Source organism: Epinephelus lanceolatus, chromosome 6 (genome assembly GCF_041903045.1).
Source record: "Epinephelus lanceolatus isolate andai-2023 chromosome 6, ASM4190304v1, whole genome shotgun sequence".
Classification (NCBI taxonomy): domain Eukaryota; kingdom Metazoa; phylum Chordata; class Actinopteri; order Perciformes; family Serranidae; genus Epinephelus; species Epinephelus lanceolatus.
The window spans coordinates 6,273,488-6,345,576 of NC_135739.1; the positions used below are offsets into that span (position 1 = coordinate 6,273,488).

A 72,089-nucleotide genomic window follows, 5' to 3' on the forward strand; every position below is an offset into this window, starting at 1 on the left:
TACTGAGTCTAAGTACCTCGAAATTGTACTTCAGTACAGCACTTGAGCAAATTATTTAATTGTGGCTGTCCAATCCAGTTGTATCTCCTCTGCCATCCTTTCTGGGTTGTCCTTTGTACCCACACACCCAACATAAAAAATTTTTGTTACCCTAAGTTGCCGCAGTTTCACAGCAGCCCTACGACTTCGTTAAAACTCACACAGCAGCAGCAGCCATGTTGTGTCCAAACAGAATGGGTCTTTATTCAGGAAGTGAAAGAAAAAAAAGATTGTAATCAACACCCCATTTAAATACAAAACCAACAAAAATAAAAATAAACATGATATTCATTTTGCATATCAAAGAACCATTCAGTAATAATTACAATCCAAACACCTCATAAACCACTTTTGTGAATCTATACACAAACTCTGATTTAGAAATTAGTCACTTTAACAATAAAATTACAAATATTTAGCTTTAAAAATAATTAAACTCAAAATAATATCTTAGCAATTAGCATCTTAAATTTATATATAGTGTATTTCCACATAAAAATACAAAATAATACCAATGACATTTAAATATGAAAAATTATTCCAAGAACTCTGCTACTATTAAACGAAATAAAAACGTGGGATAAAACAAGATGAAATGAAATAGAAATATGCATGAAAAAGTCTCTCCTTTTGTTAGCAAAACACTATCCAAAATAACTACAATCATTTACATCAGTACAAAGATATCTGGATTTAAAAATAGTTGCAATGAAAAAACGGGGTTTATTTTTTTTCTGACAGTAAAAAATGACACTGTGGATCAGAAATCTGCAAAATATGCAATGAAAAAAATAAATCTGCATTAAAAAGGTTTACACTGTAGTTCTTACTTTTTATACAAACATTAGAAACAGTATTGCACATCACAACACAGATTCGAGGTTAGTCAGCCTTTCAAAATGTGTTATATTCAAGTTTCAGAGCATCTACGAGGACAGGCAGCTGGGGCCTCGATGCAACAGGGGAGAATCTCAAGTGTCTTCCAAGAATATAATAAAACCTTCATGTTTCCTTCCTTCAAATGAAATGTGTCATGTGTATCAAAATAAGAATCAACTGTATATCAAAAAACTTTGATGTTGTTACTAATGACATGATTCTTTGTCTTTGAACAGAACTTTTGGACGTAATTAGCACAGGGGGAGAAATAAATTGTATAATAGTCCTATTTAAATAGAAAAATACAATCAAAATCAAATAGTTTTTTTTTTGTCTACAAAAATAGTGAAATAAATATGATTTTTACAAAAACAAAGACACATACAGAACAAAGTAACAGTGTTCAACATAGAAAATAGAACCTCACAAAAACAGCACGAGTCAAGTGTTACAGGTGACGATATTCAAACATGTTCGCATCATGAGAACTAAAGCCACGGTGAGACGACGGGAGCTCGCTCTTTAGACTTTCACCTCCATCAAATGCCGGTCTGACTCCCCGTCCTCACGACACCCAGACTACATTAGAATATATTAGAAAATATTGGATTCCTGCTCTACTCATACAGAACATAGATAACTTAAGACCACTGCTTCACGCTACATCTTAAATAAGTAATCATGAAAAAATAAAAATTTAATAAATCATCTGTAGAATTATAAATAGGTGGAGGTTTCAGAGAATCAGCACTGAAATCACGTAAGGGGGTGGATAAGAAATAAAACAAGCGGGGATATAGAAAAGTAGTGCATAATATATATATTATAAAAACATGTTGAAGGGCCAGTGATGGGTAAGTAGTTGACACAAACAAATTAAATGATCTGACTCAACTATAAGTAAATAAACGTAGAGTTCCATTACGGATTTGTAACAGTACACACTTGACGCCTGAACACCGATACTGAGGAGCACACACCGGGGCGTGGAACACAAAAACCACGACGACACGAGAGCGACATACTTGTACAGTACCAAATGGATGGCTGGGCCACCATCCTCATGAAAAGATTGTCCCTAAATATTTTTTTTAGAGTAATTCAAGGGTGGAAATCAAACAACACAAACAAGGAGAGGAGAGTTTCATCTTAAGCACGCCAAGAGACCAAGTGTCATCATCCTTGTCGTAGAAGCTCGACGAGGAGATGCAGAGATACTTTTGTCTTTTTCACAGAGCTGCAGCCAAACAGCATGAAAGCCTGACTGATTCAACGACTCATTAAGAGAGTCCATTTTCCCAGTTAAAGCTACAGTAGGTCACTTCTTAAAGATTTGTTTTAGTTGCCGAAACGTTAACTATATCCTGACAGGAGTGCATGAGACAGATCATTTGTGATAAAATCATGTTCCTAAAGGTCCTCATAGTGATCCTAATGGCACTGGCAAAATTCCACCATGCCTGACTGAAAACAACCAATCAGAGCCAGGAGGAGTCTCCAACACATATCAATCACTGCTTGGCCCCCTCCCCCGTACGAATAAGTGTTTCCTTGGATAACGAAGGCATGACCGGCCCTACTTGCACATTTAGTCCATTGGTTTTTTTTTGGTCTGAATTTATTGCACGTCTAAAAATAAATACAACTTCATGTGGCGTCAATCATGTTTGCAATCTGAGTCCGAAACTTTCCTCCACCATTAAAATTTTCAGAACATGTTCGATTTTTCTGCATTTTTCGCATCTGTCAGAGCCTTTAGAGACATTTGACCGAGTATCAGTGAAGAAAATGTGGCGGTGGGACACACCCATGATAAGACAGAGGAATGGGGCACACGCACAGAATCATTTGAATTTCTATACGACTCATCGGTTTAAATGTTATTAAGGCTAAAAGGTACACATAATTAAGGGCGGGGCCGCTTTCCCAGTCAGACCCACCCCTTGCTCCACAGGGTCAGCCTTTTGCCCAAATAACCGAGATGGTGCCGGCTGAAATGCTGAACTTGAGGCTTCAAAATGGGACTCCACAAACCAGTGGATGCTATCCTAGGAAATCTAATGTCGCCTCCTCATGTATGCTGTCACGCAGTCAAGCTCAATATCTTCAGCGTGTGGCTTCAAGAGAAGATTTGCAACCACGATGGCTGAGAACACCAGCAATGAAAAAACTCCTTTACCAACAAATATGCACAAGGCAAAGGTGAGTAAATGGAAGAAGTCCACTGTCCGTCTTTTGTTTTTAAAGTGAAAGCAACTGAAATCAAACTCAGAGCCAACTAAATTTGTATCAATGTTTGAGTGTACTTGGATGGAGATGAATGATCTTTGCAGAGGCCTGTCACTGCATCGCGCCAGCAAAGGAACTAAAATTAGCGCGTCCACCTGGATGTCGTACTTCCATCACTGCTGATCAGAGCCAGAGCCAATAAAAACCTGTGACTACTGCAGAGTCATTTGACCCGGGAGTGAATGCAGATTGTGAGCCAGATGTTAGTGGATGTTTGTGGGTGTTTTGTGCAGTGGGAAAGGGGCTTCAGAGAATCCTCCGAGCTCCTATTGGTTGTTTTTGTTCAGATGCGGTGGATTCATGCATTGCAGTGCCATTTACAGATTATCTGTCTCATGTACTACTGTTAGGATAAAGTGACACTTTCAGCAACTATGACAAAAGGTTATTTTTTGTAAAAGTCACCAACTGTAGCTTTAAGTCTTCCAAACTGATCAAGTCTTTTGTTTGGTCTGCCGGGGCGACACTGTCTCGGATTGACCTTTGGAGCCACACAGAGATGCGGGATAGGAAGGGTGAAGGCAGAGTCATTTCAATGGTTAAATTCTCCTCTACAGAATCTGTTGGTAACTAAACTAGAGCCTCAGTCTAGACTAAAAACAGTCACACAGCACGCACAGGGACGACACAAACACAAACCACTGAACACCACTCTGCTTCTCAACAGGAGTTTTTTTTTTGCCATACAAGCCACCGTGTCACAAAATGATGGCGTCCACTAAGTCTACAGTAGAACCAATATCACTTTTTGTATCGTTAAGTATGTAAACAGATCAAACAACAGATAAACATCAATGCATGCAAGTTTAAATATGTTTTTTTTTTCAGTTATTTAGCTTTGTCTGATTTTTTTTCCCTCGTAAGCATCTGTAATAGATGTTCATGCTACTCGCTATAGAATTTATTTTCTTTAATTATGATTTCAGTGGTTTGTTTTTTGTTTTTTTCTCAGTGTTTTTCCTGCATGCTAGTTGTGTAGCTAAGCCTATTGTCGTAACATGCACTTTCCATGGCAATGGGGGCCAATAGTGGTTGAGTGCATACTGCATTTCATTTTACATGATTCTGGTTTATAAATGGCATTAAATATAATACCTACACATCTATTCATATATATGTATATATAGCAGCGAAGCTTCTAAAATAGCTTGTTTAAGTATAAATGTTGAATACGTTTAGCAGAAACCAGATTTAGTATTTTGAGGTATCACTCTATGGGTCAGTGTGAGCGCAGAAATAACCCTATCGTCTTTTTGTTTTTAATAAACTCTCTAACAGGAAGTAAGAGCCCATGGCAACGTTAAAAACAACCGTTTGTTTTGCGTCAGAAAATGTGTCAATTTGTATGCTTCCTATCTTTTTGCTACCTTTGGTTAATGACCTGGGGCCGGTGTCAACATTGGAGAATCAAGGTTTTCCCAGAAACAAGTGTGCACTACACGCACTGTTGGGGTGGCTAGCAGCAGACAGACAGACAAGCTGCCCCCATGCAAAAAACATTCCCATATCTACTTTAAATCTCACATACAAAAATAATAATAATAAAAAAACCTACAAAAATCAATCTCTTTTTTTAAATCTCCTCTTAGAAAAGATGAAAGTACCACAAAAGAGTTGTAGAGTTGTCAGCCTGAGATGTGAGGGGGGTTTTGGTGAAAAACTGAGGCTTGTGGTGTTTGGCTGCTACAAAAGATATATAGATATATATAGTATATACTGTATAGTGTTACGTACTCGATTATACTGATAGCTTAGGAAAGCAGGAGAGGCAGAGCGATACTCTTTTTCCTGTTAGCCAGTGTTTCGTTCCCCTTCCCTCTGACTGTCGCCATGGCCGCGGTCGCATCTCTAGTTCCAGCGGAAGTGAATCTGGCGCGGGCGGTCGGCTCCCTCTTTGACCAGCGGCTTGTGAAACTCTCGTCCTGCGCGGGAGTGGATGTTGGCCCAGCAGAATTCGCAGTAGTACTGCAGACAGGTGACATTAGCACAGAAAAAGGGAGCAAATTTCCCTCCGCAGCGTGCACCCTGACACTCATCACAGAGCTGATCATCCAGGACGTACGGCTTCACCTCCACCTGCATGCACACATTTAAAGGAGACATGGGAAGTGCATTAATACATACAGTAAAACTATATGTGAGGGTTCATGAAAGGACAGGGCTTACAGCAGCAGAGACTGGGGAGGAAGCTAATTCAATCAGCTCTAATAAGCTTTGGCTCACCATAGCAACAAGCTGCTGCTTATCGCACACATGCTCGCATTCATAAACTGTGTGAATGACACATCCTGGTGACGACTGAGTCATATGCACTTTATGAAAAACAGCAGAATATGAGAACTGTTAATGAAGGGGAGGCTGTACCCGCTTGTCAATGTCTCCGTGCTGCAGCTGGACGAATCTCGCACTGATGGCAGCGATGTAACTCTGCTGATTGGAGAAGGCCACTCGCCCCGCCCCCTTGGGGTACTTGAGCTCCGGATCGGTGTCAATGCCGGCGTAGCACACTCCACCGTAGAGACGATCCATAATCATGGCCAGCTCAACTAGTCAGAGGGTGAGAAGCTGTTAGACTCTTGTTGGAGATGGAATTTATACTCATGTGACACCCATCGCAGTTAATCGTTGATTGCTACATGCACATGTCTATCAAGGCTGCAAATCTGAAGTACTTTCTGAACAAATAACTGATATGAAATTATAAGAAAAATGTGTAATTACTTGCTCTCAGGGGGCGAGGGACACCTCCCACAAAGATGGTCTTGCGGGGATCAAGGGGCTGAGATCCATCCATCACAAAGTCACTGTCGCTCAAGTTCCAAGGTCGAATTTGCACCTGAGGTCACAGTCACATCTAACTTTAATTCCACTCTCTCTTTATTCAGGAATAAAAATGAAATGGCAGCTCTGTGTCTGTTTAGTGTGAGCAGGTGATGTCTGACTCACAGGTTTGTCCTTGATGGTGGGGCTGGAGACACACAGGTAGAGCTTCCCGTCCTCCTCCATGCAGGCTTCAATCAGAGCCTGCACCGAGCTCTCTTCCTGGAACAGCAGGAATGCATATCCTAGGAAACACACACACATTCACAGCCTCAGTGCGTGCAGTAAACAGGCTGTGCTCAAAATTCAATACTAACATGCTATTTAGTAAGCTGAAACAGTATGTGAGATGTACTGAATAAATACTGGACACTACACTGGCATAAATATCCCACAATGCAGTGCAGTAGACAACAACGATCATAATGGACAGATCTGTAACATTAATTACGCTTCAATTTAAGTTTTCGTATGTAAGAAGTGTGAGGTTTCACATGCTAGACATAATGTGTTTATAAAAAGGTATTTAAATTGCCGGTAGAGCTGAGGGTGGCACGGGTTACCATGGATACGCACCTCCAACCGGCAAGGAGGCTCTCAGAAAGTGATGGTAATTATAGCTCAGTGCATCCAAAAAGACACATACTACTGTTTATTCACACAAAATATAAGATAGCAAGACTCTGAGAAACACCTTAGAAAAAACCTTCACCAATTGGAGATTTCTGCAAGAATGCATTTTTGGCAATTGGATGGTGAGCACTTTTGTTCTGAAACCCTGTATTGTCAATATACCTATAAAGGTCATACATCCTCTGAGAGCCCGAGGTCTCTTGTTTGTGATTGTAAGGTTTCATGAGGCTGTTATTATCCTCGAGGTCGCAATAGTTAATTTTATACAGGGAGGTTTTTATACCGCCTTGAGAGTCCGTATAAAAGGTACAGTCGTAGGTACAGTCGTATGTGATGTTTTGACGACATGTTATGTATTTGACTCGCCACAGGAGATTTTAAAAAGCAGCTTGTAGCAGTTAGCAGCTAACTCAAAGAGGAAAAACAGCAGCCAGATATGTCCACAAGTTGGGAAAAAATAATGAGGTCCAGGAGCTTCTTATCCTCTGAGCAGAGGACGAGATAGGCTGCTACATAACAGGGACAGTAAGTGATTGTTGCTGCCATGTTATGCCATTGTTATTATTTATAAAGTGCTGCCGACTCATATGTTATATGTCACACTAGAGGCCAATGCTGAATTCCTTCCTTTAGTCTCCGTGTTCAGTTATTCTTCTAGTTCCATATGATACCAATTTCTTCACTCTAGCTTTATAACACTGAGCCCGCTGCAGTCTTTGAGGGACAGTAATGTCGACCGAGGGCGCCGGCGTCCTAGTGGAGTGGAAAAGGTTAATATGCTGTTTTTGTCAGTACCTTTAGGTGGAAAGTAGGATTTGCTCTCTGCTTTGTGTGGCCAGTCCACCACCAGGTGACCAAAGCGGCGGAAGCTTGAGGTTATTTCATCTGAGGCGAAGAGGCAGAGAGAAACAACAGACAAGTGAAGACAAACAAAGATGGCTGATAGAACAGAAGAAGGCTGAAAGGCTGTGTTATCCTCACCTTCATCTATGTCAGGGGGCAAACCTCCCACAAACACCTTGCGGGAGAAGCGCTCGATGCGTTCCCCGTTTTGGTGGGGGTAACAGTTGGGGGAGCCGAGGACTCCTGGGACGCCCTGGTTGCCGTGGCCGTCATCGAGGAGATTGTCATCAATAGGGAAGAGGGAGGAGCGGCCTGGTTGAGAGGAAAAGGCAGTCAAGGCTACAGCAGCAAGTGTTCAGCATTCACACAAACACACACAAGCAGAAACACAAATCACAAACGTGTACCTAAACATATCTGCCGCTCATTTCTGCAACATGTTTTTTTTTTTAAAGATATTTTTTAGGGCATTTTGCCTTTAATAGACAGGACAGGGGGAGAGAGAGAGGGGGTGACATGCAGCAAATTGCCACAGGCTGGACTTGAACCCAGGCCGCTGTGGCAACAGCCATGTACATGGGCCGCCTGCTCTACCACTTAGCCACCGACGCCCCTCTGCAACGTGTTTTAAATGGGACAAATCAGAGAGGTTGTCTGTAGAATTGTGTTTCTGCTGTTATTATTACAGTTTAAAGTGACGATTATGTACAAGTTTGTTTGTCATGTGTGCTCCGCTCTGAGCAGGGTGGCAGATGAAGCAGGTGTGGAAATGCAGGCTGTGTGGCACAAAGCTGTTAACATCGCTGAGCAGTACGGAGCCCCAAAGTGTTCCAAATATTTAATATATAAATAAATAGTCCTGTTAATTAATTGCATAAATATATATAAATTAAACAGTTTCAGAGAAGTTCTTCAGGAGGTTTTTCTTTGTATTTCTAATTTTGTATTCATAATGATTTTTATTTTTTTAATGGCATTCCCAATGACACTTTCAATTTATGCAATTTCTTATTTAATAATGCCACATTTTATTTCATATAATACTTGAAAAGTGATGAAATAACATCTCAAAATAAGGAGTATAATAAATATTTTCTAATTACTGGCTCATTTGTATTTTTTTTACACAATTTATTTATATGAATATCTATTTTTAAATCGTCTCTTTATTTATCATATATTATAATATTGAAGGCTTTGGGTCTCCATAGAGCAGAGGCACAAGTGCTGTAGTGCTTCAGAGAAATGTGACCAAACCTGAAACCCCAGACATCATGCATGTCTGGATACTAAAACAATAGAATCATATTTTTGTTGTTCTTGGTGATGGTCAAAATAGGAGCAAAATTTAAGCTTAAAGATTGTATAGCAACGCTTCAAAGAAAACCCAATGTCTTCCTAAAAACAGAAAGACAATTTGAAGTCCAGACTCAAGGCCTCAGTTTGGTATTCATTCGAGCAATAAAGCATGCCATAAGAGAATAAGCCACAAGGAAAAGACATGTTGTAAAAAGCTCAGTTTACCTCGACGTCTCCCATAGCTCCTGGCTGCATGTAAAAAGTACAGAGTACAAGTTTCAGCTGCGCACACATTCCAAAAAGACGTATATGTAACCTCTCTGGACTTTAATCTGCAGAGTTACCTCATGACCGTCTCTATATCATTTCAGTTAAATAAGCTGTCAGTCACAGAAAAGTGCTCCAACTGACTTGTTAATACTTTAAACAGCTGAGCTTACATTGTCCTGAGACTCAAAACAAGATTTATATTTTTCTGGCTAAAAAAAAATAATAATTTCACTGTTGTGAAAACTCATTTAACTACTCCTTAGACACTCAACTTTCCCATTTCCGTAAAATGTGCCAAATCTGATGGAAGTCATTTGGAAAACTAGAGAAATAAACTTGTCAATGTTCAACTCCACATATGTTACATCACTGAAAAGCCCTGGACATCCTCTGTCGGGGATGACAAGGCTCATTTCAGCAACATGTTCGGCCTCAGAGACACGAGCCAAAAAAAACTCCACCAGAGGATGAAAATGAATCGCTCATTCCTGGGTCTCAGGAGGAAACAGCAAATATCAGAGACAACAAAAAGCACGCTCGCAATTAATTGCAAATGCTGTCTGACCCAGATTTGTGTCTTGTTGAGACAGTTATAAAACAAGACTTTATTTTTGACACCAACATGACGTGTGTCCACATGTGAGGACAAAATAAAAAGGAGTCTGCAGGGCTACAATTACTCTGAGTGGCACTGAAAATTTACATCTTAATGAAAGAGTGGAACAAAGTCCTGTTTGTGGTGCAGACATAGTCCTCAGGTACTCTGTATAACAATGAAAACACTCTTCATCATGTGAGCGCCGTTGCAAAGCATTAGTGTGGTAGATCTCGATTTTAAATAAAAAAGCACAAAATCAACAGTGGCAGTTAAAAGGTTTGAAAATGCTTCACTGATGGTACTTTACAAAACATAAAATACAATATCATAGCCAAGAGTGTCACTACACAGACATTTTAATCACAAATGGCACTTTATGTGACAAAAGAAGGTGAAGATAATAGTAGATATTCTCTTTTCTAAACCAGACCAACCACATGTCACCTAGTGTGACTCTATTACTCCACTGTGAGTCTGGTGCCTGCATCTAATGAGGCTTAAAGGCCCAGTGTGTAGGATATAAGGGGATATATTGGCAGAAATGTAATATAATATAAAAAGCGCATTTTCTTTAGTGTATAGTCACCTAAAAATAAGAATTTGTCTGTTTTTTATCATGTTAGAATGAGGTGCTCGTCCACAGAGATCACCATTTTGCATTGCAATGTTTCTACAGTAGCCCAGAATGGGCAAACACTGACTCTAGATCGGGCTATTCGACTTTTTCGCGTCGGCAACCACAGTTTGCAGCCCCTCTCCGACAAGAGCGTTGGTTAAAACACCAATTTTTTTCGACATAAAACTGCTTTATTGTGTGTTTTTATCAGCTTAAATCACCAGGTCTGTTTGTTTTGGAGAGGAAAACATTGCCACAGATAATTCAGCTCCTGATAAATACCACCTGAGCATCTGGATCTTATGTTATCAGAGAAAAAGGGTGGGCACACATTAGCAGGTGCTGGGCTAGCGGCATGTCACAACATCAGAGAAACACTGATTTATTTTTTAATGTGAAACTGCTTTATTCAGTTTTTTTGATGTGGATAATTTGACTCATGGTAAAAAATCTCCTGAACATCTGGATCAGAAAAATGTGAGCACACATTAAGTTATCAGAGAAAAAATGTGAGCACACATTAGCAGGGGCTGGGCTAACGTCCTGTCTGCAATGTGCCGAACGGCGCTGGAAAAACATTGATTTGTGACGTTACGCTACTTTATTCAGTGTTTTTACTGGTTTTAATCACTGGGTACGTTTGTTCTGGAGAGGAAGAGACCTCTGTGGATAATCTGGCTCCTGGTAAAAACCTTCTGAACACTTAAGGAATTCTAACCTGGAGTTTCAGCTGGTTGCAATCTGCAGTCCTCACCACTAGATGCCACTAAATCCCCCTAAATCTCCCACACTGCTCCTTTAAGAGTAACAGTGGAAGCATCATGAAAGATGTAGACACAAGGTGCGTATCCTTCCAGCTTTTCTGTATAAAAAATTGAAAATGTGCACAAAAAAAAAAAAACAGGATCAAAAGAGGAAATTCAACTCAAAATATGACCCTTGGATGAGGTGGAAATGTTGGAGAAACCATAACAGTAAATGCAACAAAGTGCAATGGACACAGATTCAGGGAATAAATCATGATGTACATGAAGCATGTGATTTTAACGTCTACTGAAGCTGACACATTAATTTCCATTTGCTAATTTTCTGCAAATTTGAATCAAATTTTCTCTACATTTGGACAGAAACCAGCGACAGAGGGAGATGGTGCTAAGAGATAATTACCATTGAGCATGAGTAGGCCGTCAGCCCCGGGGTTAGGGCATCCCACACGGCCTGACATGAGAAATAGAAACACACACATGTCGCGCGCGCGCACGCACACACACACACACACACACACACACACACACACAGAAATAGGGATGAGACACAGAGCAGATGGAGAGGACAGGGCGAGGCCAATGTGTGTACATGGGAGCAAGAACACACACACACACACACACAAACACACACACACACACACACACACACACACACACACACACACAAACACACACACACACACACACACACACACACACACTAAAACCACAGTGCCCGCCTGTAAATGTGTTACAACAGCCTTCTCACGTCGACAGCGAGCACGGCAGTCAGCAGAGGGAACAAAGCTCTTCTTATCCCCAAATTTACGTTGAATTGTTAATACAAGGAAACAGAGGCAGAATGAATCACTTCCTTTGTTTCATCAACAGTAAAACAGTTCCATAGAAGTCTTTAGACCAAACAGATCATTTCCTTGTCAGCTTCAATAACTGAACTTAACTTAAGGTTTTCAATGAAATATCAAATCAACCTGAAATGCAATATTCTACTCAAACATTTGTACGGCTGAATCAGCTTGTTATTTAATAAATTAGTTGGTGGATGGAACATTGATCTGCACCAAAAATGATACTTGATGAATCATTTAAGTCTTTCATGAGCAAAAATGCAATTTAAAAGTGTCAATTTTGGCTCTGAGGAATTATGATGGACATTTTATTGACCAAAAGATTACATACACACAAATAATTGCCATGTTAATAATGAAAATGATCATTATTTGTGTCTCCAGTTTCAGTGATATTTAAGTTAGACTGTGATTCATCCAGCTGTTTTGTTTTTGATCCCTTTATAATCTCTGGTGAACGTTTTGTTCTGCGTCAAGTTGAAGGGGATCATTGGTGATATTCAACCTGGACTTTTTTCTCATGTTTTTGTGACTAATGGAAACAATAGTTTTTGAAATTGGTCCAGTACTGAGCATTAAACTTGTGGCATTTGTGCACAGTTTATGTCCCAAAGGTCTTGTTTTGCCACTGACAAGATCAGATCAATATTCTAAGTGTCTGACAACATTATGGAAAGGATCCCTACAGCGATAGACTTTTTTGTTAAAGAGTAAGATCCTTTTTGTTTAACCAGAAACAGCCCTAAAACCGTCATCGGCAAACCCACCAGACTCCATTTAAATTAACAGCATATTTTCACATCTAACTGGATAAATTAAGGATTTATTTTGGCCAAATCAAAGATGGTGGTTGTTGCAACAGTGAAAAGAAGACTCAAGATGACGTTTCTGAGTCTTATGTTGTTTCTGTCGACTTTGAATAAAGTGTGTTTTAAGATAATAAAATGACTGTTTATTTAAATGCACTCTGGTGTGTTTTGTGATAGTGATTTTGAGGTGGCTTCTGCTTATAAAAAAACAATCCTTCCCTAATGTTGTCAGACACTAAGAATAACAATATGAGCCTGTCAGTGACAAAACAAGCACTTTTATTGGACGTATATTGACAGTGGACAATTTCCGATTAAACTGCGGCCTGTTTTGCTGCTGTCAGCTGCAGCCCTCTTGCTCCATCTCAAAAACTGTTGTTCCCAATAGTCACCTAGACACAAAAACATGGGAATATAGTGTTAGTTAGCCTTTAATTATTCTATCTGGGAGTGGACGTTTTTTGCTGTTTGCCAGTGTGGCACCAAAGCAGCTTTGAATGTTAAATAGCACCAGTAAGTGCTATTAAAAAAGAAAAACCAAAGAAAATATAGGCTTAATTTAAAATAATAACTTGCAGCACTTTTATTTTTTGGTTTATAAGGTCCTGTATTTTGGAGCTGCTAGTCCGAATACTGTATACTGTTGTGTTAGCTATGGCAATGCTATAAATGGCAGAGCCCACCCTCGCAAGCCTCCCCTCCCTCCCGTCTCCTCTCTTGGCTGTCATACGCAGTGTGTGAAAGTGTGATCACGTCTAAAATTAGTCTAGATCCCCCTCTCTCTGCTGTGCACACTGGCCCATGTCCTCTCCATCTGCTCCGGCAGGAAAAACAAGAAACTCGCCTGAGAAAGGAGGGCACAGGTTGAGTCCTGATTTTACCAGGGTCTTCATGAGACTACAAATAACCAAACCTGTTCAAGAATTGTGTGCCTCTACACATATGCCAACAAATAACAACTGCATGCATGGTTTGTTGTTATTTCTGGGTCATAGTTTGAAGTGAAAGCGTAGCTGGCCTGTGAGGCTGTAAATGAGCTACAAGCAGCCGTCTCCAGGAGAGAAGGGTGAGAGCGGTGCAGTTATCTGACACTGCTCCTCTGATGTCCAGCAGCTGAGCCCAGGAGGCCGGGGCAGTGTCACACTACACTACATTCTCCGCTTGCTACTGCCAAACCATGAGGAGAAATTCAAAAGAAACCCAGGTCTATATATATCTTTTAGTTTAAAAATGACAAGTCATGTGTGATATGCACAGGCCTGAAAACATCTGTGCCTAATTGGATACATTCACAGCAAAGGAAAAGCACCATCACTTCTCTCCTCCACTCTTTACTCAGCTCTGTGTGCAGCTCAGGTTAAGTAGCGACAGGATCAGAGCTGGAAGGTCATGTAAATGTGCAGCTGGTGGCAGAAGTATTAAGCTCTCAGCGGGGACAAAATAAGCTGGTGTGCGGAAAAACAACACAGCTCTGGGAGCAATGGGCCTGTCACTTCCCTGCACCGAGTCACTGCATGCGATATCAGGCCTCCTCACCGAACACGATCACCTCCCTTTGACCCCCCACCCCCCCAAACGTAGATAGAAAGTGAAAGGCAATCTTACCTTTCATCGGATCCTGCTCGGCCCGCATGATGTCGATCAGAGAGCTCTCCAGGGAGTGCATGTTCAGACTGTCATACATTCTGGTGCGGTCCTGAAAAACACAGATGTGAGGGTTTAATATCATCCAGATATCAGAGGTGACAATACACACGTCATGATGCGTGTCCTCACGTTTCTAACACACTTTTGTGATTTGGCTTATGAACAATAAAGCCTCTGAAGTGCGGGTATTTGGCTTAAGATGTAAGAGATTTAAGGGAGTGATTAGCGCACGCCTGGATTAACATTCCTTCTGTATTTATTCACTTCAGGGGTCTGAAGGTATATTTGTGAGCAGCCTATAGGACAGATTCCCAAGCACGATCTCTGGATTTGTTCCACAGACAGACGGAGAGAGAATGGAAACCAAAACCAGGAGTGGCATTTAGCCACAGAGCTGAGATGGAGGTTATGAGCTCATCAGTGGGCCGGTGAGATAGTTCTTTTTCATGATCGACTGTGACAAACTCATATGGTAATATTCTGGTGACTAGCATACCGTGGAGCGCCTATCCTATTTTACCACACCCAGCATAGCGCAGGGTAAAGGTCATTTCTTCATACTTTGATAGTGACGGATCATAGGTTGCTTAATATGCTATTTCTGTGCTTTCCCATTTCCAGATAAAATGGACAGTTTGATGGCTGGAAATATAATCCAGGAACTACATATACTTATACTACCTGTATAAAAGAGTTTAATAACAGGATCGTTAATCAATCTTAAAACTAAAAGAGCAGAGTTCTCAACATGTTTCATAGTCAGTAAGTCATTTTTATGACAGGTCAGTGTTTCCAGAGGAACATAAAAGACAACTCGACAGATTTAGCGCTGCACTCCTCGAACAAAGTCAGACACACAATAGACAGTTCAAAAAGGATCAAAATCGATGCAGTAGGACCACAGATATGCTCTATTGTATTTCAACTTTACCCACAATGCAACTGGAGTCAGTTTAGTTTACTGTACTGATTCAGGATTTATATATGCTTGTAGCAGCTAATGTAGCCACGAGCTGCTAGCGTCAGACAGAAGGAGCGGGCTAGAGTAGAGGGGTTTTATTATTGTCACAGGTGGAGTAGGTGGTCAAAAAACAAACAAACAAAACAAAAATGTGTGGGTCCTGGAAATGAATTATCATGACGCATGGAGACGTCAACAGGTGAAGTAGGAAAAGATAAAGGCAAAACAAAAGGAAAGCAAGGCGACAGACATTTGGATTAATTTCTCATCATAGTAATAATAATAACTGAATCCTAGAGACCCCAGAATAACTGTAATTATGAATGTCATTATGCACTGGAGCCTACTTTTGCAACTTATTACAGACAGGTATGCACATCTTTCTTAATACCACAATAAATCAACATTTTTTTAATAATGTTTTAACGTTTTTTTCTGCAGGACAGGAGAAGACTCAAAGAGTGTCTCAAATCGTGTACTTCTGTACTAATATTTTGAGTGCATAAGCGCGTTCACACTGAGAAGTATGGAAAAATGCAGTGCACTATGAGTACCCGCATGGTGCACTCAAAACGGTCAAGATGTTGAGTGTGGAACTATGGACACTTCTCGCCCTCAATGGTCGCCATCTTGGCTACGCAGCAGAAGGGGAGGGACCACTTTTCAAACTGGAAATGGTGGCCGAGGACTGTGCGACCGTGAACGTCACTGCATTGTACAAATACATGTGTTTTTTGCACTAAGTAAGCACCACTATACTGTTGTCAGGTTTAAGCCAGGAGTATGTTTATTGGGTTAATTTAGCAGTCTGTAATGATTTGGTACTGTGAACGATAACACGAATGCTAATGCTAGTTTGCTAACTAGCTAATTTGCAGTCGTCATTTCCGGTAAGTGCACAACAGCCATGTTTGGTTTGAGACAACACTGCCCCGTAGAAATTTGTGCACTACGCCAATGAGTACATAGTGCACACAGTATACTACATGGAAGTTTACTAATGGAAGTATGTGATTTGAGACACAGCATCAATCTATTGGTAATCTATATATCGTGCGGGCATGTATGATCAGAATGTTTGCGGGTGTGAGCAGGAGCTGACACACACCCTATGGAAATGGGCAGGAAAAGATCACACACTCTGCTGGAGCGGGATTAGGAAAAGAGTCCTGTGTAGGACTCTAGCACAGGAGTTGGATAAACTAATTTCTTTCTAACTCCACATCCCGAGATTTATGTCTGATTTTTAGACTACAGGGGTAAATTTATGAAGAGAGGAGTGATCTTCCTGTCTCTCATGCACCTAAAATAATGTGACAATTAGTCACTTTGTTAGCACGCAGGTCGCACATTAGCCACAATAGCTAGAAAAAAGAAAAAATTACAAGGCAGCTAAGCTGTTTTTTTCAGTTTTCAGGTGATTTGCAAAGCTTGTTAAAGATTTGTGACATACCAGTATGCAAATTTTGAGACTATTCCAATCGCTCTCTGCTGCCTCAACATAGTGATATGCCAACAGTGTATCTGACTACACCTCAGTTTAAAACCTACACGCCCATGGGCGCAGAGTGGTGCAAGTACATTCGCTTCTTAACCAGGGGGGCGCTTGCTGTAAAAGCTATAACGGTTGGTATGAAACTAGCAGTGACAGTTGCCCTGTGTGTCGCATTGCACCGGGTGTAAGATAGGGCCAAAGTCTTCAGCCCCAGCTGACTCAAGTGACATTACTTGAGGCAATTTATCAGACTGAAGTCACAAGATGCTGCATACATTTCCCACATATGCAGCATTCCTCCCAACATCTGTAAACAGACATTTATATGTAAAATCGGTGGGGTCAGACTGGATGTGTGTCCTCAAAAAGACTTCACTTGTCTGCCAGTATGAAACCATTAACCATACGGATGTGGGAATCATGACGTTAGGTCAGTATTCTCTTTCACTTTAAGAATATGTTGTTTCAGGGTGATGGTATGCATTATGACCAGTAACCAAGTAACCAGCTGTACGGCAGGCACAATACTCACTGAGACTCTCCTCTCTTTCTCAGTCTACCTCCGAATGATGTCTAAAACGTGACACAGCAGAGATGTGTCGCTGACTGCCAAACATTAAACAGAAAGGAAGGAAGGAAAAGACTTGGAATCTGAAAAATTCTGGGTCCGGCACTGTTTATGGAAATTAACAATCCATGGAGTCAGGCCTGTTTCCTGGAATAGGAAGCGCTGTGATTCTTGGCATCGATATCACTAATAATTTGAGCTCTTAGCAACAGTAATACCATGCGGTGACACCATTATTTAGGTGATATCATTATTCTAGTCTGAATGAGTCACGGTAATGAATATCTTTTCTGTTAGCAGTCATTAAAATGAGCCAGTGCTCTTACAATGACTATGTGTATTTAACATAAGCTGACAATGTGGCAGCACACATTTTATTTATGAGCCAAGCTTGAAGTTTCATGGCTTTTAGTGAGTATTAAGGATCTTTCCTCAAGTAAAACACTGCTTTATGAACAGTTTTATGTGAGTCAGTCTCTTTTTATGCAGTACATCAATAGACAATCAGCTCTTAACAGTGAACTCCTTTTACATACAGCCTCAACAGACTGGGACTGATTGAGAGTTAAAACGTCATTTTAGTTTAACTACCAACACTGTAAAGTATCAGAAACCATAAACTACAGATAAATTATTAACAGACAGTGATACTGTGGGCTTTCAGGAAATAGTGTTGCATTAGAATTAAAGACAGCAATCCAGTGTGATGAGTATAAAACTTGTAGAATACTGTTCTTTGCCCAAATAACCATTATTTCTATTAGAAGTCCATTACGGTCAGTGCAATTCTGTTTGCATCTCATGCACATTCAATTTATAATCATTTACTGATATGTTATTTTCACTAACCTCTGGTTAACTGCATTTAATACATCCAATAAAATGGTGTTTCCAAGTGGTATTAGTGTTGGCACCACTGTCACAAAGATAACCAGAACGCTTTCTGTTTTCCTCAGGGCCTAGCAACTACCAACAACACAAGACACAATGCATTTGGTTTTCCACAGTCCGTCATTTCCGTTACTAGGAATAGTACCTGCAAAAAACCTACACTGATACTCTTTGGTAACTGGGATAACTACTGATAGCTACCAGGGGGAAAGGTGCTATCCTCTTCCAGTTTTAGTTGCACAATGGTTGACGCACTTCCTTTGTGCTGTAAAGTGAGCCTTCATTTTTCAGGTAGATGGTACCAGGTGGCAGACAGAATGACACAGTGAAAGCGACGCTTGTAGGGAACCAATCTAAACGCTGATAGTGTCATTATTCTTAAGCCATTTGTAAAATCAACATTTACCGCATAATGATAAAGCAAAACACTATGTCCACTATATCCAGCACAATTTTTAGACACTTGTACTTCATTTAAATATTTCCATTTTATGCTACTTTTATTTGACTAGATCTCAGAAGCAAATATTGTGTGTTTTACTCCATTATATTTATGTTGAAGTTTTAATTACTAGTTATTTACAAATGATCTAATAGGTTATAGTGTCCGTTAAGCCACCCAGCAGTATGCAGAGTAATTAGAGGGAGCTCCACCTTCACCAGCTGCAACTCTTTAAGAGATCTCATCTCTTTGTATAGATCACAGCTTTTGCGTGGGGAGTAGCGTTCACCTCCTTGAGGCCTCGTTTTGTGCGTGCTCAGTATTTATAAATCAGACCCCAGGTGATTTAAACCACTATAAAACAAAAATCAAGCGGTTTCATGTTGCAAATCAGAGTCTCTACAACACTGTTTGGCATGTCAGAAATGGGCCGTTAGCCTAGCACCTGCTAATGTGCGCTCTGATAACTACGTATAAATAAACTAATAGGTTATAATGTACGATAAGCCACCCTGCAGTATAAAGAAATTAAAATGAGCTCCACATTTAAGTGATGTACGCATAAATACATCAATAATTATAATCTGATATTATAATTTAAGAAAAAAACATGTATATTTCCACTTTAAGCACAATTTTGAGGTATTTTATTTTAGTATTCCCATGCAAAGCTACTTCTACTCCACTACATCTCAGAGGCTAATACTGTACGCTTTACTCCATTATATTTATGTTAAAGCTTAAGTTATTTGCAAATTTAGATTATTGATACAAAAAATAAATGTACTAACAGGTTATAATGAAAGTAAAGCCACCCAGTAGTGCATAGAGTAATTAAAATGAGCTCCACCTTTACCAGCTGCAACATTAAAGTGATGAAATTATGACCCAATATTATAATTAAAGAATGCCTATTAATTCTTTGCAAAAATACCAGAGAACCCACAGAGACACTGCATGGCTATCAGCATAATCAGATAAAATTTTAAGTAGGGCTGCACAATTAATTGAAATATTATCAGATCACAACATGACCAAATGCCACACCCTTATCAGGAGAGCTGCAATTTTTTGATTAAGGTAAAATGTGTCACAACATACTACAATAAAAGACGATTGTGGTGCTACAGAGACGCCCTGGCTTACAAATTTTATTCCAGATGTAAGGGAACTTGCTTGTTTGGTACGGAATCCAGCAAATATCACATCATCATCATCATTTTATTTATTTTTTTTCCAGTGAAAATTAAATGCACAAAACTAATCCCTGTGACTCATGTTGCAATCGTAGATATCTGTCAAAAATAACTGTGATGTAATCTTATTTTGAAAAGTAATGGGGATTTTGCTGCTGGCAGTGTCATAGAAATCAAAAGAATTATTGAAATTTGATTAAAGCATGACCACATGGTGACCATCTAGACTCCACTGCAACCTTAACAAAGGAAAATTAGAAGCATTTCATTATACAGGACACAATCCAGCAGCGTGTGATGACCACTGATAGACCTCTCACAGACTCCTAGTAATTTCCTTTGAAACCACTCAGTATATCATGAAATAAGATTGATTTCTGGTTCTTTTAGGTGAACACAGAAAGAGTGTGAGCTGTCTCTGCACCTGAAATAGACCTCACCTACAAGATGTTGGTTTCCTGAAATGAATTCAGCCCAGCCCCCACTTTGTTACACCTTCAGTGAAACCTGCAGAGCAAATCAGTTCCAACTCCTCCCATTTGATTGAAATGCTAACAATGCTGGTCTTTTATGGTAATTTACATCTACACACTGCTGTGTGTGTCTGAAGGACCCCTTTCTTTCAGTTTTTCTACTGATTACAATAATTATCTTTTAGTTTCTATTTCACAGAGAGATCTCAACTGAAACACACACCAGCACACACACATCATCGTTCCCTTTGTCTGATCTCTAGTTCAAATAATTAGGAACGCCTCTGTTACCAGTTCTTTCCCATCTTTAAAGCCACTGATTCTCACACTGTAACATGAAAACAAAACCCATTCACAAGCAAACACACACAGACCCATTATTCCCCCAAAACCATCAACATATCACCCCAAACACATACCTGCAGGGGCAACAGAGTGTTGCTGTTGCTGTCTGTGCGAAACATGTTCTCCTCTATCCAGGATTTAGGCCCCAGTGATCCTCCAGAGCGTGGGAACTTGGGTGGAGCGATGATGTTGCTCGAGAAGGGCTTCTTCAGAGGCGAGACGTGGCTGACTGAGCCAGGTACGCCCATGCCACTCCCTCTGCGGTGGTCTCGGCCCCAGGACATCCCCCCCGAACCCCAGCCGTTCCCCTGGTGACTGCCCCAGGGAGACTGCTTCACCATGGGCTGCACACACACACACAGGACAGGGCACAGAGGGAGTGGAGGGATGGAAGGTTAAAAAGGGCACGTGCATCTCTTTCTGTATCATTTCCACTTTATTTCATCCTGTCTTTCTATCCTTTCTTTCCTCCCTGTCAGCCACAGCTTGATCTGCTCCTGTAACGGGTGGGTTGATAAGAAGATTTAAGGCTTTAAGTCTAATACTAAGTATCCCGTGCGCTGCGACACCACCAGCGTAACACACTCTCTCTCTCTCTACCTGGACCTTGTGTCAACTCTTAAGCATATCATACATCGAATCGCATCGCGCTTAATCTCGCGTGCTCTCACGTGAAAATCCTACTCAGAGGACAATCAACTTTCTGTTTCTCACACACTTGGTGCATGATGTGATCTAAATTCCTTTTCTCTTTGTGTCAACTGCAAACAGCTATGGGACGTCTGATAGTGGTGTGCCTTGAGAATAAAAAACAGGATACTGCAAGTGCTGTTAAAGGAAATGGACGCTCCTGGAGAGGTTGGATTTGAACCGTAGGAGACATTTATAATGTTAAAGTAGCTGTTTTACTCTTGTACAAAAGAAAAAATAATATTAACAAATTCATTCATTATTTTTTCTCCTTCTAAATGTCCAGTGTGGGATTTAGAGGGATACACTGGTAGACATGTAATATGATAAGTAATCACCTGAAAATAATTCAGTTTAATTCAGTTTTTTATTTATATAGCCCAATATCACAAATCATAATTTGCCTTTGCCAATTGGGCTTTACAACTTACAACACCCTCTGTTCTTCGACCCTCACAGTGGATGAGGAAAAACTCCCAAACGTAACAAAAATACCCAAAAATAACAATTGTCATGTTTTTGTAACCTTAGAATGAGCAGTTTATATCTACATAGGGAGCGGGTCCTCGTACACAGAGTCCGCCATGTTGCACCGCCAAGAACAGACAAACCAAACACTGGCTCTAAGTAGCGCTATTTAAGTTTTCCCGTCAGCCACCGTAGTTAGCAGCCCATCTGCAACGAGCTGAGTAGCGTCGGGGAAAAAAGGTGATTTTTTTTTTTAATGTGAAACTGCTTTATTCCGTGTTTTTACCTGTTTAAATCACCAGTTCTGATTGTTTTGGAGAGGAACAGACCTCTGTGGATAATTCGGCTCCCGATAAAGACCTCCCAAAGGTCTGGATCTTAAGTTATTAAAGAAAATAGGTGAGCACTGATTAGCCCGTCTCTCACATGCCGAACTGCGTAGGAGAAACACTGATTTTCTAACATGAAACTGCTTTGTTCAGGGTCTTTATCGGTTTAAAGCACCGGGTCTGATTGTTTTGGAAAGGAAGAGACCTCTGCGAATAATTCAGCTACCAGTAAAAACCTCTGTCTGAATCACATGAACACACGTTAGCAGATGCTAAGCTAAGGGCCTGTGATGTGTCAAACAGCTTCAGAGAAACACTGATTTGTAATGTGATTTGTAACGTTTCAACTGGTTTTAATCACCTGGTCTGTTTGTAATGGGGAAGAAAACACATCTGTGGGTGATTTGTCCTCTGGAAAAAAACTCCTGAGCAAAGAATCTGCAATCATCATCACTAGATGCCACTACACTGCCCTAAATCTTACACACTGGACCTTTAAATTTTTCTGCTTTGAATATGTTTATGTGCGTATGATGGTGGAACCAACAGGGCTGGCTGTCTTTGTCTTTCTATTACAACATTTACATAGCACTCATAATCAAAGCAAGGGGTTAAAGGACAGAGAAACAACACCATAAATGCACTTCAAAGCACACACACACACACAATGTGCAAATCACATGAGAAACCTGAGGCCAAAGGCTACAAACATGTAGGCCTCAAGACCACTGCACAATCTGAACCTTCATTCAGCCTGCTCCTTCCTTGGGGTCCCCTAACTGTCTGCACACACACACACACACACACACACACACACACACACACACACACACACACCCCTCTAAGATACTAGATGCCTTCATTTCACCCAAATAAGCTTCCATTTAGGACACCAAACCCTGCGAGCCTTTGTATTCCCACTGACTGAACCACAAGACAGGGATGGTCCGCTGCCATGTGACTGCATCCCACTGCCAGCTTCCACAGAGAACAACAGCTAGATTCAGTGATGCTCCCTTGTTCCCCTGATCACCCCTCCCTTCCTTTGCCTCAAGAGTAGTGACTTCAGCCCTTGCAGAGGACATGACAAATGCATTATGAGTAACAAAAAGACTACTTGTGCTTCAAAGACTCCTAATGTACACACACAACGCTTTATGGTGTCACAAGATGCTCCCTAACCTGAGGAGACCCTGGTGGTGGGCCTCACCACCCAACCTGACATCATGGTTCATATGTGCTAAGTAAAATGGAGCTGCTTTGGGCCTGAGGCCTAATGTTTGCTCATCAAATGTAACAGCAGTGGGAGAAATAAGACAGGAGAGCTGCCTCCATGCTGTGTCACCTTCATGTGATTGATGTCCTGTACCAGCTCACCTGATGTTGGTTGTAGTTGTTCCTCTGCTGCAGGAAGGCGCCCTGCTGGGGATGCATCTGCGGACTGACCGGGGACCTGCGACTCTGCGCCTGCTGAGGGACGTTTATCTGGGGCGAGAAAGGACCGCTGAAGCCCTGCACATTAATCCCGGCGCACGGATTAGCTGACACTGGCGAAAAACTCTGGAAGAAGGCCGGGTTGATGGAGGAGGGGATACCTGGGTAGAAGCTGTTGTCAGAGTCCGTGTTGGGCATCTGGTTAATGGCGTTGGCGTGGATGGGGTTGATGGAGTTGGGTGCGGGAGGGGGCGAGGAGCTGGTCTGCACGGACCACGGGGTGCCGAACCCAGGTATCGAGGGTGAAGACGAGCCTACGCTGGCGCTCTGCATCTCCTGGGTGGGGAGGTTCGGGAAAGCGGCGCTGAGACCTCCGGACAACATGTTGCCGGTGCTGCTGCTGCTGCCATTGCCGTTATTTATATGGTGGGCGATGGGGGAGTCCATTTGGATCTTGTGTGGATTTACAGAAGTGGGCGATGGCGACGCAGCATCGGCTTGAGCCTCTTCCACTGGAGAGCCGCAGGGGTCAGCAGCGTTGTGCCCGGGCTGCCTCTGCGGCAGGTGACTGAAATGTCTCTGGGGTGGGGGCGACTCTGTGGGGCTAAACTCAGTGTGCTGACTTAACTGCTGATGTATTTTTCGGCTGTGCTGAAGGTCACACAGAGACTGCGTAGGGCAAAAATGATCTCGATCGAAATCGGGGAAAGCTCTCTTCTGGTTCAGATGGTTATAATCCGGAGTCACGGAGCTCGGCTGGCTGTCCTGGTTGTCGGTTCGGCGCCCGGATTTGCTAACCGTGCTTCTCTCGCTGTCCTTTTCCTCGGTTGACGGGGGTAATTGCGTGGTTGTCACCCCCACAGGCTCATCCTGCATGTTTTGCTGATGCGCAGCAGCTGACAGGAACAGCGGGGACGCGGAGACGCTGCTGAAGGGCGAACCGGGGCGCAGGAAACCGGCAGGACGAGGCGCAGGATCCGGCAGCCGGCTAAACGACACCGAATTCGGCTTTTAAATGAAAATATACCTAAACCTCCGTTTGTGAATGAGGTCTGTTTGATAGGATCTGTGAATAGGCTGTAGGCTGAAGGCAGACACAGAGAGGAGGGGGTCTGGCCTTCGCTAAAACTCGGCTCGTTCTGGTCCTACTCTCGTTTTGACTCGGTGATATTATCATGTATCTAAAGACCGAGATATGTCGGCCTCACTGTAGGCTAGCCTAGCCTGTGCGGTCCATTCCCGTCCGACCGTGCTCCCCCCTCCTCTGGTTACCGGCTGCGCTGCTGCGGCAGAGGATTAAAGATCCCCGACTGAAACTACGTCACGACCGCATCACGCCTCGGTGCGCCCGCCTCCAGCCTCGAGCCCGAGCTGCAAAGAGGACCGCATTGTTTACGTCATTTTTTTCATTATTCATAAAGTGCAGTAGGCCTACACCCTCACCGAGCCCCGGGAAGTAGCCTACAGTGGGCTGAGGGACACTGTGGGCTTAATCACAGACAAATATGTCATTATTTTCCTGAAGAGAGTTACAGTGAGTCTGTTTCTCATTAATGAGTTTATAATGATACTGTGGTTGCCCTATAATATAATGTGAGTGCTGGGCTATCATGTGGGCTGAAACTATGTCATAGTTTTGTCATGTTTATATGGTAAGTATTTAATGTTGTCTTACTTACACTACTCTTGAATGTATATCATATATGACACACACACACTGTGCACATTTCTTATTCTTATTTCTCTCTATAAATGTAAATTGAAGCATAACAGATATATTTTTATATTTCTAAAGACTAGCCTACATATTAGTTTTATACATTTTCACATACTTTCCATAGCATAATGCACATAATTTTTGCAATGTTAAATATTTTACATACTGGTGTTAAACATTACAGCACAATGCACATATTTTATATAACTTTTACATACTTTGCATACTGAGGATAAGACACATATTTTTTATATTTCTAAAAACACCACATACAAGTTGTATACACTGGAGCATAATGGGCATATTTTGTATATTTTCACACACTTTCCATACTTATTATAAACATTATAAACATATATTTTTGTATTGTTAAATACAAAGCGACTGCAATGTCTCAATTTTCCCCTAAGGCATAAAGAATGTCTGATTTATTTGGAATCAACTGATTTTTATTTCCCATTCAACCTCGAACAGACTCTGTATTAATCAGGGACTTCTTCCTACTCAAAGCCAATTAAAGTCCTACAAGATCAGGATGAATGAAACTCCAGAATGTGCCATGTCACATTATGTTAATGACGTCATCTGCTCGCTTTTGAATGAGAAAGTCTCCGCTGACACGTCTTCATTAAAACTTACTAGACTACACGGTGTGGCACAGCTTGCTGCGTCTTGTGCCCATCAGTATTCAGTCCACAACCATTGTGCGTGCGTCTGCGCCAGCGTCACTTTACGCACGGACGCCAACAGCTAAATATAGTTTTCTATGTCAGCGCGTGTCAAGGGAGATGAATCTTCATCGCCTGTTTCTGAACTCAAAGCTGACAAGCAACCCTACCATATGATCTGCCTCATAAATGGCCCCCACCACCAGCAGCACTATATGGCTACTGGCAAATTACATTTTCGTGTGTATGGGAAAGAGTGAGTGTGTTTGTGTGTGTGTGTTTGACTGTGCTCATTTCTGTTTGAGGACTAAAGAGAGAAACAACAGAGGGTCACTCTTCCCGTCAGCAGATGAAGAGCAGATGACTTTTATTCAAGTACAAAACAAGTATCAGCCGGGGGAGATGTAAATAAGTAACACTTCAGTTTGTTTGTACAAAAAGAGTTAAAGCTGGATTCATATTTTGGTGTATTATCCCGGAGCCTTTGGTGTGAACAGAAGGGATTATTTGTTGTATAACATAAACAGACAAGGATCATTTCTCTTTCTCATGATTGGAGCTGAATAAATCATCGCAGTCACTGTGTGTTAATGTGGTTCTAATGAGGAAGACAGATACCAGAGAAGCAAAGCAATGTGCATGATCAACTTACCATCTGGTGGCTGCTAATGATGAGAGCTTATCTAAGCACAAACTACACACAGCTCTCCACCCTGCATTGTCACCTATACAATGCTTTTATTTCAGTCAGAAGCACCTGATCACAAAAGCAATTCATAACCTCTCCTAAAACTCAGGGAATATTTTTAGACTAAACATTATAAAGTTTGTTTTTATGATTGCTGGGCGTCTGCCAAGTGTGTACACAGGAAGGGTTTGGAGCACACACATTGTTAAAGCATTTCCTGCGTGTATAAAAGTTATAGTGATGAGAATGTTACATTCCCATCTTTGTAACACATTAGCCTCATCAGTTTGACTCCACTCACTGATGTTTTGATTTCTCCCTTTTCTCAGCACCTTGTGCAGTTCTGGGAAGTAAGAAGACACCCCCGCAGATATTCCCCATCGTAAGGTCCCAGATGGGACAGTCCCACCAGTGAGGGGGCAGGTGTGGTGGCCACGGATGGTGCTGAGCACCAGTGATTAGCCAGGCCCAGTAAGTGCTGGAGGGAGCTAAATGGGGCAGGCTGCCAGCTGCTGGTGTCTGATGATGACGGGCTGGGGGAAGGGGTGAACCAGGGTGGGTGGGGTGGAGGTGGGGGTGGTGTTAAAGGGAGAGGAAGGGGTCTATTCTCTGACTCCCAGCTGCCCTGCCACATACAGAATGTGTCAATCCAAATGTCTGACTTAAGCATAGTTCTGCACATTTGTAGTCACCTTTAGATTTTGCTGCGTTGTCTGTGCATGCAAATATAAACGTGCGGACACAAACATATCAGAACAAATGAACATATGTGATCATGCATGTGGATGCATTATATAAAGTGTGAAGAATAAAGCACAAACACTTTCACTTTAACCAGGTTACTGGTTGCTACTGCTGGTTATTAGGAAGCACCTGGCCCACTATCACATGTCACTGTGTTTGTAAAGCTAGCTCTATTTAGGTCTCTGTCAGTGTGGATGGCTGTCACACCGCAGCTGCAGTCGTCATAGCAACAGGTAATCTGCATTCCCTTTTGTGTGGCTGATTACTCTGTTTGACTCAGGGCTGTCACTCTGTATGTTTGAAGGGCTGGGCGGAGAGCATTGATCAGCTCATCCTGTTTGACAGACCTATCCATCAACGGTGATGACTCTATTCTGGGATCGTTGGGATGTGTTCCATCTCTTATAATCCTATCTCAGCGTACAGGAAGTATGTGTCCTGTAGTGTGCCAGTCAATGCTTTGTATTTCAGTGGTGTCATCGAGCAGAGGTGGCAACGATTTACTTTCTCGGTAAAAACCACAAGATTTAAATCCGATTTTCACAGTCCATCCACCTGTGCTTCCTTATTATTAAAGGCTCAGTTCACCGACATGACAAAAAATATATTTCCTCATTTACCTAGGGTGGCACCTACCTTCGCAGACCAGTTTGTTTTAAGTTCTTTAGGTTTTCCGATATCTGTCTCTGAGATGCCTGCCTCCACCTCAATGTAATGAAGTTATAAATTGATAAAATAAATAAAAAAGCAACTTTTATTTGCCCACATTACTCTGGATAATGAAGAGAACCTACTTAGTGGAACTATTTTGCACTGTAGAAATAGTCTTTAAGAAAACTGTTCACAATGCAGTTAAATGATCAGGTTTGCTGACAAGAACAACCAAATAATCAAATTGCAAGTAAAGCTGGCATTGTAAGTTTCTGCAAACTGCAGATACATAACATTTGCATGTTATTATGTAGCAGATACAATGCTGTGGTTAACATGAGGTTAGGTTTAGGCACAAAAACACTTGGTTATATTTGGGAAAAGATCATTTTTTGGCTTAAAATACCCCGTTTGGGGGAAACACAGCGATGTCTTGGTAAAAACAATTGCTTTTTGGACCACTATCTCATCATGAAAAGCAGCAATGTTTTGGTAAAAAACAACTGCTTATTGTGCCTGAAAACTGCTGGAAAAACAACGATGGGTCATTAAAAAAGCTGCAAGAATGACAGTGATGGGTCGCTAAAAAGCAGATATGTCTTGGTGAAAAACAATCGCCTCTTGTGCCACTATCCGGGCAGGAAAAGCAGCAATGTCTCACTGAAAAACAAGTGCTTTTTGGGCCACTATCCTATCATGAAAAGCAGCAATGTCTTGGTGAAAAAATACGACTGCTTATTGTGCCTAACAAGCTGCTGGAAAAACAGTGATGGGTCACAAAAAAGCAGTAATGTCTTGGTGAAAAACAATCGCTTTTTAAGCCTCATCCAGGCGGGGAAAGCAGCCATGTCTTGCTCAGAAACAGCTGCTTATTGTGCCTAAAAAAAAGCTGGAAACAGCACTGACTCAATAAATCACAATCGGTTTTGCTGTTTGTCAGTCTGGAACAATGGTCTGCAGCTTGGCAGGGGTCTTGCCTAGGTGTCACACCATCCACCATCCCCTCCACCTCCAGATGACAAAGCCAGCTTATATATTACATCACTATATGATATGATATGTATGAAACATGGGAATTTAACATTTTCATGGTTGGCAAAAATGTACTTTTTTTATAGTTTGGTTGAACTGGCCCTTTAACTTGTCACTGTTCCCCTATTCATCTAGACTCGAGGACAACAAGGCTTGTTCCACCTGAGGTTATGATTCTGCATGGCAGGCTGCAGTTTTAATGCCAGCTCATGGGAGGGTTTTTGTTCAGATTTGCACCCGGCGTGGCCTCCAGGACGGAGGTGTCTTTGTTGCAGTAAATTGTCCCTTTGTTGTTGTCTCTCTGGGCACTGAATAGCTCTTTGTGTTGCTGACTGATAAAGCTTCTGCAAACAGCCATCTCACTCACACATATGCGCACATACACAAACACAGCCACGCAGCCAGAGGTGTCGCTAACGATGTTACATCTAAGTTAGATCACAAACTGACAGATCCACATACAGTGTGACAGTAGATGCCTGGATAAGATTATCTAAACTGGGCCTCGTCCTTACTGGTCACACCTGCTATTCCCACTTTGAGCCACTATTCCTTCAGAATCAATCGAAAGGGCCCTCCCACCTATGATTGGTATTATTCTGTGAGACTGAATGAGCAGTAGGTCGGTATCCGAGTGGCACATATTTGCATTTTATGGCCCACTGCAGAAGGCTTGCGGGACTGATTAGGTGGTTGGTTACTCCAGGGCTGGAGGACTGAGACCAGGCGGGCACATCTGTCATGGTTTACACATATTAGAAGTGCAGAAGGGTGTGACTATCCTCATCAGACTGGGCTGTATATGACCTTACAGCGCTATAGGTAACTCAAAAGATCAATCCTCTGCTCAATTTACAATATCTTTCATCATATCTGATCAACCTTATCCCGTTTTCTTTGTCTCAGAGCTCTCCTGACTAGTGCTCTTGTCCCTAATCCTATTCCCCAATATTCCCACGAGTGCTCTCCAATGATTGTGTCCACATCACATCTGTCTACTCTCTTAGCTTCTGCCTGTGTGTGTGTGTGTGTGAGGGAGAGAGATGGCATTATCTTAATGTCAGAGTAAATTTCCTTTGGTTGTTGCACAGAAGCCAGGGCTCTGTTGTAACAGCAAACATTCACATGAACAGATAACAGCCTGCAGCCTTCTGCTCTCCATAGGCCGTTTATTTGCACACAAATACATGAGTGGCACGCACACACACACACACACACACACACACACACACACACAGACCATAATGTCGGGCAACAACAGGGGTCCCAGACATATGGGGATGCCTGTATTACTGTTTAAAGGGGAAACAAAGAGGAAACCCGCCTAGTCACACATACACACACACACACACACACACACACACAGACGCATGGTGTTTCCTAATTCAGTTTATGAGAGCACCTGTCCGTCAGTGTATTGCATTATGGCAGGTAATGTGATTAGGTGTCCGCCTCTGTTTGTGTGTGTGCATCTGTATGTGTGTTCCATACATACACCAGAGGGCATCTCAAGTGTCCCCAGCACAGAGCTGCAGCTGGGGTCAGAGGTCAACGATCCAGATGCCCCGTGGGAAGCCAGCAGGTGTAGGAAAAACACGAATGATCATGAAAACAGGCCGATGATCTCTATCTTCTTTGTCTATATTCCTCCTTCACTGAAACTGATAACTAAATAATAGCTCATTTAATCTTATTATGTGTTACGCTTTGATTCTTCTTGTACCTCAAGCAGTGATGCCCCCAGAAATTTTTCATCTGAAAATCTTGGGTTGGCACACCAAAACCCTTATTATTACCCTTGGGTAGCTAAGTTTAATGTATTATTCTTGTGATAAATAAAAAGAACAAACAAATAATTTGAAGCTCAATTCTGAGGCTACTCTGTAAATACTTTTCTCAAAGGCCGAGTACAGATACAGATGATTTAGTTGATTCAACAGATACGGACACAGACACAGATAGTGGTGTACTCGCTCATCCCTGTCAAATCAGTGGCGTAAGGTAGTGACAATGGGCCGCAGTGCACGCTATTATGAGCGGCCCTATTATGCCCTAGTTACGAGTTATGAAGCACACACACACACGCACAGTTTTAGGTGTATATATATTTTAGCAACAGTGTGTCTTACTGCCGCTTTTACGTTACATCCACTTGCACATACTTTATATTGGTCACATTAACATACATATTACACAGCACTCATCATTACATATCTGTATAAGACAAATCTACAAAAGAAATCAGGAAATTATTAGTTGAACTTGATAATTTTTTATTGGTAAATTATAGTTTTTAAATAGTTTATGTAGAATAAGTTTATAATTTGTTAAAGATTGACACTGTTTTACAAAACCAGAAAACCATGATGGAGATGGGTTTGCCTTATTCAGGGCATGTTTGGAAAATAGCACCATTTTTGTTTTAATGTGAGTTCTTCTTTGAACATGGGCGTATTTCCAGGTGGCAGTTGGGCCCCTCCACCCCATGGGCCACAGCACAACCGCGCTGCCTTCACTGTCTATATTTACGCCCCTGTGTCAAATAGTCTGGTTGTCCCCTTCCATTAAAAGACAGATATACAGCTTAAGTCTGAAGGAGCACATTGACTGTAAGGAACAAAACATTTACTGCCAACAAGCCTACGCAAGTTTAGGGGAGACTTGTGGCTATCCATTGGTCCCATTTTCATTCAGATATCAGATATAACCTTGTGAAAATGGCCATGCTAACTGTTCCCTCGCCAAAATTAAGCCTTAACTTCGCAGGATTATTTATTACCCTTAAAAAGAAGCTATGCTGAAATGATTGGTACCAATGGATGCCTTAAAGGGATAGTGCACCCAGAAATGAAAATTCAGTCATTATCTACTCACCCATATGCCGATGGAGGCCCTGGTGAAGTTTTAGAGTCCTCACATCCCTTGCGGAGATTGGTGGGGGGAGCGACTAGCACATCTAATGGCAGACGGCGCCCCAGACTAACGTCCAAGACCACAAAATTGAATCCACAAAGTATCTCCATACTGCTCATCCATAGTGATCCAAGTGTGCTGCAGCCCCGACATAAAAAGTTGTTTCGAAAAACGTCACATGAACTCTGTTTTTAGCCTCACTGTAGCCTGTAGCTCTGACTGCTTCTCTCATGGGCAGTCCTTCTGACAGATATAGATGGTTTTGTGTGTTTAAACAGAGGACAAAAATGGCAGCAGCTTTATGAACTCAGATTTCTGCTTATTTTTAGGTTTTCATTGGTATTTTTATTCTTTACAGGAACATTCTTGTCTGAATGTGCTCCCATTACATTATAATTGTGGGCATATTAGCATACTGATGCTAGCATTTAAGTCAAAGCGCAGCTGTGCTAGCATAACTGTAGTCTTGTGTCTATACTGACAGTGGTATACATCCTAATATGTCTAATCTCTATGAACAGATATCTGCATATGTTTGCAGAATATGTAGGCAACAGGACACCATTTTGGTAAGAAAGGCATTCTGGGTTGTCCGTGTAGTCTAAGCAGTATTTACCAACGACATTTGAGCGAGCTTTGGTTGCCTGCAGGTAAACAGTCTGTGTGTTGAGCAAAAGAGGAAAAAAGCAGAGGCCAAAATATATTCTCAGAACCTCTTTTGTTTTTTTCTTATTTGCTGTGTATCTTGTGGAATTGTTGTACCTTGTTGATACAGACAAACCTGCATTCCTCTAAGCATCCTTTCACTGTAAATGCTACCAGCACAGAGTATGTGAGGACAGGTGTAAGCCAGACATCTGTGGTACTCTTCACTCCACCTCTTTCCCACCCACAGGACAACACTACATCTTCCTCATCTGAGCTGCAGTGCTGGTTATTCTAGCACAGTCTGCACAGCACTGCCACTCAGTGGTGAGAATGGCACCTGACTGACATGTTGAGAATACAAGGTGCATTTTGTCCCCTTATATCTGTTCTTTGATGAATGCAGCGATGGCATAAACAGGCTTCAAGCAACAGTTTGAGTTTTAAAGAGTCAGATTATATTTGAGCTTAAACGGGCAGTTCATCTGCAAATCAAAAATACATATTTTTCCTATTACCTGCAGTACTAATTATTAATCTAGATTGTTTTGGTGTGAGTTGCTGAGTGTTGGAGATATCCGCCGAAGAGATGTCTGTCTTCTTTCCACTATAATGGAACTAGATGGCACTCGGCTTGATGTGCTTGAAGGGCCAAAAATATACATTTGAAAAACTCAACATCAATGTCTCTTTCCAGAAATTATGACCTGGTTACTCAAGATAATCCACAGACCTTGTTTTGAGCAGTTTTATAGGAACTATTTTCTTTGTGCCAAACTACAGCCACCAACTGTATCACCGTGCAGAAGGAAGGAATCTACTGCTAGCTCACCTAGCACTCATTGAGCTAGCTAACATTACAGGAGGACACCATTAATGTTTAAGACTTGTGCTGTCATAGGCACAAGCCTCTCGTCCAGGAGTAGATGCATGCTTCCTTCTGCACAATAATAAAACTGGTGGGTGTAGTTTGGTAGAAAGAAAATAGTTCCGACACAACACACAATAAAATGTGGATTATCTTGAGTAACCAGGTCATGATTTCTGGAAAGAGACATTGCTGTTGAGTTTATTCAGATGTACTTTTTTGGCGCTTTGAGCACCACAAGCTGAGTGCCGTCTAGTTCCATTATACTGGAGAGAAGGCAGACATCTCTATGGCTGATATCTCCAACACTCTGCAACTCACACCAAAACAATCTAGACTGATAAATAGCGCTATGGGTAAGAGGAAAAATGTGTACTTTTGATTTGAAGGTGAACTCTCTCTTTAAGCAAATCTAACTGCCACACTGTGTCACGACTACTCCTCAAAAGCCTATATATCCAGTTATATCAAAGTGTTACACGTTAGAAAGTGGTTGTGCTGCGCAACTTTTTGAGGAGCAGCAACTTCCTGCAAAAGAGCAATGCAACTGAAAATAGCACTGGATCAAACCAGATGGATTCCTTAAAATTCATGCTTTGAAGAAATCCATTTCAGTTATCAGAAAAAGAAGCAAATGTTGCTTTATACATCTTGAGGTTATTATATTAGAGTAAATCAAATTTACAAGAGAGTTTAAATTGGAATTGACTGTTTTCTTTGCCGTTACATTCAGGTAAACGGTAAAACACATGTCACACTACTGACCAACCTGCTCTCTGTTGTCCCACCTTATACCAAATTTATTTTTTATCTATTCAAAGGAGATCTCTTTTCCAACCATGATTTAATCTGCTCTGTGCAAACATGACATTTTCTTCCATAATAACAAATTCACTAAAATTCCATATTTAAAAATTTTCAGATTGACCTGATCGACCTCGACTACCCTCCGTCCAGGTGACAGTAGAAGAACAAACAGACCCAACAGGCTTTATCTGCTGTGTAGTAAACAGTCCCTTCCCCCGGCCGACCCTCCTCTGGCTTTGTTGACTCGTCTGCAGCTCAGCTTGACAGTTTATCCATTGAAGGCTCAGAGGAGGTTGAGGAAGGTGAATGGAGACAGGCAGCTGGTCCAGATGGCGTCCTGAGCAGGTTTATGGAGGGGTTTGTTTAAGATGCCTGGATAAAGCAAGTGAAAACGACCTCAGTGTTGCAGTAATGAAAGCCTTGTCAGGTGAGCACGTCTTGGCTGATTAGATTTAGGTTTTTCTTTCATAGGCACAAACTGCACTTTTTGTCCTGTGGAAACAACTGCTGCCATCGCAACATAATAGGGATTTACATATCATCATCAGTAACCTGCAACTTATCTATTTTGTTTAAAGAAAAAGGTCTATGGAGAAAAAATGTTGCGACTACATTTACTTTTCCTTGTTATGTGGTTTTGTTTCAACAATATATTGATCTGACAAAGTGGAGAAGAAGGTGTTTACGGACCGCTGAAGCTAAATGCTGCATTATAACTTGTATTTGAAAGATTATAAGACAGTTACATCAATTGCACCCACTGCTGTGGTAGTAAAATGTGAAGTTAAAGGATGGGTTCACGTTGTCAAATGTGTTTCAAAGCAGTACTGACTTGTGGTGGCAATAGCTCAGCCCATAGGGACTTTGGCTGGGGACTGAAGGATTGCTGGCTAAGCGCTGTCTGGACCAAGTATGGAGTGTTGGAAGTGGTAGCAGGAGAGGTGCCAAGTCACCTCCTGGGCACTGCCGAAGTGCCCCTGACTGTGACCACCCAATGACATCACTGATAATACTGATTTGCACTTTTCACCTTATTTTTTTAGTATTGTTTAAAATTGGCTTAGTACATTTATTTTACTTTAAACAGAATTACTTGTGTGGTCTCCGTTGTTTGTCTGAGCTTGGAGCCGGTTCATGACAAAATGGGGGCTCGTCCAGGATCCCACAGGATGATGTAGGGAGCGCTTGGGTGGAATGAATGTGTGGTGTAGGTGAGTGTGAGGGAAAGCAAATCAAATTATAGCTGCTGAGCAGCGATGGGTCGGGTCCGGGCATTTTTAGGCAATTCTGAGCAACAAGCAGAAGAATTGGAAGACATTTAGCAACACAATCTGCCTTTTGCATCAGCTGAGGCTTGAACTCACAACCTCTGAGACTAAGAATCAATTTCTATCTCTCTGAACTAATTAGTCAGTGACAAGTCATGTGTAGCTTCACAGACTGACTAAGTCAGACGTGCAGGTTTAGCAGCCGTCCATGCATGGAAAAGTAGATTTCAAACCAGTGTAAAAAATTCAGTTATTAAGATAAAAATCTGAAAATACACATATTGCATCTAGACAGCATGGAGATGTTGGTAATTTGTTTGTAACAATGATTGATTTGCTCCATAAGTGAAAAACTGATGTTTAAAATTACCATTTTTACATTGACTCCAATTGTTCACATTAGAGCAAAATTCAAAATGCTGTCAAAAATTCAGTCTTTTTGCCACACATCATCTACCATGACTCTAGAATTTTGTCTTTTTTCCATGAACACTGAAGATTTATTTAGCAAGAATTTGCATGTATATGTTTACAGTACCATTTACAGTCAAACATTTTGATGCACTGTAGGCTCAATTTTTGATAAATCAAAAATCTGAGAAACATAGTTTTTGTACGACAGTCTGAAGATGCTCTGTAGCAAGTTTGGTGTCAATTGAGCAAAAATTGTGGGAGGAGATAGGTTTAAGAAGTTTTACAGTTTTTGAAAAAAACAGAGTGATGAACTTCATAATTTTTAATAGATTTAAATGTACAAAAGTTTCTTCAGTATTTGGGGCTACAGTTTGATGAAAGTTGTGAAGTTGTAGCACGTATGGTTGATTTGTTATGAATTTTCAAAGTTTTGAACTTTAGACGCTTGCTGTAGCGCCACCATCAGGACTATTTGCTTGAGTTTACAGCTGAGGATATCTGGCATGAGACTGGACCTTTGTGCAAAGTTTGGTGAGTTTTCACCTATGGGAAGTATGATTTCCTCGGAATAAGAAAGAAGAAAGAAGAAGAATACCTAGGATTACAATAGTGTCCTGGCAGCTTAGCTGCCCGGACCCTAACTAACATAACAAAACAACCCAAAACCCTGTTAGCCAGGAGCAGAGAGAGAGACTGGAACTGATAAATCCAGCCTTCTAGTGACTTAATCAGGAAACTGGATTCAGGTGTGGCTCATCCTCCAGCAGAAAAAAGGACATCACAGGAACAACCAGCAAAGAGGGAGGGGTCGTCACAGTGACCAAGGCACTGAATCCCCAATTGCTCCAGGCAGCCCCCTCACCCTGACATCCCTCCATTTAATGCATTTATAGGTCCTGTTTGTGCATGTGTGTGTATTTTGGGCTGGTGTGTAAATGACAACAGAGTGAAAAAATTGAATTTCCCCTCGGGGATTAATAATGTATATCTTCTTCTTCTTCTCAAATGCACGTTGAAGTAACTCTTGGTTGCTGTCATCATTTTTCATGTCTATACTGGCTGTGAACAGATCCTCTCTTAACACAATTCCAATGGAAGTGATTGGGAATAAACCCGCAGTAATCGTTCATGAGGCTTCAGCAGTGTGACTCAGTCACCATCTTTCAGAGTTGCAGTATCTTCAGTATGAAAATCCCTCCTTGTTTTACTATAACTCTATTGTGGGTTCAGACTGTACAAACAGGACAGGAGGAATAACAACTTACAACCTTTAGTCAGTATGGGAGTATTAGTGCTGTGTATTGGGACGAGCTTAGAACATGTAAATATCCCTTAATTTACTGAGCTCATCAAAGAAATTTTACGTCTAAAAAATCATCACATTATGCGTCTGCACGTTGCCATCGTAACACTATAAACATAATTATTCTGTTGAGAAAACAAAAGTGAAATAAAAACATTGTGCGTACCGAATGTCTCTGGTGTGTAATTATACCTTTCACATTAAACTCACGGAGCATATGGTCACAATCATTAGTTTAATAACACTGGGATTACACACAGTATAAGCAACTTAAAACACAAAACATTATTATGCTGGATTGTTTATATGAGATGTTTCCAAACATTTTGAAGGGGTCAAGTTGACTCTTTCCGAGGTATCCAAGTTCCTTGGAACATCAGGAGCGGAAACGACAGGTGGCTCTGGGGACTCCAGCCCCAAATGTTTTCTCTAAAGCCCCACATGCTGTTCACTAAAGAAATGTAAATGTTCCTCTGAGCATTGAAGACCATATTAACTTGGCATTGTTATGGATCCCTGATTTGCAATTAGAGCAGCCCAGATTATTATGCCGTGGATTCAAATGTAGCTGATGTGCCAGACAGTCATCCTTTCTGTGAACTCAGTCAGACTACTCATGTTTTAAATGTTTATTTCAACAGTAGAACATAGTTAGAGTTTGGCGTCTTGACTCCGGCCTCATCGCTCCCTGCGGATATGCTTACACGAGATACTGGAGAGTGATGTTAAATATTTTCCCTCCTTAGCTGGAGCCTGCAGGTGGATGCTGGGGTGGAGGTGGGGAGAGCGAGCAGCAGCAGCATGACATATGTGTATGAATCAGTGCAGCTCAAGCTGACTGCCTGAACCAGCTCGCAGGCGTCACTCCATTAACATCAGACAACTTTTGCCTTTTTGTAGCTGTCAGGAGTGAAAGTTATTCATGCTCAACTTTTTTTTTGTGATATGGTTTCAAAATGAAGACAGTTGGAGAACAATTACATGCAAACAAAGATGAAGGCTCTACAGGATGATTTTGTCCCATGGCAACGATCATGTTTTCCCAAATGATACACAGATTTGTAGTCAGTCTATTATCTGAAATGGCTTAAAAAACACTGCATATAGCTGCTGTAAATGGGAAAACAAATCCCCCCTCGGGAGCTTGTTGGGCTCAGCACTGAATGTTTACAATGTTTGGCTCTGCTGCTGCTTTATGTAAAAGTGTTCTGTATTGGTTTGCCAACTTTTAAAGAAAGTTTCCGCTGTGACTTTCAGGCAACCTGTGCCCATTGACTGAGGAGAAAAATAACATAAATCAAAACTCTCAAACTTTGCTTTAAACGGACTATTTTGGGTGGGTGTGTTGTATCTTAGTATATAATGACAAAAACTCTGTCTGTCTGTGTGTCTGTTCCACGTTTTTCTCCTCACTGACTTGGTCAATCCATGTGAAATTTGGCACAGTGGTAGAGGGTCATGGGAGGATGTGAATGAAGCAATATTACATCAATTGGCCAAAGGGGGGCGCTATAGCAACCGATTGAAATTGCAAACTTTGAATGGGCATATCTCATGACCCGTATGTCGTAGAGACATGAAACTTTGCACAGAGATGCCTCTCCTCATGAGGAACACATTTGCCTCAAGATCCCATAACTTCCGGTTATATAGATTTTCCGCCATTTTGATTTTTTTGAAAAACACTTCAAATGGATCTCTTCCTAGGAAGTTTGAGCGATCTGCATGAAACTGGATGAACATAATCTAGGGACCAATATCTAAAGTTCCCTCTTGGCAAAAGTTGGAAAACTTACTAAAACTGAGCTTCTATAAGGCAATGAATATTGCGGAGGGCGTGGCTCATCACATAAAGGTGTATAACATCTCAAGGGTTTCACCCATCACCACGCAACTTTGTAGGCATATGACCACACATAATCTGAGGGGACCCCTCCATTATTGATCCCATCAAACAAAATGGGGGCGCTAGAGAGCTCATTTGTTATCTAGGCCTAACCGCCATATGGATTTTTACTAAACTTGGTAGATATGTAGAATAGGACGCCTCAAGGTGACTGGAGAAATTTAACTCTAATTGGCAACTGGGTGGCACTATAACAACAGAAAAATGCTTAAAAGTGGCTAAAATGCAACCGATCGCTGTGGCTCCCCCTGTGGACCAATGTTTGTTTGTTTTCTAATGTTTGGTATGACTAAGTCATGGTATGGTATGCTGTACTCAATGGGTATGGACTAGTTGGGTTATATTAGGCAAGGCAGCTTTATTTGTGCAGCACATTTCATAAAGCAGGGCAATTCAAAGTGCTTTACAGAGCAATAAAATATAAAATATAATAAGGGATACAGATTTACATTAAGAGTAAAGAAGAAAAATGACATAAAAGGTCAAATTAATTCTAAATGATTTACAATTTAAAAATAAAAAAATATAATTAAATTTTAAAATCAAAATAGAAAAATAAAATAATAATAAATAATAATTAAAATTAAAAAGATGCAAAGGTTATTTAAAATGGAGTTAAAATGGAGTTTTATGAAGTTGCCATGCAGTTAAAATCAATTTAAGTATTTGAAAGTTTATATTTGTATATTATCTTTATACCTTCATGTATCAGAAGCTGTGTGCATATATTTATTTAATGTCCATGATGTTAGGCCTTTATCTATTTGGACTTTACATGTAGGCTGCTCAAATTTTTCTGAAGTCAATATATATTTGCATAGAGCATATCTAAAAGAAGCTGTCAAAGCAAGACCCTCCATTGTTACACACATCAAACACTACCAACAGTGAGGTAAGAAAGTGCTGACACCTTCTACCAGAGCAATGTGCTGCAAAGCTAACTTGGATATGAAAGACTGAATGCTGCTTTTTTTATACCCCTAAGGAAATGGCTGCAGTGTGTATCTCTGGCCAGGAGGGGGCAGTGTTTCCATTCCTAATGCTTCACAGGTCACAGATATTGCATTAACAGACACTTGGGATTGAGGGATTGAATTCTTGGAACCTCTCTGATACCACTCTGACTCTCATGTGCCCATAATAAAGTCGATGAAACATCTATTTTATAATGCATTTAATATCTATGTTTTCAGTACAGTAAAATAGGTTTTCACGTCCATGAATATTTTTCCAGGACTGTGTGTGTGTGTGTGTGTGTGTGTGAGTGAGTGAGTGTGTGTGCTGGGTAAATTTGCTCATCTCTAACATTTCATATCAGAGCTATAAACTTGGCTTGCTCCAGTAGACTGTGATATTGTTGCTGGAATGTTCTCTGAAAGGATTTTATGGTCTTTTCCTGTAAAGTCTCTTTTGGGACCGACTGAAAATCCTCCTCAACAGACAGTTGAGTATTTTTGTAGAAATTCCCCCTGACAACCACAGAACAAATCTAATAAAGTCTGAGCACCTCGCTGGGCTTTCTCAAGTCTCAGTGATGATTGCAACATTCTCTCCCTGTGTGATTACAAACTCTAAATCTGTGAGACACTGTTGTTCTTCCATTAATAGACCTTATGCATCATCAATATTTGCTTAACATTATGGAGTGTTAAGAAGTGCAAGCTGACGTCTCAGCATTTTATTATATAACGTTTATGCTATATTTGTATCCCCTTTTGGGATTCACGATTTACATTTAATGCAAGTTTCCAGTCTGTTTTTTGCAGGGCTATAAAGCATCACAGTAAATCCAGTCTTTGAAACTGTGACAGGGAAATGAGAAACACAGGCTTCATAGGATCAATACGTCATCTTTTGTTTAACTGATTATCTCAGTAAACTTGAAATGCAAAACATGCATTCATAACTATTCACTCTATGTCCCTAACCCTAACCCTATGAACCTAATTTTCGCACCTGCATTTGTATCTGAATCCTGTGCAGTAATGGACGTTATGGCTGTAGCTATAGCTTCGTCTCCACTGAGGGAAATGGTTTCATCTTACAAAAACAGACAGGTCTGCATTGTCATGATGTGTAGTTACATTTCAGGTGAGGTGCACAGCAGGCTACAGCGTAGGCTACAGCATAGGCTCTAGGTCCAATTACACTGTTGCTTCGACACAGAAGTATAAATCCTGCTTTAGTCCTATTTAAAACACGAAGCAATGGACTGCACTTCAGCTTCTTGTGGCCAAAATGAGTATTACAACAACAAATGCTCGAAGGATCTTGTTTTCACAGGTGAATAAAAACTAGCTCAGAAAAATTATCATGGCAAAACTTTTTTTCCCCGACCTGTTTCATAGATTTTTTAAGGAATGCAGAAAGACCATAAATTTTATATAATGATGGACGTCACATCTCCACTTACTCCTACAGTTCAAAAACCTTGCACTGGTGACGTTATATTGGAGCCAGAGTCTGTGAACTAGCAATCGCTGCTGTATTGAGCTGCCACCCATACACCTGTTCGAACAGTCACGAGCACACCAAGTGACACACACACTGGTCTATCGTGACATCAAACCTCCTTTTTATAGCATCAAATACCGAATTAAAACCGAACTTATAAGAAAAACAAACACTTGAACACACATCAGCGTGATAAGAACTACCTAACCAGGTAGTAACAAGCTTTGGGAAAAAATTCTGTGATGTGTACTTTGAGTTTTTAGCTCGTCTCATGTCCCATTTGTTAACATAAAGGGGGCAGGCTCCATGACATATGCTGCAAACAGCCACCAGGGGGCGATTGAGATGTTCTGACTTCACTTTTGGGGGGCTGACAAGTTGTCTGTCTTTTTAATACAGTCTATGAGAAAGACTATCTTGGCAAAACCTTTTTTCACCTGTTAAGTCACATGAGAAAAAAAACATCTTTAAAAAGTCTTAGAAAATTTATCACCAGAATTTTATTTCTCACGTCTCTCAGGGCTTCCGTACTACGCCCCTTCTTAAATGTGGAAATATTATATGACTGTCTCTGCACCTCAAAAGTAAACACGAAATAGTTTTTTGTGCGATTATTTTATATATTTATTTGTTTGCATGTAAAGTACAGCAGTCCTCCAGATGTGTAGTTTACACAGCACCAAAGCCTTTCATCAATATTCGACACCAAACCTCCAAGATTTTATCAGTGTCGATCATGTCTCTTTCGAAATGATTTCCTCAATGTATTTTGTCCAGGAAACAAACTGAAATCCACATTCAAATCTGAGATTACAAAGCATGCATGTGTCAAACATGTGTTTTGTTTTTAGCACAGCTCGTGGATTAAGACATAGCTGTGCTGCATCTGCCAAAGAATAAACATGTTCTTAGTGTCCAAGGTGGATGAGCACGTATTGGGACCATTTGTTACACTGTCATGTGCAGAATGAACCGTGCATGCTTCATGGGTGCAGCTGTTGTATCCTGGAGCTCACCTCTTTGTCTCACTACAGGACAAACCTCTGAGATAAAGCTGCGAGTGTCACTGCAATAAGAGGTGATATTGTTATATGTTTGTGGCTTATTTATTATGTTTAGCGTTCTCATTCTAAAGATTTCAGTCTTGGTTAATTAAGCAATACCTGTAGTTACCATGGTGACAGCAAGTGCAGTTTAACACTACACCCGATGCTCCTGAAGCAGCTACATTGTGAGAAATACAACAGAGGAGCAAATGATGTTTATGTTTAAAGTGCAACCAAACAAACAACATATTCTCACTATGAACTTGTTTAATGCAGACACTTCGTGAGTTCATCACTTTATTGCAACTGCTAGTATATATTTGTTTCCTTCTAGCCCATTGGTTTGATGATGATGATGTCACATGTCACATACGTCACATGACTTTCGTCACTAGCACACTACATTGTTACTGAAATAATTTGACGGACTCTTGGTGTCACACAGGACACAAACAGCCGTCTACAGAATGAAAGTCCGGAGTTTGTTTGACCCTTGCACCTCCCCTCCCACCCACCCTATGGAAACGTTCTTGCTCCTTATACTACAGCAGTTGTGGACAGCATCAGAAAATGCCGCTGCCCTGTGTGTCTCATACTGCTGATGCCAAAGGTCATTGATCAAGCATCTGTTTTTGATGAACTGGGAGTGAGACCAGGGGCCTGTATCACAAAGCGAGATCAACCTTTCCTGGGTTACCCAGACCTATCCTGGGTTGACTAACCCTAACAGTAGCAATCAGGATAATCGGTATCACGACGCTGGATATCAACTTGGTAACTCAACCCAGGGTTGCTTTATCAAGAGCCGTGAACGCGCACGCAGCGGACCAATCACAATCATGAGAGAAGCGCAGCGTCACTGAGCGTCACTGAGCATCCTCACAGAGCGCCGTGTGTGAGGAAAAAAAAGTATTTCTCGTGAGGATCAGAGATTAATTCTACTAAAATATGAGGAGGAGAAAAGCAACATTACAGAAAAGGCCAAGACCATGGCAGCTGCAGGAGGAGGAAACATGCGTGCCAATGCATAACGGGATGAATAATGTTTAGTTTTAGTTTAGATTAGTTTATTTGCACATAATGTTAAAAACAGACAGTATAAAATTTACAAGATTAAAAAAAGAAAAGTGCCGGAGAGGTTAGAAGCCACTAAAAGCTAATCAAAGAAATTCCCCTGTCAAAACATCAATGAAATCACATAATAGAAAAGAAAAAAAATGGGTCAGGAAAGAAGAAATAGAGGAGGAGAGAGGGAAAAATCAAGACAAAACAAGGTAACAAATAAAATGATGTGTAGGTTAAATTACTCATCACTGGTTCAAGTAGCTACAGTACCTGTACCTGTACATCTGACACTGATCACACCCTTGAATCCCATGAAATCAATGCTGCGCAGATGAATTGCGTGTATTACAATTATCGTCTAACATCATTGCGTCTGATAAATTGGTCTTGTTTGTCATAACATTATATATGCTACAATAAAGCTTAAAGCTGACGCCACAATTAAATCATATCAACACCAAATTGATAGTCTGAATAAAATCATCCTGATATTGAGCTGTGTTAGAAATTAACAGCTGCGCAGAAATATACCTAGTCTCCCTCTTTAAAAAACAAAAAGGAAAATCCCTCAAACACCATGAAGTGTAGACATGATAGGCTACTTTCCACATTTCCAGCAGCAAAGCTGTCAATTAGGCCCATTATCTTTAACAGGGATCATTTCCTCCAACAAAAGAAATGTTGGCACTAATTAATGGTGCTATTAAGTGTCCGCAAATGATCATTTTCTTTCTTATGAAGGGATGGGATGAAAGTTCGACTTCTTTCACTCCTTTTTGAACAATCTTTTCATTGTCTGTTGTTGTTGCTTTCTTTTCTTTTTTAATGTTCAAAATAAACTTTCAAATCAAAATCAATCAAATGAATTAAACTTCCCGTCATGACTGGGCTGCATTTCTGTCAGCGGAGTCATTTTTTTCCGAACAGCTGATTGGCCAGTGGGTGGTGCTTTTTATAGGATCAGATTCAACCCTGAACTTACCCTGCTCCGGAGCAGGATAGCCGTTCAGAGTAAGTTACCATGGTGATCTACCCCGATAAGAACTGAACCGGCTTCGTGAGACCGAAAACCCAGGGTTAACTCTGAAGTTACCTCGCTAACACATTAATCCTGCTTTGTGATACAGGTCCCAGGTTGAAACAAACTCACATATACGCGTATATATAGGTGATTTGAATCCAGGGCGGGAATGGCGGACTCCGCCACTAACGCTGAAGACTACTTTATAGAAAAGTAATGACAGAATGTAAATACATTGAGTGGCTAATGCAGAAAAAATGACAGCCATAAACAGCATCACATTTGGGCTTTTATTCAATGAAAATCTTAAAGATTATCACATTAAATGTCTGTTTTGATAACACATGTGTGAAATGTAATGTGTTGCAGATGATGTAATGCCGCTGCTCGTTTGTCCTATAGACAGAAAGCAGAGTGGGGAGAGCAGATCCTCCTCCACTTGTGTCTGCCTCCTCACGGCTGTGTTTACAATCGGCATACCACGCCTGGAGCTGCTGCGCTCTAGAGTTTCACTAAAAAGGCTCGGGACGGACTCCTGTTTGAATCTGCCTCTGTGAGTGCGATTGTGAATCTAAACTTTGCTCTTTGTTTACGTCTCACCGTCCCCTGAGTATTTCGGGGGAACCGCTGACATGCCGCTCCCCTCACTGGATAATAGGATGGAGTTGGACGCTGACACTGCTGCTCTCTTATTGGATAATGAGAGGAAGTTAGACGCTGACACGACATGTGCTCTTCACTTGTGTCCTCTTTCATCTGGTTTCAATTGTGGCTTTTAGTCTTTTTTTCTTCTTCTATCGAGAGCCAAAAGAGCTTTTGAAGAAAAGGAGAGGACGAGTGAATGAGTGAGGCCTATGGACTAATTTTAGAAATGCCGAACCACTCGTATCACCCAAATGCTCTGTATGTTCATCTGTGTTTATCTCTGCAGCATAATGGATCTCTCTGCCACACAAACTCAACAAAAGCCTTCGAAATGGTTTCATGTAACAAACTCTTCAGGCGGGCCTTATCTGCACTCACAGGTTTATTTTGTATTAGCTGACAGAGGCATCTGTTGAAGGCCAGGTGGGTACACGACGGGGTAAAACTCACACAGGATGTCCTTAACACAGCCTGGCTTCCCGTCACCATCCTTCCCTCCCTCATTCTTTCCCTTGAACTGTAACCTTCAGTCTCTCCTCCCACTCTGCTGTAGGATGATGCCTTCAGCGTCACCCAGTGTGCACATTTTGACTTTATGCGTTAGAAAACATGGCAGAAGTGTAACATCTGTATAGGTCAGAGGTCACACATAGTTTTCCCTCCAAGACAACAGGGTACAAAATGAAGAGGAGAAATGTTCACAGGGTTAATGTTTGCCTTGAGTACACTCTTAGTTCTGCCGAGTTAATGATGAACTCAGTATTAGAGCGCTAAAAGGCAGACCTCATCCTCCTCTCTGCAGCTGTGACGGAAAGCCTCTCAGACAACGTTAAATGGATGTGAGGTGAGTGATGCAGATTACACCTCCCAGGCTCCGCTTAACGTCATATGAACGCATTTCAGTCCAATAACATATTACTTTCTGTCCTCCCTGCATTAATGGATTACCTGAGCTGGTGGGGAAGTGTAAGGAGATCGGTTAGGTGAGGCCACAGTCAGTGACAGAGTTATCCCCCAAAGCAAACAGACTGAGGCCGCAGCATAATGACTCTCAGTCTGACCTGCAAACATCTCGAAGCCACAAAATATTACAGATTTTCTCATAAATTCGTGAAGATAATTAATCATTTTTGATAACAAATGGCTGATCTGATTTAGCTGGAAGTGCAGCTGCTGACACTTTGATTAGAGACAATGTTACATGCATACAGTCAGAATAGAAAACAAAGCCAGTGAAATGGGTGACTTGATATCCGAAAAGCAAACAAGTCAGAGCCACAATCTCCATGTTTCACACTGATAATGAATCATTAATCACGGCTGGAGAGTTCACTGGGTTAAATCCACATAAACTAACTTAGATAAAATGTTGGTTCACCCAAATTACTAAAAGCATTTTTCTTACTTACGGCTGGAGCTGAGAAAGAGAAAAATGTTTCTCTTATCTGGAGCAATGAGGATATTTTTGGTTTTATTTGGTCAGGTTTTGAAGTTTCTGTCTTTTACAAATGTGCAGCCACCCATATACAATTGTGGTGTTCTCAGCATATAAAATCATGGTAACACTTTATAGTAAAGGTACAAACCAGACATAATGTAGGAATACTCAAAATGATCATTTGATACTTACTCACCTGTGTTACCTTGAATTCATGAGGAACATGTTGTTTTTCTCACATGCCTCAATGGTGAATAACCAATAAAAAAGGGCAAACATTCCTGATGAGCTTAAGTAAAAGGGAACTGCATTTAACAACAGCTAAACTATATCAAAACAGCCATTTACAAACTCTCACACAACTGGTGCAGGATAATCCAAGCCTCATTTATACAGCCGTATGCTCAGCGCTGATCAAATACGTGTTTTTTTGCTCAAACCTTACTATTTACAAAACTTCTGCAGGCTCAGACACAGACATGTAGTTATGATCATGGTGTGGGTGAAGTGTTCCTTTAACTAATGCATGGTGCATGATTATTTAATGAATTATGAATTAAATTTACAAATGATCAAGACTACTATTTTTAATGAGTTTATGTTAAATAAATAGTTACACTGAAAAAAGGACATTTCAGTACCATGCATTAGTAGTAAGTCCTTAAAAACTCTCCAGCTAATTCAGAATGCAGCAGCACGTGTACTAACAGGAACTAAGAAACCTGATCATATTTCTCCTGTTTTAGCTTCTCTGCACTGGCTCCCTGTAAAATCCAGAATTGAATTTAAAATCCTACTGTTAACTTATAAAACTCTAAATGGTCAAGCTCCATCATATCTTAGTGAGCTCATAGTGCCATATCCCACCAGAACACTGCGCTCTGAGAACGCAGGGTTACTCGTGGTCCCTAAAGTCTCCAAAAGTAGATCAGGAGCCAGAGCCTTCAGCTATCAGGCTCCTCTCCTGTGGAATCATCTTCCTGTTACGGTCCGGGAGGCAGACACCGTCTCCACATTTAAGACTAGACTTAAGACTTTCCTCTTTGATAAAACTTATAGTTAGGGCTGGCTCAGGCTTGCCTTGTACCAGCCCCTAGTTAGGCTGACTTAGGCCTAGTCTGCTGGAGGACCCCCCCATAATACACCGGGCACCTTCTCTCCTTCTCTCTCTCTCTCTCTCGTATTCTATTACTGCATCTTGCTAACTCGGCCATTCTGGATGTCACTAACTCGGCTTCTTCTCCGGAGCCTTTGTGCTCCACTGTCTCTCAGATTAACTCATACCGCAGCGGTGCCTGGACAGTGTGACGTGTGTGGTTGTGCTGCTGCCGTGGTCCTGCCAGATGCCTCCTGCTGCTGCTGCCATCATTAGTCATTAGTCATACTTCTACTGTTATTATACACATATGACTATTGTCACACAAGTATACTGTCAGATATTAATACATACTTTCAACATATTGTACCACAGTAGCCAGAACTATAACTATAATATTATTACTTTCATTAATGTTGTTGTAAGCTACTGTTATTACCTGCATCTCTCTCTCTGTCTCTCTCTCTGTCTCTCTCTCTCTCTGTCTCATTGTGTCATGCGGATTACTGTTAATTTATTATGCTGATCTGTTCTGTACGACATCTATTGCACGTCTGTCCGTCCTGGAAGAGGGATCCCTCCTCAGTTGCTCTTCCTGAGGTTTCTACCGTTTTTTTCCCCCGTTAACGGGGTTTTTTTGGGGAGTTTTTCCTTATCCGCTGCGAGGGTCATAAGGACAGAGGGATGTCGTATGCTGTAAAGCCCTGTGAGGCAAATTGTGATTTGTGATATTGGGCTTTATAAATAAAATTGATTGATTGATTGATTTTAACAGGCTCTCTGAAAGCATAACAGGACTTATTCTAAAAATACAAAGCATTAAAAAAAACCTGTTGTCAGTTGTAAACTCCTACATGCTGCATTTAAATTAAGCAGCGCCACTTAAAGGGACAGTTCACCCCGAAATGAAAATACATATTTTTCCTCTTACCTGTAGCGCTATTTATCAATCTAAAGTGTTTTGGTGTGAGTTGCTGAGTGTTGGAGATATCGGCCGTAGATATCTCTCGAATACAATGGAACTAACAATGTTGTTGTTGTTTATTTGCACATACAATATTCACTTGGCACTAAATATGTTCACTTTAATCCATTGCTCACTTTTTATCCACTGCTCATTATTATTATTATTATTATTATTATTTATTGTTGTTTCTTGTATTTTTTGTACTTTTTTTGCATGTCTAGTTTTTTTAAGTTTTTAAATATTGAAATCTTTAATCTGACTCTTTCCCCTCGACTGCTGTAACACTGGAATTTCTTAATTGTGGAATCACTAAAGGTGTATCTTATCTTATCTTATCTTATCTTAGATGGCACTCAGCTTGTGGCGCTCAAAGTGCCAAAAAATACATTTAAAAACTCATCAGCAATGTCTCTTTCCAGAAATCATGACCCAGTTACTCAAGATAATCCACAGACCTTGTTGTGAGCAGTTTCATGTAGGAACTATTTTCTTTCTACCGAACTACACCCGCCAACTGTATCACCACACAGACAGAAGCATGCATCTGCTAGCTCGCCTAGCACCACTGAGCTAGCTAACATTACAGCTCAGCTGGGAAGGACACCATTAATATCTATATCTCATGCTGTCACAAGCATGAGCCTCTCGTCCATGCGTAGATGCACGCTTCCTTCTGCACAGTAATACAGTTGGAAGGTTTAGTTCAGTAGAAAGAAAATAGTTCCTACATGAAACTGCACCACAAGATGAGTGCCATCTAGTTCCATTATATTAGAGAGAAGGCAGACATCTCTACGGCTGATATCGCCAACACTCTGCAACTTGCAGCAAAACAATCTAGACTGATAAATAGCTCTACAGGTAAGAGGAAAAATATGTGCTTTTAATTTTGTGGTGAATTGTCCCTTTAAGAAGAAAGTAGTTCCAGTAAAAACATGCAAATTAGCTTTTGAGCCAAAGGTTTGAATATCAGGATGCCATTGAGCAAGGCAGGTAACTCCAGGAACGTTCCAGTGGCTCTGCTCAGTAGAAACCACCAGATGTGAACCAACAGTATGTAACTGTGCAAGTGTGAAACAGGGCGTCGCTCGCAAAGAGGCAGCTCTGTTGGCGCTCTCAAAAAGAATAAAGGTCAAAAATGTGCGTTTTGTGTGAAATTCCTCCAGTAAATCTGTTAAAATTGTATTTTTCTCGTCTCTGCAGAGAAGCTGAAATAGTGCAGAGGGATTAACGTTACAGGAGCGTTTCCCACCTCCTTATCCCCCTCCTCCCTCCATCTGTACTAAACTGTCCCTGGTGTGGATACATTTTCAAGATTCTGGCATATAGCTAGGTCAGTGCATGTGTGTGTGTGTGTGTGTGTGTGTGTGTGTGTGTGTATGTGTGTGTGTGTGTGTGTGTCTGGGTTATTGTGAGTATACATGTCCCCAGAGTGGATTCGTTTTCACAGCTTGGTGGTGTGGCTAATAGAAGATTCAATTTGGCATCTATTTTAATCCCAAGGATGTGGAAGTCACAGCGGCACTAATCATGAGCCCAGGCATCAATAACCCCAACCCTAACCCAACACACACACATACACACATGCACCTGTGTGTAGGTTACATGTCACAAATACATATAGTTCCTGTCTCTATTTGATAGAAAAAAATGATATAAAATTAAAAGTTGATGTGCAATCTAACTGATACTGACGACAAAATGTATTTTGTGCCTCATTTAAAGTCTAGTTGATCTCTTTTCTGACTCAAACCTGTATGTCAGGGCTGTAACCACCTGTTTAACACTGGGGGACCATCTTCAGCCAACACCTTCTGTGACCCAGCCGTCCGGGCGATCTAGGGGGAGTTAGACTTTTTTATGACATCATGTCATGACATTTTTATGACATGCTAACAGTTTACACAAACTATAAAAATCCACAGTGATATACCTCACATAATATTCATATTACATTCTCCTTTTCCATTTTTAAAGGGATAGTTTGGATGTTTTGAAGTGGGGTTGAATCCAAGACAGTATATTTCATACAGCAGATATCAGTCAGTATGCCCACATTTTGAAGAAGCAGGCAGGAGTAGCACCATGGGAGCTCAGCAATGTATTGCAGTGGATAGGAGTCTGCGACTAAACGTATATATAAGACACCTAAAAAAATCCTGCCTAAAATAGTCAATAGTCAATCAGTTCAAATGTATGCTACATTGAGTGTATTTTTACTGCTGCGACTGTATTAAACAGCTCATTCAAACGGGAAAGTGGTTATCAGCTTCAGTTCACCATCTATGCTCTTGTCAAAGTCGCCAGACTCCATTGAGATAAACAGTGATTTAACATCACCGAATATGGGGCTGCTGGTCTACTGCTGCTTCAATCAGTGAGTTAGTTTGTATTGTTGTGTGACTTTGGTGAATCCAAACTAACTCTTTTAAATGCCAAAGTCACACAATAACACAAATAAACTAACTGATTGGGGCAGCAGTAGACCAGCAGCTCCTTTGTTCAGCAATGTTAAATCACTGTTTTTCTCAGTGGAGTCTGGCTTTGAAAAGAGCAATCTAACGGCTTAATTTTCCAGTTGGAAATCACTGTGTGACATTAAGGTAAGGCAGTGAAAATATTCTAAATATAGCATACATTTAAACTGACTTTGATTTTGTTTAGGTGGCTAAAATACGTATTGTTGCTGACCTTTCTACAGCAGTCGATTGCTTAGCGTCCATGTCAGACTCTGAGCTGATTCTCCAAACTGGTGGCCAGTGGCGTAATGTCGTTACGATGGGTCCTGGTGTATGCTAACGGCGCATATCATCATGTCACATGGTCAAACAGAGACAAGATACTGGACCACATCAACATACATTTTAAAGCAATTATCATTTCATATCGATATATGACAAAATACCAAAGAAAATAAGAATTAATGATCATTCAATTTAATTATTTTAATAGTTTATTTTTAGGGTGGCACGGTGGTGTGGTGGTTAGCACAGAGGGTTCCTGGTTCGATCCCAGGAGGCAGCCCCTCTGTGTGGAGTCTGCATGCTCTCCCCGTGTCAGCGTGGATTTCCTCCAGGTGCTCCAGCTTCCTCCCACAGTCCAAAGACATGCAGGTTAATTGGTGACTCTAAATTGTCCGTAGGTGTGAATGTGAGTGTGAATGGTTGTCTGTCTCTATGTGTCAGCCCTGTGATAGTCTGGTGACCTGTCCAGGGTGTATCCTGCCTCTCGCCCAATGTCAGCTGAGATAGGCTCCAGCCCCCCAGCGACTCTCAATAGGATAAGCGGTAACGAAAATTGATGGATGGATGGAATAATTTATTATGTAGAATGAGCATATAATTTTGTAAGAGATGCAACTGATTATCTTACAAAAAAAAGGACGATGGCTTTGGCTTTTTCAAGGGCATATATATATATATACATATATACATTTTTAGTTTAATGAGAGTTCATCTTTGAACACAGGTCTTTCATAAGGGCCCATTCTCCGCTCAACACATTGCTGGAGGGCATGTGAGGTGTACAGGCCCTCTCCACGGGCCCCCGCACCAATGGAATCACAATGCCTGCACTGTCTATGTTTACGCCTCTGCTGGTGGCGTCCCAACTGAAATCTACTGTATGTAATACACTGTCTTTGGATAAATACCCCATAAAATGCCCATAAAAAGAGACTGTTGAGTGTTTGACATTGATGCAAAACTGTGGCACACACTAATATTAGAATGGGTAGTGATAATATAGGCAACTTTTTAAAGTTTATTTATAATCGTGATAGATTTGCTAATGATTATTTCAGATGGTGGTGCATGGTTGCCTGTTGAAGCATGGTATTTTTTTTCCTTTAAATGTTAATCAGTATACTGGGGGGGACATTTTGAACATATCTAAATACTGGAGGGGATGTATCCCTCCCAAAATATTATAATTACTGCCTGGCTGTATGCAAAAATAAAATAAAGAAAACACTAAACACTGCAAACTGTGTTCTCTGAGGCCTTGCTGCTGCCGCCGCTAGATGACGCTGTTGTACCAACACTTTGTCCAGCCCCTCTCTCCCAGCAGCTGCAGCCAACAGATCTATTACTGATAATGAATGGCCAATCTCAGGTTTATACATTTACAGATGTTTTATGTTCAAATATTTTTCCGTAGAAAAACAGACCCTGAAATATAGAACTTTATGTTTGTCTTTTTTCCTAGGTCTAATTTTTCTGCTCTTACAAACATCATGAATCATTTTGTAAGTGGTGTGACATTATTCAGATGTTTATATTCAGATGTTTAATATCTCTGATTTTTCTGTGTCGTCGTGAATGCATCATTTTTGAGGTAAATTGATGACGAGACGGGTTAAACTTGCAGATTAAGATGTCATGTATCCAGGTCCTGCAGGAAGCTGCAACCTGCAGCCGTTCATGCGTGAAAATCTGCATCAACATGACATGAAAGACGGTCCTCGTGGGGAGGAAGCAGCAGGAAACGGCAGCATCCTCTAAATCTAGATTGCCTGCTCATCAGACATGGACCCCCATCAAGCCATAAATTTGGGGCCATTCATTTCGGAGACAGTCAGTGGCGCTTATCTTGGACAAATATTTGCTTTCCTGGGCTTTAACCCGGGAGCACACAACAACGCTTGTGTCTCACTGGGAATTTCCACAGGTGATCAGCACTAGTGAATGCCTGTGTGCCGCTTCACTGAAAGGTTTTGTCGCCATCATCAAAGTTGCTCTGCAGAGGAAGTGTATCATGCTCATGCTGTGCACGCCCAGGTATCAGGCCCCATGATAAAACTTGCCTACACACTGCAGCCCCGAGGGTTGCGTGACTTCTACAAGGCGCTACTGCCCAAAGTAATAATTTCCAGGGAGCATCAGAGTAAACAGTTAGGAAATAAAAAGTAAGAGGGGGGAAACCCCGCTGTCTTCAGATTTATGCTCTGGTGACATCTGACTGTCTGTTTTTATCAGCAGCACCGAGCTCAGTGTGCTCCTAATGCGATTTAAAGTAAAGTTATTTGACTTTGTGAATACAAACTGTGAAGAATCCAGGTGCTGTGTCTGCCAGATTCCTCCTTCTACAGTCAGTGGTTAGAGTCTGAGGGCCAGTGAAGCTGTCTGGTCCCTGTTTGCTTTATTTTTTTTGTGAGTGGGCTGGTTCTGTGTCTTGGACTCTTCCTACAGGGAGCGCAGGGAAGAAGTTCGCACCAGTTTTGCCTCCAATCCAGTGGAGGTTTCAATAGCAGCAGCACGGCAGGGGAGGGACGCACTGCCAGCACTCAGGATACCCACTCACACACACACTCACACACACTCCTGCCCACTAGAGACCAGTTAAATCCGCAAGAAAACTGCAAACACGCACCAGAGCAGTCGCCTAATCCGATTGATAGGCACCAACAATAGAAGTGAAAACTGAGGGAACTACTGGACACTGTAGAGGACAACTTGTGTTTTGATTTTTCTTTTAATTCGCTTTAGTTTTAAGGCACTTTTTTCTTTTTTAAATCTTGGTGATATCAGAGAGAGAGAGACAGCAAGAAGCGCCATCCGTCAGATAACTTCGCCGTTTCATATTCTGAAAGGTAAGACATGTAAATATTGTATTTTTACGCATGATTTTAGCGGTGCGTCTGATCCAGAGCTTCTAGGAAATTAACTTCCTCTTCCTTTATCTTAAACTTTCCTACAGCTCTTATTTTCTAACGCGCATAAAAGCTGCATATAAATTCAGAGCCCGGACTCCCCGAGTAAAGTGGTGCCTTTGAAACGGCTGCCAGAGAGAGAAAGAGAGGGGAAGAGGTTTTTGCGGTTTACAACTCCGGGAAGTTAAAAAGTTTCAAACACATTTCAATCAAGCCCGAACTCGCATGCTTTTTTAATCTGAGTTAAATTTCTGGTTTGGGCTGTAGATGTGACAGCGCACGGAAATGCACGGTGCTGATGAGGACCGTGATGAACTTTAGAGGCTTGCTTTTGTGCCTCCCGATCGGTTCCCATGCTCCCAGGGGTGACACGGCACCCGAAACGGCGATTTATTAATACAAGCAGTATTTCTAACGGCCTGTGTGCAATGTGCGTGGTGCTCTCCATCCACGCTTTGAGTTGCAAAGTGCAATTTGGATACATATTTGTGCTTTTACGCACCTGTAAGAGCCCACGTGAGAGGCGCGCTTATTCAGGATCATTTTTCATCTAACTGAAATATATTTTCAGTTGTTTTGATAAAAATGAACCAAGGCAGATTAATGACACTTTAGCTCATGTTGGGAGTTTTCTCTTCCCATCCGGTGCATGTGAGAGCCGTGTTTTTCCTCTCAGTCGGTGTTTAATGAGAGACATACCCGGAGTGGGGATTTGAATAACTGTATTTAGTAGCAGGGTGAAGCCACACTGCCTCCCTTCTACTTTCTCAGGAGAATGAATCATGAACAAAAAAAGTCTTAAAATGGGAAGGTCTGCGTCGCATACCGTAACTAAACCGTGATTTGCATATGAAAACTCTCCGGCTGAAAGAATTCCGCCAGTGTTGCTATAGCCGTTCGCGTCCAGAGAAGTGACAGGCTGCGGTGTGTGTGTGTGTATATATACAGTCTCTTCCGCGCTGTCACACATCCAGAGTCACTGGTGGAAGATTAAGGACGCAAAGTTTTTTATTTCCTTGTTAAATTATTCATCATATCCACACACACACTCTCTCTCTCTCTCACACACACACTCTGCTCCCAGTCCCCGGGCACATTCACTTTGCAAAGCCCCTCATTATGCTCCCTAAGATGGACACAAGCAGGAGGCAGGGCGGCTCACACGTCGCTGCTGAACAGGGCTTTCTGTGGAGCACAACATAACGGATCATGATTGACTCATTTCCCACGACGCAGCCAGGCCCCCGTGCATGTATGTGTGCATGCCTTGGGATGATGGGCAGTGGGTGGATGACTTTCCCATGGGGGCATTTTCTCTTGTAATCTTTAATCACCCTCTGCAGCCACAATGCCAGCACATCAGTCAGAGCCACCACCACCACCACCACCACCACTCCCCCCTTCCACCCCTCAATTCTATCTGAATGGTTTTTTTAAAGGCAGAAAGCGGCCCTGCGACCTGACCCTCCTCGTAGACACATTCCAGGATGCAGTGCTAAATGCAAGCTCCAGAGATGGACTATAAAGAGAGGGGTGGAGGAGGGGAGGGCGAGGAGGAAAAGGGAAACTGGGCTCTCCTTTCCATTATGCTATTGTGCCAGCTTTCGTGGTTCTGATGATGTGGATAGTTCAGAAACTCAAACTGTGAGTGATGTTGTGGATGGCGAGGAGACAGGTCCCGAGCGATGATTTAGACTTATACACAGAGAGTGGAGGAATGCAATGGTTTGGACACACACGTATGGACATACACACACCAGATAAAAATCTCCATTCTTGGATCGGAGCCCTCACCACAGTCTCTACCAATTCATTAATGAGCTGTTTAGCTGTCCAAGAGTACCAGACCTGCTTTGGTTTGGCCTGCCTATTGAACAGGTCCAGGTCCTGTGTGGTTCCATCCTTGGCTTCTAGCCCCCCATATACTCCACTCGCTCCCATCCCCACATTGGCCCTGAAGTGACAGCAGTGATGGAGCTCGCTGCTGAGGACCCACCATAAATCTGCCTTCAGACTTCCTTAACGAAAACACACAGAGGCTTCGGGTCCTGAGAGCCGCTGCCAGGCGTCTTGTTGGGTGGAATCCGAAATGTCTCTTTATTTGTGTTGAAATTAAACTGTCTTTTATTCCCTCCCGTTCTGTTAATGAGCTCCATGTGGCAGCAGGCAGGAGGCTTATCCGTCTTGACAAGGAGCTGGAGGGGAGGAGAGAGGGAGAGGGACCGGTTAAACAAAGTGAGGGGAGAAAGGGGAGGTCAGGAGCAGTTTGGTGCACACATGCACGAGCACATGCGTGCATGCACACATATGATGCTGGGATGCACGCATGTGTTCTGCTCCACCGCCATACATGGAAACAGTGTGCCTATATTCAGTGTGGAAATACACTCACACACAGACTTGATCAGGTGGATGAAAGTTGTTAATTTTTTTCCGCTTTAATCATGAGTAGACTGTGCATGATTGCGCCGTTGATTGATGTCCCAGAAAATATTGCGTCCATCTGGGAGATGTAAAGACTAAGCGTGAACATTTTGTTTTGGCTTTGTACACAATTTGCTTGTAATGACCCCAAATTAGAGCAGGGGTCAAAACTGTTATAGAAGTAATTCAAATGAAGGGATGTCATTCCTCACATCACACAGGAATGAAGACAGGGTGTGGGGCCATTTTTGCGTTCTTGCTTCATAAGATTGAAACTGTAGCAACCTAATCGGCAGAGAAAATGCTGGAACATTTGTACATTTTTATGCTGTTGATACACTGAAACTCCACATTTCAACAACAATGTGTGGTTAGGTTTGGGCACAAAAAACACTTGGTTATGGTTAGGAAACATCATGATTTAGCTTAATATATTCAGTTGCGGGGGCACAATCCCAGCAGGAAAAGGAGCAATGTCTCTGTAAAAAAATATGTTTTTTTGTGGCACTATCTCGTCAGGTCACGCAGCAAACTCTCAGTAAAAACAATCACTTTTCGTGGCACTGTCCTGGCAGGAACTGAGCAATATCTGGGTAAAAACAACCACTATTTGTGGCACTACCCGGCACGAAATGCAGTGATGTCGTGGTTGAAAACGTATGCTTTCGTGGCGCTATCCTGGCAGGAAATGCAGCAATGTCTCAGTTAAAAACATATGCTTTTCGTGGCACTATCCCTGGTGGAAAAACAGTGACGAGTGGCTACAAAACACCCACATTTGGTGACTAAAGAGCTGCTGGAAACACTCGCTAAAACACAACTGGTTTTGCTGGTCTTGAACTGTGTTCTGCAGTGGTTTGCAGCTTGGCAGGCATCTCACCGAGGTATTAAGCCATCCATCTTCCTCTCTATCTCCCAATGTCAAAGTCAGCTCATACACTCCGTCACTTTACATTGATATGAAGCATGAAATGAAATGAAACATATTCATTGTGTACAGAAACACACAGTGCCAACATTTTCTTCTGGCAACTGGGCCAACTGTAGATGTGTCAAAGACAGCCATGGGAATGAAGATCATCACTACTTCCTCTGTTGGTGAAACCATTGCAAGCTGCATTTGTCCTTTAATCCTATTACACAGATTCCACAGCTTGCCAATTAGGATATGCAGGATGTTTTCCACCCGCAATGCTTAGCAAATTCCACTAAAAGTGAAACAAAAAACTATAAATGTATAAATAAACAGATAAAAAGCAACAGCAAAACAAAGTTGACACGATTGTGGGTGACTTTGCCTTAAAATTATCCGCTCCTCAAATTGCGATCATACATTCTTCCCCGTTCTAATTAAACATTAGACTTTATTTGTTCCAGATGCAGCTTTTTTTATGTGTTATTTTGGTAGGGAAACTCTGTGGCATGAGAATGGTGCAGGCCCGCATGTAAAAGTAGATCCAGCGCAGCTTGTGTGACCATGTTGACTCTGCGCTGGTCCATGTAACCGCAGTGACCCCAACACTGCTGCTCTAATATTCAGATGTCATCTCTCTGCAGTATATATTGTGAGTACAGACTGAGTGGTTCGGCGCATGTGGCACAAGTAAAAGGTTCAGTCATAGGGTTTAAATCAGTAGTGTCACATGTGAGGAGCACATTGAAAGCACACATCAAATGTGCTAATGACAGTGGTGATAAAACCCTTACTGTATGAGTGATAGCAGACATTATGTGTAATGACATCAGTGTGGTGGACAGAGCCGGCCAGGGATGAGGCCCTCGCTGTGTCTGTGTGGTGTTTGGGGATGTTGGAATGAAAGACAGCTCTGAGCAGCTCTGTACATACCACCTCAGCGCTGTCTTGAGTATTAATAGACATGTCTTTGTTCCAAGTGACACGCTTCTGAAGTGGAATGAGACAAGCTGAGGCGATAAGGATCTCCTCTCTCTGTGTGAGTCAAACCTCAAAGTACCACTTAGGCGGCTTTGCTTTTGCTCTCTGAAGTTTGGCGAGCAGACGGGAGGCTGGGCTCAGACAACAGCAGAGACGGAGACACTGACAGGAGCTGTCAAGGGCTTTTTCCCCCTGCTCGTGTTTTTAGAGGACGATAATGCAGAAATGAAGTTTGTAGTCGTCCAGGCCTGAGCCCTCTGGTTTTACTTATCTGCCTCTGCTTAGGGAGGAAACGGGCGAGGAGAGAAGACAGAGAGTGAAGTTAAACGACTGTGTGTACAAGTGTGAAAGAGAAAGAGATTATTTGTTGATGAAAAAACTGTGATCAAGGAGAAGAGACAGACAAGGGAGGGTGAGCGGAGAAAGGGGGAGGGAGAGGGGTCATTAAAAGGACACCATCTCGCTTGCAGTAAATGGCAGTAAAGTATCTGGCTAATCTGCCATCATTACGCTGATTAAATCACCAGGGATTTGGCGTTCCCATCAGCTGCAATCAATGGGGCAAAATCAATAGACAGGGGATACGTGAGAGGCTCTCAGCCACGGTCAAGCTGCACCTCGTCCTGAGCCACAGCTCCATCTGTGGACTGCACCACTAAACATTTTTATATTAGCGTCAATAAAAGTTAAATGACATGGATTTGGGGATTTTTATATTAAGCGTTTTATGAAATAGTGCGGTTCCCTGGAGTTTGTAGCCATGTCTTTTCCCTCACACGTCTGTATTTAAATCTAATCCCTCTTCCTCTCTGTGGCCAGCAGCACTCATTCACTCTCCCCTTACTTTTTTCCTCTCACTTATTGATTCACCTCAAAGATGGCGCCTGTGCTGTCACCCAGTTTTAATGTTCGGACCTAAATGTTAATTAAGGTTAAAACTGAAAGGAAAACAAGTCAGGAAAACATAAAATAAAATATGTAGTGGAAACAAATTAAAGCAGAGCCCCATTAAAGACAAGCAATGCCTCTTGCCAAAGTCTCAGTGTTGCCAAGTAGAACTCACTAAGCACAGTTTTTCTGTTTTAAGATTATGCCAGAACGAAAGGAAACAAAAAGGATGCCAAAAAAAGCAATTCAGAACTCCCATGGCAAAACAAAAAGACATTTTAAACACATTCAAACACATGTAAGCCACCAACATTGATTAATAATATGAAATACAGAAACACATTTTTATAAATAAAATAGTTCTCTAGTGGAGAGTTATAGCCTATAAGAATATTGATGCCACTCTCATGTCTTTATGCTAAACATTAGCTTATCTTAACATAACATAAAGACTGAAAATGGGGTAACGGCTAGCTTACCTTTGTCCAAATTTAACAAAATCTGCCTACCAGTTTTATTTAATCATTCATTTATGTTTGGTTTTACTGTAAAGATATTTTGAAGTGCACCATTTGTTTTCTTGCAGAAAGTTAGATATGGAGATTGATACCACTCTCATATCTGTACATTAATTATGAAGCTAGTGACAGGAGGTGATTAGCTTAGCTTAGCTTAGCGTAGCGTCTTAACATAGGCTACCACAAAAACTGGAAACAGGTTAACAGCTAGTCTGGCCTTGTCTAAAGGTCATAAAATCCACCTACTAGTTTTTACCTTTACCATTCAGCAATGTTTGATTTTACTAAAAAGGATAGTTTGATATTTATATAAAGCTAGTGAGAGGAGTTGATTAGCTTATCTTAGTGTTAAGACTGGAAGCAGGGGGAACAGCTAATGTTAGTCTGGCTTTGGCTTAAGGTAACGGTTGCATTTGTTATGTTTGGATTTACTGTAGAGGAATAGTTTGACATTCAAGGAAGTCAGTTTTCTTTCAGAGACTTAAATGAGAAGATTTATATTACTCTCATGTCTGCATGCTAAATATTAGCTTATCTTAACATAGCCTAGCATAAAATCAAGAAAGGGGTTAACGGCTAGCCTGGTTTTGTATAAAGGTGACAAAATGTGCCTGCTAGTTTTTAATTTAATCTTTAACTTCTGGTTGATTTTACTATAAAGCATAGTTTGATGTTGAAGCTAGTGACAAGAGTTGATTAGCTTAGCTCAGCTGAGCTGAGCTGAGCTTAGCTTAGCGTAAAGACTGAAAGCAGGGGGAAATAGCTATTATTAGCCTAGCTTTGTCTCAAGGTAACAAAATCCGAATGTCTTTTTTTTATCATAAAGTGTTGGATTTAGTGTGAAGGAATAGTTTGACATCTTAGGAGTTAGATGAGAAGATTGATATCAGTCTCATGTCTGTATGCTAAATATTAACGTTACCTCTTATCTTAACATAGCCTAGCGTAAGGACTGGAAATGGGCTAACAGCTAGCCTGGTTTTGTATGTGACGAAATATGCCTTCTAGTGTTTACATTTATCATTAAGTTATGTTTGATTTGATAATAAAGGATGGTTTGATATTTATATATTAAGCTAGTGACAGGACTTGATTACCTTATAGCATAAGGACTAAAATCAGGTGGAAACAGCTAGCCTAGCTCTACCCAAAAGTAACAAAATCAGATTTTTTTCCTTCTATCATTAAGTTGTTTGGATTTACTGTAAAGTTTGTGTGGTGTGACAGTTTGACATTTAAGGAAGTGTGTGTTTTAAAGTCTAATGAGAAGGCTGATGATTACCACTCTCAAATCTGTACATTAAATAAGAAGCTAGTATCAAGAGTTGATTAGCTTAGCTTAGCATAAAGACTGGAAGCAGGGGAAAACAGCTAGCCCAGCTCTGTCCAAAGGTGAAAAACCTAGTAGCGCCCAAAGACTGAAAAAATAATGGGCATTGCCACCTTGACATCCCTCACTGGTTTGTGGACTCCCTTTTTGAAGCCTCCAGGTCGGCATTTTGGCTGTGGCCATCTTAGACTTTTTGAGCCAGATGTGACTCAAGGTGACCATATTTGATTGACATGGTGGAGCTGGGGAGGAGCGAGGGATGTATCTGACCATTTAGCCTAGCTTAGGTCTTAATCATGCATAACTGTAAGTCTTGACAACATTTATTAATTAGTGGGTTTTGTAAAAATGTATCCCTCATACTGTTGTCATTGACAGGTAAATTAGCTATGGAGAGCAAAACTGTTCTTTGAGCCAGGCTGTAAACATGTTTATTTCTGCTGAAAATTTGGACATTTCAACATGGGGTTTATGGTGATTGACTTTTGGAGCCAGCTTCAAGTGGCCATTTGAGAAACTGCAGTTTTTGGCACTTCATGTTGGCTTCATTTTTCAGCTTTCAAGGTTACTGCTTGTCAGCAACTCTAAAACTCACAAATTAACACATTATATCTCATTTTTTAAATCCTTACAAAAAATAAATGTAGAAATGACATGTTTGGGTTAAAGGATGGTTATGTGCTGGACTATATTTTGACTAAGAGCAGTGTTTTCTCCCTCTAGCTGATAACTCATCATCTTTTTTTAATCCTCAGACAGCCAGGCTAGCTGTTTCCCCCTGTTTCCAGTCTTAATGCTAAGCTAGTCTGCTGGCTGTAGATTCATATTTACTGTACAGACATGAGAGATGTAGTCTATTGATGTTCTCATCTAGCTCTCTACAAGAAAACAAATTAGCTTGTTTCCCCAGAACTTTAAACTATTCACTTAAAGTCAAACATAACTACGATAAAACCCTGTGCTTCTGTTTCCAAGTTGTACCATATCCTGTATGTGAAACCGAAGTATTATTTTCTGTGTCTTTCAGAATGAGGCAGTGTAAAGGATGGAGTGTGGTGGTGCTGCTGGTGCTGTTGGGTCTTGGAGCTTTTGCCCAGAAGCTGCCCACGAGAGACGAAGGCCTCTTCCAGATGCAGATCAGAGACAAGTCGCTGTTCCACGACTCCTCCGTCATCCCAGATGGAGCTGAGATCAGTGGCTACCTGTTCAGGGACACACCCAAAAGGTATGAGCTGCTCATACAAACAACGGCTGAAAGAATGACATAACCATTAAGTGATCAAAAACATGTTATGAGTTATGAGTGCAAAAAGGGAGCCAGGTCCACCTTCTGCTGCTGACTGAGCCATAACAATCACCAAGGAAAACATTAAACTTGCTGATGGCCACTTAGATCAGATGTTGCTCTGAAACATGATCTATTATGTAGATGCAAAAACTAAATAATAAATGAGACAGTCGTGTTCGTGTAATTGAGTGTCTGTCAGCTCAGAGCAAGAGAGACCAAGGTCAGTGCTACAATAATACCATTACATACTACAGTCTCCCAACAGTCTGCTCAAGCATTTACCCCGAACATTATTTTGGATAACGACAAAATGTGATGAAGCAATGTCAATATTGGGTCTTTTTAACCTGTTATTTTCCACAGGTACTACTTTGTGGTGGAAGAAGACAACACACCCCTGTCTGTGACCGTGACACCTTGTGACGCTCCTCTGGAGTGGAAACTGACTCTGCAGGAGCTGCCAGAAGAGGCCAGTGGAGAGGGATCAGGTATAATTGACATCAGGCAGCAGTGGAAGAGGTTAATGACACGTTGCGTGGAAATATCACCATCCCCCCCACACAATTAACCTACGCAGTGATGTTAGGCTTTGTGTTTTGGTGGGTTTTAATTAAGTCACAGTCGTAGTGTCTAGTCTGACCACTTATGATGTCTGACTCGGCCCAAGCTGACGTCTATAATTTCAGAGAAGGGCTCCACTCTAGTCACCCTGCTGAATCAAAGCCATTACATCCCTTTACTTAAGCTGTCTTGGTCTTCTTAAGGTAAATCCTGCTGCACTCTGTCTGTCTGTCTTCCTTCCTCTACCTTAGCTCAGTCTTTTTTTTTCTTGTCTGCCTCACATTAAAACTTTCTCCATCTGGAGGGTGTCCTTTCAACACAGCAGGTCTTGCCAGATGACCAAAGCAGTGGTTTAGAGTGTACGTGTGTGATGTGAGCATATATTTGAATATCAATGCATGAGCACCTGCGTGTGTGTCTGTGCTCTTGTCAGATCAAATATTACAAAATGATTTATTGGGTTGTTACACTGTTAAAGACACGCACCTTGCCTCAAGAGAAAAGAATTCATCTCTAAGTAGAAAAATAATGTCAAATTCGGACCCAACACACGCAGCTTTGTCGGTAGAAGTCTGATTTCACTTCACACAGTGTTTGGAGCAACAGTTGAACCAGTGAACTTCTTCCCGTCTTTGCAGCTCTTTTTGCTAAACGTCTCTAGTGGGAGTAAATCTTTGAGCATTAATTTTTAGTACACCACTGAGCACACTCTCTGGTTGACAAACATAATATTATGCTTGGGGCCGTCTCTCTCACGTAGAAGCTACAAGGCGCCTCTTTGTAGCACAACTTCCCCGGAAAGGCCGAGTGAATGCTGGCCTGTGATCTTTGGGGATGTTTGGAGTGAAAACATGGCTGCCATGTGAGGGGCTAATCGTCCATGAGGCTTGCGGAGCTTCATCGTGACCTTGCAGCATCAACATTTTTAGCATGGGAAGAAATAATTTTTCATCAAAGCCAAAAATGAAATAGAAGAAAAATATTGTAAAGGTCATGACTACAGATCGGATTCAGTATCATGGAAGGAGCTCATGTTGTGCCTATTTGTTTTCCAGGGGAGCCTGAACCTCTGGACCAGCAGAAACAGCAGGTGACCGTAGACGAGGGGACCGAGCTCTTCACCTACAAGGGTAACGATGTGGAGGCCTATGTGGCCACCAGCACGCCCTCTGGCCTCTATCAGCTGGAGCTGCTGTCCACAGAGAAAGACAGCAACTTCAAGGTGTACGCAACCACAACTCCAGAGTCCGACCAGCCCTACCCAGAGCTGCCCTACGACCCTCGAGTGGATGTGACTGCACTGGGCCGTACCACTGTCACCCTGGCTTGGAAGCCGACACCGACGGGCTCTCTGATGGGCCAGCCTGTCCAGTATTGTGTAGTGATCAACAAGGAGCACAATTTCAAGAGCATGTGCGCTGCTGAAGCCAAGATGAGCGTTGATGATGCCTTCATGCTAGCTCCAAAACCTGGCAGAGACTTTAGCCCGTTTGACTTTGCCCACTTTGGCTTTGTGCCCTCTGACAATGGGTTTGGCAAGGACAGAGGCCTCACAAGTAACAAGATCTCACGGGCGTATGCAGTTAAGCCCAGAGCATCAGACATTCAGAAGGTGTGCATTGGCAATAAAAACATTTTCACTGTGTCAGACCTGAAGCCAGACACACAGTACTACTTTGACGTGTTTGCTGTGAACTCTGCAACCAACACCAGCACAGCATACGTGGGAACATTTGCCCGCACTAAAGAGGAAGCTCGCCAGAAGACGGTGGAGCTGAAGGACGGCAAAGTATCGGATGTTTTCATCAAGAGAAAGGGCAGCAAGTTCCTGCGCTTTGCTCCGGTGTCTTCCCATCAAAGGGTCACTCTATTTGTCCACACATGTCTGGACGCCGTGCAGGTGCAGGTGAGGCGTGACGGCAAGTTGCTGCTCTCCCAGAACGTGGAGGGTGTACGGCAGTTCCAGCTGCGAGGAAAGCCAAAAGCCAAGTACCTGATCCGTTTGCGGGGCAGCAGGAAAGGAGCCTCCACTTTGAAGGTGCTAGCCACCACAAAACCCAGCAGCAAGCAGCCCTTCCCGTCACTTCCGGAGGATACGCGCATCAAAGCCTTTGACAAGCTGCGCACCTGCTCCTCTGCCACCGTGGCCTGGCTGGGCACGCAGGATCGCAACAAATATTGCATTTACCGCAAAGAGGTAGCTGACAATTACGGAGAGGAGCAGCGACGCCGGGAACAAAACCAGTGCGCTGGGCCAGAGACCCGCAGGAAGTCAGAAAAGGTCCTGTGCAAGTACTTCCACAGTCCGAACCTGCAGAAAGCTGTGACCACAGAGACCATCACAGGTCTGGAACCAGGCAAGACCTACCTGCTGGACGTTTACGTGGTGGGACACAGTGGTCACTCAGTGAAATACCAGAGCAAACTGGTGAAAACAAGGAAATACTGCTAAATGACTTTGCAAAGAATAAATCTATTATAAATATATATATTAAATAAGTTTATTTAACTCTAAGTGATATTCTACTAAGGAGTGTATACAGACTGACTACTCACACAGCGGATGGGCCTGTGGCAGTGACTGAACTGTTTGTAGAGAGAGATATCAACCTGTATATTTATGTTTACATTTCATTGTGGCACCTCTGGGTGGCCCAAAGTGTGGGGTGCTTCGTTACCGGGCTTGTCGTCTTGACATGATGTTGCCACTGGGGAGGCAGAACTTCAAAGAAGATCATCTTTCATCTTGTATGTTTCTTTGTCGCTGCATGACATTTGCTTTTGTCCGTCATATTTGTGCGTTCCTTCAGTTTCAAGTCACCGGAGGAGATACAGTAGCTACCCGCGTTGTATAGATCTCTCACTGCATATTCACTACATGTTTTAGGAGGAATTTAAATTATTTTATACTTTTTTCGTCTCTCTTTTTGATTGTCTGTTTTTATTGATGACAATAATAACTGTTACGAGGAAATTCCAGTTTTATGAGGAAGCTGTCGTAGTTCAGACATTCCCTTATGTATCTCAGCCAGTGTTCGCTCTAGAGCCCATCTTGTAAATGTGTTCTGTGCTGGAGATCTGTGTTATTATCACTGTATCGCTGTGTGTGTCACATGTACAGAGTTGTCCTGCCAATATTCATGTACATAAACACTAAATATAGAACGAGTAATCCCTCTGTCACCCTGGGTGTCATGTTCTTTTGCCAAGCAGTTAACATCACAGTCATGGCTCCAGAGATGAAAGAGCACATTGCGTATTGTGTTTATAGACACAGACGTCTAAATTAGGGTTGGATAAGCAGAACTTGATACACGGAGTGATTTGAAATGATAACTTGATCCTCAAAATGATTTGTGACAAGAAGAGGCCGACAGAGGATGAATTATTTGCTGGAAATAACTTTCAAGACACAAGTGGTGCTCAAGCTCTACTAAAAAAATATTACCTCTTGGCACCGTTGTTTGCAGTCAGATCAGTGTCTCATTGACTGACATCCTCATAGATGTACAGTAATAAATCAGTGCGTCTCAGCACACTTATGAGTGTGTCTCTATATTTTATGTTGAGGAATTTAAAAACAAAAAAAGCAAACTTAGTAGTGGTCTCACTTAAGAAAGTCAAAACAGAAAAGTTTGTTTTATCCCAGGGAGTACAGAGCATGTGTTTCACATGGTAAAACAGTTACACTTTATACAGCAGTGCTCTGTACACTGATCTCCTTGATGGTGAAGTACAAATGCAGCCACACAGGATGTTGTCAATTAGGAAATTTGAGGTTCATACATGAAATGTTTGATCTCAGTGGGTGGAGAAACAGGTCTAAAGATTCAGGGTCTACAGTACTGAAATAACTCTTACTGTTACTTGTTTATATAATTTGTGTTATATAATATAACAAACCATTTATTGTGTTCATCTTCTTTTCTAGGTTAAAGTGACGCCATGTAACAGATATAATATAGACATAATATAACCCTCCCTTTGATTCTACAAATTAAAGGTTGGATTCATAAGCAATAGAGTGCACCATAAAAACACATATCATTCTCACCATATAGGTGGTTATATTCTGTATACCTGTGTACACCCACCACTCCACCACTGCTGCTAAGTTCAAATAAGTCCATCACTTTGCTGTAATGCAAATGTAATGTAAAATCAGCAAAAGACCACACTTGCGATATTTCAATATTCAAAACCTGAGATGATTTAAATTAGAATAATGATATGATATTGAAATATTGCTCAGCTTTAAGTGCTACAGTCATACTTGGTCTCGCTATGACCAGCAGTGTATCTGACATTACTGAGTCAGTTTGCCAACTTTGTAATATTGCTTTACTTGTGTTTCCTGCCACAATATGCTAGCACGTCACAGATAAACTTTTAAAATAAATATGGTAGTTTTTTATTTTTATTTTTTTTATTCTTTTAAGACTGCTAACAAATGCAATAAAATGTGGAAATGTATTTAGTTATAACAACTAAGCGGATTACTTCCACTGCTGTCTGTAGCCGTGCAGAGAAAAGTGTCAAAGTAAGATTGTTTTCTTTGTGACATCGACGCACTAACGTGCCAAAGAGCTGCTGTACGACTGACACGCTCATTTTAAGCCCAGGCTTGACCACTTTAAAGTACTTTACCTATACTCGTACTTAAATCATTTTAGTATGAAGGTAGTGGTATCATATTCATAAGTTGTCACTCAAGGATTCAAAATAATTGAACGTCATGTTGGCGTCAATATTCTTCAATTGAAATGTAACTCAGTGTTGTGAATGAACCAGAATGGATGAAAACCTGAAGCTCACTCAAGATTTTGTCGTGCACAGGTCGCAGAATGCACACCACCTTTCCCCCAAACAAAGATGGCGGAGATCTTGTTGCTTCACTTTGACTTTGAAAATATCTATCAAGAGTTTGCAAGCATGAGCTTACATTAGCCACCATAAGCTTCTGGTCATACTAGATAAAGTAAGGTTGTAGCAGTAACACCCATGAGTGTATTAAAGTGACGAATGATGCATTTTATTGCTTAGGAATTCAACTTTTTATTTGTAAGAGGAAGAATAAGTTATTTCTTCTTTTAGAAGTTACATAGTTTTGTCTTCAAACAGAAAGATAATTAAGATTTTTGCTCTTGAGTTTTGGATATTTTTTTAATGACACCATTTCAAAATTAAAAAAAGAAAAGAAACTGGTGATACTACACAGGCCACCATCTCTGAAGCAATCTTTCTGTTCACCTACCCCTACTTAAGTGCGTACACTTAAAAAAACACAAGCTCCAAATTTGGGAGAATGGGGTGACTTGCAATAGTATTTAACCATTAGACACAGTTAACCACAAATAAGCAAAGAGAAAAGCCAGACACACATCAGTGCACATATCCACACGTTCCAATTAAGAGTAGTCTCAGGTGAATGGAAATGCTCTCTCTGTTGTGGCCAAGAAAAGCAGCTGTTGCTCTTGAATTGCCATGTTTCCATCCCGACCCTGACTCTGGGTAGCTGTACTCAGATTCATCGCCACAACTCACTGTCAATCACACGCTCCTGGTCAGAGGAAATGCAGGGAGGCTTCACCTGGCTTCCATTAACCTGCCATTGCCCTGGAATAATGTGGAGGAGCTTCCAGAGAGCTGTGAGAATGTCATGGATATCCCTGTAAAGTGCCACTAATAAAGCTGGCCAGCTCTGCTCAAATGTTATCCTGCATGTGTGAATGAGATCTGCTGTGAAGGCCTTGACATCGTTAAAGAATCCCCTGCTCTCTGGTCAACTCGAGAGGTCTAAGATGGAAAAAATGCACAGACACTTCTATTTTGCCAGCGTGCTTCAGGAGATCTCCTCACAAACACTCACGCAAACATACGTATACAGAGAAACCTCTATCCGAGAGCTAACCATCTGCAGGGCTGTCCATGTTTATCTTCTGCGTGGTAATGAGCGCAGGGCTTTGATGTATGAGTTTGTATATATGTGTGCACATGGAGCAGGGTAAGGAGTGGAGACAGACATGTAGTGCCCGGGTAAGTGGTGGAGTAATCACAGCAGTGCCGAGAGACCTGGCTCTGATTCCTGGTTTGGTTAGTTTGACTTGCCACCACATTGGATTCAGACTGATGTGGGGGACAAGCCCGAGCAAATGAAACAAGCTCATAGCATCTCGGTTAAACGGTGGATGTAAATGATTGACTGAATCATACTGCCAGAAAAGTTGAGCTTTGTACATTGACTAAATACGCCAAGTCATAAATTCAACACTTTTGTTTTTGCTCCCATTTTTCATGAGTTTAGATCAAAGATCTGAGACTTAATATGCCACCACTTAATGTGCCACAGATGCTGCATTGTAGAATGGCCTTTTATTGCAACCAGCCTGAGGCACACCTGTGTCGTAATCATGCAGTTTAATCAGCATCTTGATATGACACACCTGTTAGGTGGAAACAGAGGAGTGCTCACTGACATTTTAACAAAAAAAATTTTGAGAGCAACATTGGAAAATAACTCTTTTGTGTGCATAGAAAAAGTCTAAGATCTTTAAATGTCCAGTGTGTAGGATCTTTGCAGATAAATACACTGCAACACACTTCTAGCGGGTCAGAAGTGATGATTGAGAGGGATTACTTTCATATGAGTCCATACTTTATTTGCTAAGGAAAACCCTGCAAGGTGTAGGCTACCTTTAATTCAAACTTGTGCACTTTCAAGAAAAAGTTTGCCACCATCTTGTATGATAAATAGGCCAAGAAGCTGCAGCCTACAGATTAGCTTAGCATAAAGACTGGAAACAGGGAAAACAGGTAGCCTGGCAGCAACTCTAAATCTCACTGATTAACATGTTAAAAGAGCACAGTAACAAATTAAACAAAACAAATGAGACATAATGACAAATTAGTGAACTTTGAAGGGGCTGGAACGTGAATTTTTTTAAACATTTGGACAGGGCCAAGGCTGGCTGTTTGTGATAAGATAAGCTGGCTGATAGTTTAGTATATTCATCACACAGATAAAGGAGTCATATCAGTCTTCAGTTCTCAAGAAGGCAAATAAGTGTATTTTCCAAAATGTTGAATTATTCCCTCAAAAATCCAAACTATTTCTCCTCTCTGTTTCATTAACTTTGTCAGGAGATGAAAAAGCAGCATTTGAAGAAGCCATTCAGATCCGGCCTTCAGCATGATCCAACTCTGGAAAATAAAAATTATATTTAATATCCGATTCTTCTCATTCCGCTGGATATGGTCTGCGGTTGAGCAGCAGCATTTGTCAATGAAGTGTTCAGGATCATGATACTGCCAGCTAATCGAGGTAGTGGCCCATGAATAATGTCATTATTAAAGATGTAGTCCAACATCTTTGGAAATATGCTTCCTGACTTTCTTGCTGAGTGACAGAAAAGATTAATACCATGTAGTCGACTGTATTAGACCTTTTCCACCAAAATTAGCATGTATACGCTGTTTTTTAAACATGGGTAAACCTGTTGAAAAAGGTGTATAGACTCCTTTCCAATTGCCAGTAGACCAGAGCTTTGTACACGGCTCTGCAGCAGACAAATGTGCCTCTATGTTTGTGGGAGGTTTATTTTGGTGTGTCACGTTCGACATCACAGACAACAGGTTAGTAACAGTAGAACGCAGCATCGAGGCCAATAAAAAGGTTACTTCTTTTAGTCTCTCTTTCAAACTCGGAGCAGATTAACTTGAAACGATGTTTGAGTGCTGCTTGGGTGGAGACGGACGGTACGTTGTGGTGGCGCGTCATTGCATCTCGCAGATTAAGAGGCTAAAATGAATGCGTTCACCTGGGTGTTGTGTTTCCATCAATGCTGATCAGAGCCGGAGCCGATTAATCCCCATGACTACTGAAGAGTCATGAGACCCAGGTGTGAATGCCGATTGTAACCTTTCCCATTGCATTAAAAAGCCAGATGTTAGTGGGTGGAAAAGGGGCTTATGTCTGTATGCAAGGAGTCAATTATCTTAGCTTAGCATAAAGACTTCAAACAGGTGCAGGTAGTCTGATTTTTTTTTAGCATTCAGACATAACCGAGCTGGCTTTTTCCCCACACCATCCAGTCTTTAAGCTAAACTATGCCAACTGTTTCCTGGCTTTAAATTTATGTTCAACAAACAGATATGAGAGTTATATCAATCTTCTCATCTGACTCTCGGTAAGAAAGCAAGTAAGATTATTTCCCAAATTGTTAAACTATTCCTCTCAGTTAATAACCCTCACACAGCCAGTTTCTCCAAGTTTTGGACAAAACAATGTCACAGATGTGCTTCAACAGTTGTAATGTGTAACAGTATAACTCCCACCACCACCGTCCCTTTACGAGGGGCTTTAGGACTTGGCATTTGTGAGCGTGTTTTGTGTGAGCGTGCGTGAATGCACTTGCTGCTCAACTTAAAGCTGAGTGACACTTTTGGACAGAGATCGCGAAAAGGGAGGAGAGGCTCGAGCTGAATCCAAACAGAGACAGACAGCAAACAGACGGACATGCTGGGAGGGCTTT

General features: G+C 41.5%; 2 protein-coding genes across 4 annotated transcripts; one reads left to right on the top strand and one right to left on the bottom strand.

Annotated features, from left to right (window-relative positions):
* Positions 1–4,107: 4,107 nt before the first annotated feature.
* cpeb2 (cytoplasmic polyadenylation element binding protein 2) lies at positions 4,108–26,797 on the bottom strand. 3 transcript variants are annotated; one of them, XM_033621321.2, is made up of 11 exons: positions 23,593–26,797; positions 20,803–21,072; positions 14,316–14,406; positions 11,454–11,504; positions 9,028–9,051; positions 7,642–7,815; positions 7,456–7,545; positions 6,154–6,272; positions 5,929–6,043; positions 5,572–5,753; positions 4,108–5,283 (listed from the first exon to the last, which is right to left on the bottom strand). In XM_033621321.2, exons 1-11 carry the CDS (start codon positions 24,523–24,525, stop codon positions 5,056–5,058), a joined length of 2,277 nt encoding a protein of 758 aa, XP_033477212.1. In that variant the 5' UTR covers positions 24,526–26,797; the 3' UTR covers positions 4,108–5,055. The 3 variants fall into 3 exon arrangements, with proteins under 3 accessions (XP_033477212.1, XP_033477214.1, XP_033477215.1); XM_033621323.2 differs by lacking the exon at positions 11,454–11,504; XM_033621324.2 differs by lacking the exons at positions 9,028–9,051; positions 11,454–11,504.
* Positions 26,798–54,263: 27,466 nt separating this feature from the next.
* On the top strand, positions 54,264–66,739 carry ndnf (neuron-derived neurotrophic factor). Its single transcript, XM_033620798.2, has 4 exons — positions 54,264–54,595; positions 62,737–62,934; positions 63,361–63,485; positions 64,614–66,739. The coding sequence occupies exons 2-4, from the start codon at positions 62,738–62,740 to the stop codon at positions 66,008–66,010; spliced, it is 1,719 nt and encodes a 572-aa protein (XP_033476689.1). The 5' UTR covers positions 54,264–54,595; position 62,737; the 3' UTR covers positions 66,011–66,739.
* The last annotated feature ends 5,350 nt before the right edge of the window (positions 66,740–72,089 follow it).

Excerpts from the sequence above, each read along its gene's own strand:
- cpeb2 (XM_033621321.2), bottom strand. The coding sequence starts at position 24,525 with ATGCAGGATGAGCCTGTGGGGGTGACAACCACGCAATTACCCCCGTCA. Across the intron at positions 9,052-11,453 it reads CGGCCTACTCATGCTCAATG|CCAGGAGCTATGGGAGACGT; the intron begins GTAATTATCTCT and ends TTTTACATGCAG. Across the intron at positions 7,816-9,027 it reads GAGCTATGGGAGACGTCGAG|GCCGCTCCTCCCTCTTCCCT; the intron begins GTAAACTGAGCT and ends CCTCTCAACCAG.
- ndnf (XM_033620798.2), top strand. The coding sequence starts at position 62,738 with ATGAGGCAGTGTAAAGGATGGAGTGTGGTGGTGCTGCTGGTGCTGTTG. Across the intron at positions 62,935-63,360 it reads TTCAGGGACACACCCAAAAG|GTACTACTTTGTGGTGGAAG; the intron begins GTATGAGCTGCT and ends TATTTTCCACAG. Across the intron at positions 63,486-64,613 it reads GGCCAGTGGAGAGGGATCAG|GGGAGCCTGAACCTCTGGAC; the intron begins GTATAATTGACA and ends TTTGTTTTCCAG.